Source organism: Apteryx mantelli, chromosome 1 (assembly GCF_036417845.1).
Source record: "Apteryx mantelli isolate bAptMan1 chromosome 1, bAptMan1.hap1, whole genome shotgun sequence".
Taxonomy (NCBI): Eukaryota; Metazoa; Chordata; class Aves; order Apterygiformes; family Apterygidae; genus Apteryx; species Apteryx mantelli.
Genome location: NC_089978.1, coordinates 52,826,237 through 52,898,325, shown reverse-complemented (window position 1 = coordinate 52,898,325; position 72,089 = coordinate 52,826,237). Strand labels below are relative to the sequence as shown.

The 72,089-nt window shown below is 35.9% G+C and overlaps 1 long non-coding RNA gene across 2 annotated transcripts; it reads left to right on the top strand.

Moving 5' to 3' along the window:
* The first annotated feature begins 40,365 nt into the window (after positions 1 to 40,365).
* LOC106491659 (uncharacterized) lies at positions 40,366 to 57,223 on the top strand. 2 transcript variants are annotated; one of them, XR_010883151.1, is made up of 4 exons: positions 40,366 to 40,507; positions 44,668 to 44,794; positions 52,989 to 53,024; positions 56,595 to 57,223. It is a non-coding gene; the product is annotated as an uncharacterized lncRNA (long non-coding RNA). The 2 variants fall into 2 exon arrangements; XR_010883152.1 differs by lacking the exon at positions 52,989 to 53,024.
* The last annotated feature ends 14,866 nt before the right edge of the window (positions 57,224 to 72,089 follow it).

Genomic DNA, 72,089 nt, shown 5'->3' with positions numbered 1-72,089 from the left:
TTATTAGCTTGCCCTCCCATGAGCCAAGACCCACAACCTTCTTAGGCTTTGAAGGCTGCAGATACTTTTTTTAAAAGGGCGGGGTATTAACAGTAGAAGTTGCCTTATTTAATAAAATGGGGAAGAGAAACAACCAAAGTGTTCAGTTACAGTCTGAATTATAATGAAAAGGGAAACAAAGGAGCTCACGTAGAATTTCAAAAGCTGAAACTGTATGGAACTTTTTTGTTGATCAAACAAAACAAAAATAAATGACTTGGAAAAAAAGGCTTTGGTAATGTTCCAGACTTTTTTTTTTTTTCATCTTATAGTATTAACATGGAAATATAGATGCTCTGTGCAAAAGTCTATTTCCCCTGCTTATCTTTGCCATGTAGTGCGCTTGCATTAAGGCCACAAAGTGAAGCACAGAGAAGCCTTGGAAGTTTGGATGTAACGATTTCAACCACAAAAAATGCAAACATTTGCCACTTGAGCCCTCAGGAGTAGTTACATCATTCCTTCAAATCTTGTTATGAACGTAAGAAAAGAACAAAACAGATTTACACATTTTAATCTGTTTAGCACCAGCTCCTTAATTCGGAAATATATTGATATCGTTTAGATGCATTACTCTCTGAATAGCTTTGCAGCATCAATTGTTTGAACGAGTTGAGCATGAATAATAGAGTTAGAAATGAAGTTGGTTGCATTAAGACACAAATTGATTTTGTGAGGCCTAATGCTGTTTTTAGAATTAGTCATGATTACAATGCTGCCTAGTGTGTATCATAAAGTTACTTTTTTTCTACCACAATCTCCAACACTAGGAATCTTTCTCTTCTTCCTCTGTGAAAAACAAAAACAAAACCAAATGCTATGCTAGACTTCTACTTTCTCCAAGCTTTAAATGTCTGGGTTTTTTTGTTTTAAGTAGAAGTCTAGCATAGAATTTGTTTTCATACTCTCTGAAAAGTCAGAAAAGCCATAAGGGAGGCATTTCTCACCCAAAAGTGTCCTGATAATTGCATTTTTCTTCTTCTTCTTCTTCTAAAAAAAAAGAATATTCCAGGACAGAGTAGCATTAAAAATGCAGTACAATCATTTAATGATAACATATCCCTTCTTGGGTAGAAAAATATGTATTCTTGATGTTCCTTCCTAGACTGTTGCTGATATCCATAAACAAAATCCAAGAGAAATAATAAGTTCTAGACACCAGACTACTTCATAGATACAAAATGTAATACATGAAACTGTATTTAATATATAACAATATTGAAAATATCTTTAAGAGCAACGCTCTCGTCAGCTGTATGTTATCTGAGACCATATACTGGAAACACTGCTCATTCCTACCAGTAAATATAATATTTATATTTTTAAATTATCCCATAGTACTTATTACTTTTGTATATCAGAATATGCCCTTCAATAGAAAGAGTGGTATAATGAATCTGTATAGAGCATTTAGAGCTTTATTCAATTAGAAGCACTTTCAAAGCTTCTGAAATCATCCATCTTAATAACTTTACTATTGGCAAATCTTTTAACATCTTAAACTGTGCTGCTGAAAGGAAAGATTTCTGCATGAAAATAGAAGTATCAAAAGTAACACGAATCAATTTATTTTATTTCATGGAGTGTAGTCTATGATGAAAATGAAAAGAAATGTATTTGATTACCATTTCAAAAATGACAACCTGGCCATTTTAAAATTAGAAGTTTGAATGAAAGATATTACTTGAATAGAGAGGCTAATTGTCGTTACAGTTTCTTATAAATTTTTACAGAACTGTGTTCTTTAACTGTCACCCAGCAGGGGTCCCAGCTCTGCTCTTCAAGGAAGGATATTAAAGTTCTGATTAGCAGAATATTTATGACTTGAAGATACTCACTTTAAAAGCATAGTAATGCATTAATAACTTCACATGATTTAACAATAATTTAAGACATGATTTACAAAATGTGAAGTAATCAGGCAGATTTCTCCCTTATGGGTTCTGTTTTCTGTATTTCTAGAATGTAAATTGCTTCAATTCAGCTTTTGAAAGAAAATCGCCAGCATCAACCATTATGGTGTTTCAGCCAGTGTACAATTTTAAATTGGTTACGTTGAGAATGGAGTATAACAAGACAATAATATATATATAATATGAAAGTGAAAAGAAGGAGTAATTTTCCATACAATTTTTTGGATTAAACATCTAGACCCACAGATTCAAGAGGAGTAAGCTGAGAGAAAGCTCTTTCAGAAGTTTTACTAATCATGTGCTTCATTTTCAACAGTTTGTCAACCTCTTGAGCACTGGAAAGAAAACTGAGAAGACTCAGAGGGCCATAGTAAGGAATATCCCACTCCAGAAATCTCTGGCTAGATCTGTGCTAATAAATGAAATATAACATTCACAAGCACTGAACCTCAATTGTCTCTACTCTTACACTGTCCTAAATGTCCCTGCCACTCTCTTGGTCCAGCCCAGTTAGCACTTTCAAGCAATTCTCAGTCAGCAGTTCAAAGTTAGCAACACATAAGGACCTATCCCAATAAAAAAAATTGGTTGTGATTACCCTTAGCTGGAAGCTAAGAGAGTTTAATTATACAGTTGTGGACCGTTCCAAGACAGATGGTTGTAAGGGCAGAAAACATGCAGCTTCGTACGGATTTAGCCTCTGTGTCTTCATTTAATATGGAGCCCTATGCTTTTCTTTGTCAATGAACCTTAAAGAGACCTGTTTGTTAAAACAGAGAACTGAAGCAACAAATAAGTCATACTGAGTTCAAGATGCCCATGAACCCTTGTGGAAGGTTGTGTCGAAGGCCTTCTGTAGAGGACCCCTGACCACGCTGTCTTAATAATATATCTTCATTCAGTCTTCAAAACACTTTTTTTTTTTTTTTTTTAATTCTCATTTCCACATCTAAAAATAGTGCAAGTCTCCTGGGGAAAACCAGAATAGAGAGAATGAAACAAAAATGCTTTGAACATGTTTTTCAAAATACTGTGACATATGGATAATTAGCTAACAAATGAGTAATAGGAATGCTAGAAAGATGACATCAGCTAGCTTCATTCATACAAAATGTACTTTTAAATCATTGTTCTACTTTATAATTGCTTCCCTGTGCCATCTAAGCACCTTAAAACAAATTAATCAGGCTGGACATCCAATTAAAATGACAACAAAAACCACAAGAGCAAAATCAGAACAAATCATCATGAATCAAAAGCAAACCTTTTTAAACAAAAAAACCCCAACAATAATAAAGCACATTACATACTGGCATTTTTCATCCAGCATGCAGTTCAACTGAACTATGCTGACATGTCTGAATATTTGAAAACTGAGGACCTGTATTTCAGTATTTTATGCTGCCATGTTTATATTTGATGTTATAAAAAAGACTACTTGTAGGAAGAAATGATAAACCTGCTCAAACTAAGTACTTTTAATACCACACTTTGATATCACATAATGAAAGATGAAAATGCAAGAAAATATTTAACTCATCTTCCCCAATTTTCTTTTTTAATTCTAATTCTCCCCCTGACTACACATCCATAAAATTTCAAACTAACAAAAACAAGAAACTAGAAAGAAAAAGTTTTTCAGGTCCATGTTCAATAAAACCCTTAAATTCATGCTTAACTTTTTGCCTTTCTATTTGGCAATGAAATTAAGGTAATGGGATTCAAGCAAATGTTTGATTTCTTGGGTGAGTCAAAGCTTTTAACCAGTATTTAGATTTCACTCTGAAAGGCCCTAACTCTGAAGAAAATCCAAGGTCATCTGTATATAATTAACATACTTTTGTGGATTTTCAGCTCAATGTTACAATTGAATGGAAAGACTTGGCAACCTCCTGGGATCTTAGAAGAGGATTGTGTAGAGTCCTAGGAGAGAATCATTTAATTCTGTCAAACAGGAAATACAAGGAAATAGCTCTGTCTTCTATGATTGAAACCATGAAAAATGATTCTTATAAAGAAACCTTGAATGCATTTGATCAGCTGCATCGGAAGACACATTTGCCACAAAGAGCTGCTTCTTCCAGTGGTTTCTAGTGACTTCAAAAACCTAATTATTTTCAACATTTGCTTTTTGTTGAGTAAATTAACCTTTAAAAGTGCTCGTTATCTTTAAGTCACAGATTCAACAGAGTAAAGGACTCTCATGCTCAGAGGTGCTCAGCTGAGAGAAACCATGCTCATTTTCAAGGTTCCTCAGCAGGGAACTTTACTGCCCTGTGTGGGAGGGGTGAGCACTGGGTAACGGTGGCCACCACTGCAAGCGTGGTAGTGGGAAGCGCCACCCTTACTGGGGTAATGGGAACCCCCCGAGCAGAACTCATGAGATCCTTGCTCTCCTCCAGCTCCACCAGAGGAGGCAGATGCCTTCTGGAAAGGGTCCCATCGGCCCACAGCCACCATCCCGCATATACGCCACCCTTGTCTAGGCAACGGCAGCCACCAAAGCCTGTTTTTCCAAGACTCCAAAGCTGACAGAATGGGACCATCATGTTGCCGTGGCAACTGGCAGAATCAGGCACCAATCTGTTTTGTTTTGCATGGGACCCTGGGCTGGGGTTCCCCTCCAGAGGTTGGCCCTTGGCATTCCAGATCTTTCCACATCTGTATACTATCTCATCCAGATCCTGACTCACTCAGGATCTTAAAGTGGATTTACCAGTAACTTTTTGTTAAAGTGAGCACTTCTAAAAAAAATCCAAACAACTTTGAACTTTGAAAGGTAGGTTTTAATAAAAAATAAACAAGAATTAGAGAATTTCATAATAGCTGGCTTACAATAAAGTATTAATATAAAATTATTTAAAGAGTATTCTTCCTTGTTTATTGCCATCTCATAGGGTAGATGATTTCCTCCTGTTCTCTACCCAGCAGTTCACAGCAATCTTCTGTTTGTCAGTGAAGTCTAAACAGTCTCTGGTTGATTGGAAGATTTCCTCTTTTGCACTACATCTGAGGCGCAGTTGTGCTTCTTCCTTCATGTACTTGTATTGCTGTATGTGTGTAATCCCACGGGTTGTGTCTCTCAGCACCAGCCTCACCTTTGCTTCAGAAGTTTCTTCCCCTTCAAGGCCTGAGTGCTGCTCTCAGAAAAAGCTCGGTCTCATTCCTGCTCCAGAGAGGTACAATTAGGGCACAGAAGCCAGGGTAGGGCAGCCTTCTCCTTACTGCTTTACTGTGCCCCTTACGCTAAGTTGTCGGAGTCCAATACTTTCTGACAGGGTTCTTTTGGATGTGCCATACATGGATGGTTTAATGTTTAATACCAAATTTACTTATTTGAAGATATTTTATGTTACACAGGATTTTGATTTAGCAGAGTGATACAGAAATGTACTTAAGCCACAAGTACAAATTACTCTGCAAAGTAAGGCAACTGCAAATATACATTTGAATCACAATACGAATGTGGTTCCCATTACCCATCTCTATAATATGCTCCCTGTCACGACAGCTGTGGTCAGTCACCCCCTCCACTTTTCCCTGAGCTTGATGGGCACAGTCCTCTTGCCCTCTGAGCCTTCTTCCACTGTTGGGGTTTATTGGTCAGTCACAAAAGTGTCATGTAAAATTGCAGGCGAACAAATAAATTAGTTATAGCCATCACTTGCTTTATTCAGCCCAATTTTTAATGACTCCATTTAGAAAATTCCAGTACAATATTAATCTTTTAAATTTGATCATTAAGATTTCATTTCCTAATAGAAAATAAAAAAATTCATTTTCACAACTTCAGTCCTATTCTTCTCATAGTGCTTTGGACAAATGTAAACAATTCCTCTTTCTTTGTTTATTTAAGATCTGATATTTGTAAAAAAAATTATGCTATCCACTCCCACCACCATGTTAGAAACTACTCTTTTCCCAAGTAAACAGTCACTTTTCAATGTTAAATAACCTATTTTACTTCTTTTCCTCTCCTTTGGTTTCTTTCAGCTGCACAGCATTTTTTGCACTGACATTCTTATCACTGTATTAATCAATCAATTAATTGAACTAATTATTTGATTTACTTCATTTAGCTAAAATTAAATAAAAAAGATTAGAACAGAGATTGTCATTCAGGTGACCTTTTTCACACCTCTCCAAAAGAGGCCCAAAAGTCTAAGGCTTATAAATCTAAGGACAAAGATTCATTATGCTATGCAGGAAGTAAAATATGTTTAAGAAATCCAAACAGTTAATTTTGTTTTGATTAAAAACAATCATTTTGTTATCCTTTGTCTCATGTAAAAACATTCATGTAATAGTTAAAGTGACAGAAACTCTCATATTATGCTGACTTCAGTGAAGTCCCAGCTCAAGATGGATCTTTGAGGGTAGAACTGTCTTACCTTCAGGAGCCCATCAAAAGATATTAAACACTTCCAGGGTTTAAATTTTGGAGAACTGCAGTAAAAGACAAAACAATAAAAGGTAGCTCTTTAAGCAAAGATAACTTAGATCTACTGGTGTGAGATGTATTGAATAAAAAGCATTGACAGCAAATATCCTCTGATCCACAATGTTCTTGCAAGGTAGGTCTTTCCACACATCCTTCTTTCCAGTCTAGCATTTTAGTAGCTTCTTAGATGGAACAGACTTCAGTCTGTTGAGTTCCTTTTGCCAACTCAGTGGTTTGGCTTTGGGTCTGATTTCTGCTGTAAGTAAGTTTCTGTACTTCTGCCTACCTCTGCTCTGTTGCAAACATCTCACTTTCTCTGTCCTTGACTCACTAAGGATGCCTCTCCTAGCTGAATATGGTCAGCACAGGTATGCTTCCCTGTAATGTGAATACAGAAGCTGTACAAGCAACCTATTTCATAGCTCTCTTCATTTAAGCAAGCATGATATAAGCTCCATATGCAGTGAATTGAAAACAAACAATTTTATTTACATCAATATGAGAGGTAGCTTTAGGAGAAAATGAATGTATATGAAAAAATTAGAGAAGTGACTTTCAGCTGCTAAGCTGTTCATAATTATTCTAAGAGGATAAGGCATAGACAATTGTATCTTGTCCAAACTTAGTTCTTTATATATTTCTGCAAAGAAGACTACTTGGAAGAGTAAGACACTGAAAAGTAATAGGGGTGATTGAATTCTTCTTTAAAATATTTCTGTAATAATAGCAAAAAGACAAATATTGGGAAAAGGCTTGAATTTAAAAAAGGATTTTCCTTTGAAGTGTGAACTGTATCATCCACTAATACAAACAGGATTAGAAAGGGTGACATACATGAGGAAATTGAAAGGCACTAAGTGAAAAAGGATTTGAATTATATCCACTCAATTGTTACGGGATGTTCCAACTCATTTGGAAAGAAAAGGCTTTCTAAAATAAAGATGTGGTCATAACGGGTACTTGAGAAAAACTTAGAAGAGACAAAATTTCAATAGAAAATTAATAGTCAGTACCAGAAACAATAACAAAGTGAAGTAGAATTTTAGCAATTCAACACTGGAGAAATGTACATTTAACCATGGCTATGAGTGTGTGACTGAGCTCTGTGTCTTGAGATATATAAAAATATCTTTTTTTCAGAAATGATTTTTACTATTTGTCTTTGAATGGGGTGTGCAAATAAGATGAGAAAGGTTAAAAAAAAAACAAAACACAAATATTTCAATATTCTTTGCTTCTCCATTAAGGAAACTTAAATAGTTATTTATATGCTAGTGATTTTATATATATATATATAAAATCACTAGCATATAATAATATATGTATGTATGTATGTATGTATATGTATGTGTGTATATATAATTTTTATTTTTATATTTTTATTTATATTTATTTATTTATTCATTCATTTATTTAACATGCAATAATATATACATTGAAAGCACTTTTCAAAGCAATTTCTCAGAACACATAAATTCAGTCATCAAATGGAACATTTTGGAGCAGGCATGTCACACAAAGTTTCCAGGAAGGGCCTTCTGTGACACTGTGAAGTATAATTATACTGACATGATTGCATTTCCAAATCGAAAGCATTAGAAAGTGGGCAGTTTCAAAGCTGTGCTGGAAGTAACAGTAGCAAAAGTGTACAGAAGTTAAGTAACGTAACAGCTGATTTGACCTCTACTGAAGCTAACTATGTAGAAAAAGTGACTACATAAAGCCCACATTTCCAGTGCCTCCATGATCAAAATCTCTTTTACATCAATAGCTCAGCCCAGGTTTCCCTCCAAAGAAAACCTGAGGCATTTATTCCTAAGGTACAATTCTGTTTTAACTGTCATTATAGGCAAGACTTTCATTGCTTTAATGAGACCAAGATCAGGTTTCTACTTTCTATTATGCAATTCTTCACATGGATTTTTTTTTCTTTAATAAATATTATAGTAGCTAGTATTACGATATGTGTATTGCTGCAATCCACTGTCCTATAACATGAGTTTTGGCAATTAGAGCATTTTTACCAGAGTGGTGTTTTTTTCTGAAAAAAATTGTACCTTAGCATATAAAGGTCCAAAGAAGAATGCATGCTTTTGAAATAGGTACTGTAAAAAATGTCAACATTTTGTTAGTTTTCCATAGCTTAAAATTATTTGCTGTGTGAGATAATCTTTTCAAAACTCTTCATGGGAATGTTTTCCCGAAATACTCCAGAAGAGTTGTTTTTTAGACCTATTCGTTTGGAAAACAAGTCTTCTATAGTTATACGCATTTAAAATTGGACATCCAGTCTGAATCAGTTGTTCGGGCTCCCTGCTGAGGCTGTCTTCCTCAACGGAAGATTTACTCACAGAAATAATTCAGACCACATATTTAGACATACATATGACGATAGCAAGAGTCTTCCTTTGGGGAGGTGCCAGTCCTCTTTCAACTAACTAAGAATAGGCTTAAATGACAACTTCTGAATAACAACTACTTAATGCCTTAAATTAGGTGAGCTGAATCTCACTCTTTATAGCATGTGGAAAACTCTAATTGTTTTACCGGTCACTTCAATAAGTTCAAAGTTTTATCTTAAAGTTCTTTTTCCAATCAAACATTAACAAGTATGTTCAGTATATTTAATGAAAACTTTAAAATAAAATAAAATAATAATAATAATAATTAAAAAATCTACAAGGGCTATAAATTGGCTAATGGTAAAGGATCAGATCTTCAGCCAGCATGAGTAAACCTTATTTCCTACTTAGTGCTGTAACACCACTGTATATTATTTGAGGATAGAGTTCCAGGAATACATCCAGTTTTCTTTGTAACACCAAGCTTTAGAGAGAGCTCATAATGTTAACTGTGACAGAAACTAAGTATGCATCTCTGTTGCTGCATCATCGCCTATGAGGTGCTCACTGAAACTCACCTGCATGTGATTTCAGTACTTTTGCAGTCTACATGTGTACAGAACTACTGGTTATTTATTTCATAAAGAAGAGCTTTTTTTTTTTTTTTTTTCTGTACAAAAGTTACCAGAACCAATTCTTTGGCATTAACACATCAGAACAGAAGATAATATTGACTATTTCCTTCCAGAAAAGAAACCAAACCAAATAAGACCACCTAATCAGATTAACATTTGTTTTCCATTTGTAGATACTTGGTCTGTGCCAAGTAGAAACCCAACTGGAAGGCTTTAATTGCACATAAAGCAGGTAGGACAGGAACCACTGCGGCAGCAAAGATGCTTTGGCAGAGGCTAGGTACGTCCTGGAAGCATCCTGCATCCTGTTTCTGTGCCCAAAGGAAGGAGGCAGCGGCAGCGAAGAGGCCAGGAGCAAGACAGCCTGAGAGGAAGGTGCAGACCTGTCCCTCCTCAGCAACCACATAACCTTTAATCCAGCTAATCGGAGCTAAAGAAAATGATTCTGTTGCAACTCCTGCATCATGGCCCCAGTCTGAGATGGACAGTTAAGTCCTTCACTGCCAAAAGGCAAAACTGCAAGAAAGGTCACAGACTTGGGGACAGTAAAGAGCAGAGATACAGCAAACAGCAGAAAGGTTCGTTAGAGTAGCTCTTAGACCAAAAAGGCATGAAAGCCCACCCCACCCTTCCTAAAAAAAAAAATAAAAAATCATAATTATTTATGACAAAGCTATTGAGTATTCAGAACATAAAAAATTGTTGAATGAGCCCTTTCTTTTGTCAGTTCATTGTGCAGTCAGGATTAGAAAGTGGCAGGGATATTATTTATACTGCAGTGGCTAGCTTTCATTCGTGTAGAATGCAAGAATAAATTCACTGGCACCAATGCAAAGATCCATAGCTGTTTATGAGATGCTATTGCTTGTATAGACTACTTTAGCATGCTATTCACCATCTGCTTGGAGATGTAATATGCAAAAATAACTATAAAGAATATTGTTATAGTTTTATTATTTCCACAGGGTAAGTTTTCTTCTTCCACTTAAATTTGGCTAATTTCCTTTCAGGTTCTTCCTAGAGAAGAACAGTGTGCAGTCCAAACATTGTAAAATTGAGTAACATAGCCAGTGAGGAATTTCAGTACTCTGCAAGATCACTACATGTTTTTCAGTCCCAAGGCAAGTTATTTGAAATGGTTGCAGTGAAAATATGTTTACAGTTCTAGGTTTAATCAGTAGCTGCAATTTCATTTATTTATTTCTGCTTATTTATTTTTCTATCATATAACATATAATATGTAAATACATTTATACATTTATAAATAACTTCAAAATTCTGGTCTATTATACACATACTTTTGAAAACGGTTTACATTAAAGTTGCAAATTCACACACATTATTTCATGTGAAACTAAACATTTGAAAACTTGAATCTGCAAGCACAAGAAAAAATAAGAATTCACCAAAAATGATACACAGCCCCAGTACATTTAAAAACAAATACATACAGAAGAAAGTTAGTGTCCTGAAATGAGAAATTAAAAGATAATTTTCATCTAAATTCTTCTTTCTGTGTATTAACACTGTGCTAGCAGATGTTAAAACTAGCAACTCTGTTCAGTTTTGGGAATTTTAGAAAATTAACTGAGAAGTAGCACCATTATATGTTATTGATGCTTTGCTTAAAATTAAACTGGAGTCTAATAATTATGAAGGGAATAGATTTTTAGCATCATCTTCCTTTTGTGATCTTGTGAGCTTTCCAGGCTCATAATTGTATAAGAACCTAGTATTATAATATTCTGTAATATTTGATAATGTACACTATTGTGACACATAATATGTAATATATAATGTTATGAAAAGGAAAACTGAGGCTCACTGTGGATATTTCTGAAGTCATACTTGGATGCACTGTGTAACAGTAATGGACAAACCTGAAGAGGTGGGTTCTTACAAACCCTTGGTCTGTGAACTAGTTTTGAAACAGAATAATGACAATACTAGTGGGATTTTATATTTTGGGGGCCAGAAATTCTGTCAAACGGATTTTCTTCTGATATATCTGTTTTCTGTTGGTCATTTGATTCCCGTGTTTAGTTAATTTCAAAGGCATTTGGAGTTTATGTCCATTTTTGTCAAAATTTCAGGTTGATTCATTTTTTGTAAATCCAAACCACTTTGTTCATCCTTAATTATTAAGTAATGAGATGAATAATCAGCTAGTCATCTTCAGAAAGGAAGAACAGATTGCCCACTGTTCTTTGGCATTAGGAATGTTGCATGTCGTGCAAAGTCTTGCTAGCATCTGCTTAAAAATAAGAGCATGGGTGTACAATGAATTGTACAACGTTTGAATCAGCCCCTTTCAGCAATTAAAGGGAAGACTTGGGAGACTGTCTGGAGAGAGACGCAGTTTTAATTCTGACCTATACTTTGTCACATCATTGCTAGTTCCAGTTTAGAAAGGAATTATTAAAATAGGAAAATAAATGTATCCTTAAAACTTTGTCTTTCTAACTATGAAATTTCCAATGTTTTATATACATAAAAATACACATATTGAAATATTATATTTTCTATATATAATGAAATAAGAAATATCTTTTTTTCATTTTGAAGCAACTTACATTTTTCTAATAATAATAGAGGATAATTTAATAATATAATAGAGGGTAGATGGAAGATTTGGGGGGGGGGTTGTTCACCAATTTGTCTATTTTTTCACAAAAATTCTTCTTGCCTTTCAATTGTGTCCCTTTTCAATAGTGAATTACTGATGCTGGTTCTATGAAGTGGATTAATACATTCTACTTTAGAACCAGGTTCTGCAAGCATATCCTCACGGATAAACTCCTCACCCCACAAGGAGCCTTCAGAAGAACTGGGGACTTAGTATATTCACGAGTGCAAAGAAAGATTTTTTTTTAATTAAGATCCATTTATTCTAAATAATACACGCATTTCTGTTTTAATATTATATATACACATACATATACATACATACACATACACACACGTGTGTGTGTGTGTGTGCATAAAAATACATGTGTGTGTGCGTGTACCAAAGACAGGGACACAAAACCAATTCTATTTTCATTTCATGTTGACTATTTTTGGTCACTCATTTCACATATAAAATTACGGGGACAAAATTCCTATAGAAGAAATATGTACAGATAAGATACGAGTTATATATTTCACAATATTTGATTTTCATCTTTCAAAATACACAGCACTGAAAAACATACATACATACATACATGCATATATATACATATACATACATACATACATACACACATACTTTTTTTTAGTAGTTCTCCATATAGCGGGAACTTAGACGCCCAACTTACATGGCTACACTTGTATTGTAGACAACTTAATTTATGTGATTTAATTACAAACCATATTTTGTTAATTTGTATAGCATGGATTCCATTTTGGTTTTCATAGAATGCTTCAAGAATGTCTCTAGCACTGTCATCTGGCCTTTATTATACAGTTATTCTTTATTACTTATTTCAGAAATAGTACATCTAACTTCTTCCTTGACAACAAAATGAATGAACTATATAATAAAATATAGTTATATATAATGGATATGTTAGCTGTGTGTACATCTAGTGATGTATATTATTGCTATATTTTGAAGTGGAATTAATAGACAGCCTTATTAGTTGTTCAACTGACTGTTGTTATGCATGATTTTCTCTTTCCTTGCACTGCTTTTCTGTGGTCATGTTTGTTTCTATGTCTTACAAATGCTGTAGCAGATTAAATGAAAATAAGTTCTAAACCCAAACAAATGGTCCATGTAAATCATTGTCAGTATGACTGTTTATTGATACCCTGTTTTTTTTTAATATTTTTAGCAATTATTTTAATTAAAGTTAGAGACCTACATTCTGTTTATTTTTCATGTCAAATTCACCTGAATTACTTCACCAAAATACAGAAGAGCACATTATGAGCCCTAAGGATAAAGATAAAGTCTTTCTTGAAATACTTGCTTTCAGCACACTTCAGGAGAAAATTTAGGCTGATTTTTCTAAAGCATGAGGATTTGGCTTTGTTAGAGGTTTTTGAGACCTTATTGAAAGAGCACATAAGAAGAGGATATATATTTTTTCAATGTTAGTACTTTTGCTACTCTATTTTATCATTTCTACCTCTAAAAATAGGACTTAAAAGCTCAAAATTAATCTTGCAGACCACCTCTACACACTAAGGTTTAGGGATAAGAGGGAGGAGCTGAACCTAAAATAGTAAATAAAGCACATGCCATTATTTTCTGTCTTTGCTCTCTGCATTTTGGAAAAGTGAGTTTCTCTTGACGTTCTAGGATTTTTCGTCTTATTTTTTATTGGTTTGGTAGCTTCATTAAGCCCTTGTTTCTGCATGTTCTTGTACAGGACTCTTGAAGGTAATAATCTATTACATGATTGAAATTATACTGGGAGGGCACCAAGATCCTCAAGAAATACCGCAGGAGAAGAACTACTGCCACAGGAATAGCAGAGATGGACAAAGTAGAGGGCATAAAATTCAGAGATTGTACATAAGTGGCAGGTGTTTCAAATAGGCTACAGTTTTGTTTTCTTTTGTTTTGTTTTCAGAAATTTTATACAAATTCAGGTTACTTATGTAAATTTTGCAGTGATTATAATTTTTTAACACTTTTAGGAGTGGATTTCAAATTTCCTTACAATTCAGTTGATCATGAATGTTTCCATCCCATTTTAAGTTTAATTCTAAACCCAGTTCAGGTCAACATTATTCACCTTATACTGATGACTATGCAAACACAATGACAAAACCATTTGCTAAAAAAATGATTAAAGTTATTTTGTGGCTATAAAGCAGAAGAGCAGATATTAGCATTTTCCATTAAAAAAAAAGACAAAATGTTCAGTGGAAAAATATAAAACTAATTTGAATCAAATAGTTTTACTTTATTTCCACTTTCTTCTTTCTACCTGATACAGTTGCATAAAGAAGCCCTAAAATCTTGTATAATAAAAACAAGGTTATAAAATTTGCTTGTGTGCTTGAACTAATGGTTCACATAGGGATCAACTTCCCTCACTGTCTAAATAAGATTTTAAATCAGAAACATACTGCTGCAAAAGGTTCCACAGATCTTCCGAAGAAAGATATTCTGTTTTGAAACTGAAATTGAAAAGATGTTCTCTCTTGAAATTGCTGTTCCACCCAATTTTGTATAAATTCCAGCTACTTTTTTGATTGATGAAGAAAGGATTTGTACTGTTCCTGAGAGATGATGGGCTGCCAATGTTCAAGCTATTCTATTTTGACAAAGATACTGCTAGTTTAGCTAATGTTAGCAGTCATCACAATATATTCCGGTCCTCTGATGTGGCTTTTCAGGCTGGGGTTTTAACAGCATTTTGGCTGAGAATTTGCTTACGTAAAATGCTTTTATTCCTAGTTACATTACATAATTCAACCCTACAAATGAATATGAATAGATTATTTATTGGCATTAATCACTTTTGGTCTGAACCCTAATTCGAAAGGTCCCCTCTCTCACCAGCCCCACAAAGTGATTTGTTCTGGAAATGATGTTAGAACTTATTCACACACATTCTAAATGGAATTATATTTATTGACATGAATTCTGCACATTTAAGTGTTGTTTAAATATTAAAGCTTCAGGCAGATGGAGTCATGTAATCTGAAATTCTTTTGGAGACTAGCAAGCCCTCAGGCCTAGTCCTCTTCATCTTCAAAAAGGAACAAAACTTTGAATAATGTCTGAGAAAGGATGTGAAAAACAGTCTACAGTATTGCAGCACAAATAAATTACAAGCTTAATTGAAAAGTGACTTTTTTTTTTCAGTTTGCTCCAAACTCAGCTGTACTGCTTTCAGAAGGAAGCTGTCACACAGCAATGAAGCTGTTGTCCATGCAGATGGCTGTGTCTCCTTGTAGGCACAGACAGCTGCACCCATCCTTGGCAATCATATCAGCACTTTCTTCTAATTATCTTTTCAATGCACTCTGATTATCCTCAGTTGTTCCCACTAGAAAGCCACGGAGGTTTATTTTGCCTTTACTCTGTAGAATTCATGTTATTTTCAGAGTTTGATTGTATATGCATGTCACACATAAACATACAGAAATTCGGAATGTGCACAGTCACAGCACAAAGCTACTATTGAACACTGGAAATTTATAAAACCCACATAGCTGAGAAATTGTACCTAGAAATACTGGCATTCTGGAAATTATAAAATAATAAGTTTTCTTTTGTTTTGTTTTGTTCGACCTAATCATGAAAGTCCAAGTCTTTGCATATATCTATATATAAAAAAAAAAAGACAATAATAGAAAATGTGCTGACAAGCCTATGGATGTTTCAAAGTACAATGACTATCCACAGAAAATATAGTACAGTCAAAGGATTCATCAGGATCAAAAAAATCCCTTATTTTCAGCTTTGTATGTATGGAACAGGTGTTAGATTTCTTTATGGTTTTTGGAAATTGGGTACATCAATGTCTTTCCTTATTTACAGCACCTTGGATAAAAGCTATATGGAGATATCTGACTGTTCCAGTGGAGGATCATGTACGCATGCTATTCTGCAGTCCTGGTCCACACAGAAACTGAACCCTCCCTTCCCATCATCCAAGGATCTCAAGAAATTCAGACTCTTGGATCAAGTGTGTTAGTCTGAGATACCTCCTTGTTCCACTTTCAGTGGATTGCCAGCTGCTGTAGCTCTAAAACAGCTGTGACTTTCATATGAGTAGCTGTAGAATAAGAAGAAATTTGAACAAATTACACAGAATCACAGAATGGTTGAGGTTGGAAGGGACCTCTGAAGCTCTTCTAGTCCAACCTCACTGCTCAAGCAGGGTCACCTAGAGCACGTTGCATAGGATCGTGTCCAAGAGGGTTTTGAATATCTCCAGAGAAGGAGACTCCACCACCTCTCTGGGCAACCTGGTCCAGTGCTCTGTCACCCTCACAGTGAAAAAGTTTTTCCTCATGTTCAGATGGAACTGCCTGTGTTTCAGTTTGTGCCCGTTGCCTCGCGTCCTGTCGCTGGGCACCACTGAAAAGAGTCTGGCTCTATCCTCTTGACACCTTCCCTTCAGATACTTATACAGACTAATAAGATCTCCTCTCAGTCTTTCCTCATAAGAGAGATGCTCCAGTCCCCTAATCATCTTTGTAGCCCTTCGCCGGACTTGCTCCAGTAGTGACACATCCCTTTTGTACTGGGGAGCCCAGAACTGGATGCAGTACTCCAGATGTGGCCTCACCAGGGCTGAGGAGAGGGGGAGGATCACCTCCCTCCACCTGCTGGCAACACTCTTCCTGATGCACCCCAGGATACCATTGGCCTTCTTGGCCACAAGGGCACATTGCTGCCTCATGCTTAACTTGGTGTCCACCAGCACTCCCAGGTCCTTCTCGGCAGAGCTGCTTTCCAGCAGCTCAACCCCCAACCTGTCCTGGTGCCGGGGGTTATTCCTCCCCAGGTGCAGGACCCTGCACTTGCCTTTGTTGAACTTCATGAGATTCCCCTCTGCCCATATCTCCAGCCTGTCCAGGTGTCTCTGAATGGAAGCACAACCCTTTAGTGCATCAAAAAATAAATTTTTGCTGGGGAAATGAACCCCGGTCTCCTGCATGACAGGCAGGGAAACTCACCACTATATATAATTCCGTAATTCCTCTTACAGAAGGCTTCTTACTGTTAGGGAAAGAGGAACTCATCTGCTCTTTCTGCTTCTAGCAATTTCTACAATCTTATTTTCTAGCATAAAGGAGCTACAATGTTGATTGCAGCCTACCTAGAAATTTGAACAACTTGTTGACTAACAGGTCCATAGGAACCTTAGTGAAAGGTTTTTCCTCATTTCTTTCTGCACATGAAGAAGGAACCTGTCCCATTAGTGCAGTACCAGTAGGATTCAATTCTTCTTTCCTTGGCTGCCTACTAAATTAAAGGATATTTTTAACCTCATGGAAGATGGGGAATTGATAGGGCCCCTCAAAATTCTGATATCGAGGTTAACTGACCTGGAGGAATTGCAAATGCCAATCCATTTCCTTTTGGACAAGCAGCTCCAAGGAGCTGGTTTGTTGAAGCAAAATAGTTGTAATTTCTGGAGTCACAGACAGAATCTATCCACAGCCAGCTTCCTATAAAGCTTGAGGTAAGCAATTAGTTCAAAAGGAAAAGCAACAGAGTTTTACACACTTTCTATTAGTCTTCACAGACACCTCACTTAAAAAAAGCATTCTAGGAAAAGGTTGAATTCCCAGAAAAAGGCCATGCATCCTACATTTAAATGTAGTTCTAAAGTTCACTGTGTTTTTTTGTAACAATGACTTCCTAAAATCAGTGAATAGGTAAGGATAAATACTGTATGCAGTGAAGCAATATATTTTTTTCAGCCTTTCACTCTTCCCTTTATAGACATGCTTCACTGAATTCTTAGAGGTTGTGGTGAAGTACTGTTTATGTCTTTATTGTTGTTTTAGTTCCTGGCAAATATAAAAAATATATTTTTTTAAATTACAGCCAAACCTACTATATAAATTGCATCTGCATATTTGTGCCTATACCTAAATATGTATCAGATAAAGATATATTTTTCCAGAAAAAAAAATGTCACACTTCCCTCTTCAAACGCCCATATCTTCATTGACTTTAACATATGAATACTCAAAAACTATCTGTGCGGGCTGAAGACATGATTCAAATACAAAAGTTATGTTGATCTTATTCTAATTTCAAGTGGAAATAGATATATGCAAATATTGTAAACATATACAAGTTCCATATGAACATGTACTTACTTATATTATGTTTTATTAACTTTATATTGTGTTTTCACCCAGTGTATCAATTTAGCCCTATGGAAATTGTATAGCTATTCTGAAGATGTCGTCCAAGGCCCCTTTGAAATATGCAGAGAATGTGAATGCAGAAAGTGCTATGCTTCCAGCTCTTCATCTGAAGAATTTCTTTTGGGGTGAAAGGAATCACCCTTAGGAATGCCTTTCTTCACTCACTAAAGAGAGTGACAGAACATAAGCTTCCTGTTCCTATGATCTAATAGTAGTAATAAAGACTTAGATTTTATACAAGAGGGTTACAGGAATTAGCCCCTTGCAGGGGCCCTTATACCATGGACATATATTCAGCAAGTACAGTTCAGTTCCATGTTGAGTGCTTACACCAAATCCACCAACTGGCTTTTGAAAATGAACTACATAGACATCTATTAACACAACACTCTATCAACATTAATTTAGATGAGTAGTACTAATGATATTTAAACTAGCATGAATATCTACAAAGTATTGCACTAGACTTTCCAGACAGCATAGAATTAGAGGTGTGACAGTGGAGCGTATTTAGAGGGAATACCGCTTCATACAAACTCAGAGGAGTAACACAGTATAAAAAATTTATTTTATTACTAGGAACGCATTTAGGATTATTCCCTTCTACACCGTGATGTTTAATTTAAATTGGCTAGCTGTTTTGTTTGAGAAAAAATATATCAAGAAGACAAAAGATGGGCTTTAAAAAAAATCTGTTCTGGCTGGATTTTCTGAAAATGCATGCAAGATTTCACTCCATTAATGCTTTGATCACACTAGTACAGGGTAGAAAAGAACAAATTACAGTATAAATTCAAATATCGTGTGATGAAGACTTATGACAGTCTTTTCTGATCCAGAGTCTAAAATAAAGCCTACTGCAGAAGTTTTTACACTTCTGATTAAAGATGAGGGAATAACTTACTGAACTGACACAGAAAGAACTAGAGAAAGAACAGCTTTTCAGTAAAAGAAAAAAGAGAAGAGAAGAGAAGAGAAGAGAAGAGAAGAGAAGAGAAGAGAAGAGAAGAGAAGAGAAGAGAAGAGAAGAAAAAATGGAAATCAAAGTTCAGCTTGATTTACATTAAAAGAAGGCTAAGGTCAAACCAGCAAAGATTTGATATCTAAATTAATTGAAAACTAAGTAGTCTCTCTTTAAAAAATTGAAAAACAAATGTTTAGACAAATATATATACACCAAGCATTATTTCTACTATTTATAATATCTAATTTAATGATATTTATTGATAGTTTAAATATATTATCTCAACCAATTACCATGCACTTGACAGTTGGGGTGTATTAGCTACAAGGGAGTCAACATTTTTATCTAGCCAATGCTCATTTGATATTCCTTCCTTTTAAAAGCTGGTGTGTTCAAACTATGAGAAGGGGTTAACGTTAGATGTAAAGCTTCATGCTATTTTGATAAGTGGTGACAGGAATATTATATATATGAAGAATGAATATTATCTCTCATACAGCTGTGGGAAAACAATTTGTGTTACAAAGTTTATCTCCCCCTTATGCTTTAATTAATTCCTTTCTTCTTTACATCTGGGTTGATAAGTCATAATCATCTCACTAATGAAGCAATCTGTGCTCATACTATACCATATAATATCCAGAGAATGTGGTTACCAAAAACCACTATGGCGATTTCAGGATTTGGCAAGAAGACAGCTAACATTTCAACAAGTCTATCATGTATGCTACAAGTGATGTAGTAAATTAGTCATACAGTTCTGTTGAGTACAATGATAAAGTAAGGCTGTTCTCTGAAAAAATGTAGCCATGGAGTTCAAATTTTATTGTCTCCTGATGGTGCAATAACTAAAACAATTATCTCTTTCTTTCTTTCTTTATTTATTTATTTATTTTTATTTTTTAGTTGCTTGATCAGCTAGGAAATTTTTGATGACTGAAATCTTCAAGTGAAAGGTGTATACTCTCATTTAATGCATCCATCACCATTGAGAACTCCAATAGCCTTATTAACACTTCTGTTAATGATGTCTGAGCAAGACAATATTTCTCCATCTGCAATGGTTTTATTGCTTGTAATGGAAGCACTAATGGAAGCACTTATGTTTAAATATAACTGATTACCTTACTGCTGAAGAATTTTTAATATAATAGTCTTAAAAAGCGAACCATCCAGAAAGTTTTCCTGTGATAGTATGTAGCAACATTTTCATTGCTTGAAAAGCAAATATTTTAAGTATTGGAATTGTTTCAGAAAAAAGATTTCTAATTTTTCTGCAGTATTTTCTGAAAATTAGAATAACAAGAACTCCTTCAAATCACTTTCCCTCTCTCTCCAAAAATAGTCTCATCCTACTTCCTTAAATTTCTTCCTCCAAAAGAGAGAGGTATAATAAATGTCAAAAAGTACATTCTTCAAGACATTCTTTTCTCCTGATTTTCATAGGTTGCACCTGCTTTCTTTTCCCCCTTGTTTCCACTGCTCAAAACTGTTACCAGCCCCACTGTAATAAGAACAGGAAACAGAAAGGCAGAACCAGACCCTTGAATTTCTTCTCATACCTCTCTCCAGGGCACATCTCTCTGGGCCCATTTCTTGTATCACATCATGGAACAGGACTCAGGCAGCATATCCCTTGCCTCATGTTTAAACAAATCATGGCAACACCTGCCTCCACTCAAACACTCAAATATAGATAATATGTCCCGTGGCCCTCATGATAATATATGGTTACAATACTAAGCATTTGGATATCTCAATTTTATATACATTACCATCTGGACAACTCGCAAACTTATGCTAGGCATACTCTGACGGGGGATAGTAAAGAGGGGGATACTCACGTGCTGGCCCAAGTCTGCCAAATGTTGAGAAAGGAAAGCAGTATAAGCTTCACATCCTACTTGAAAAGCGGATTAAGTGCTTAGGCCTGCTTTGAAAGTGACTCTCTCCCGTGCAGTCTGGGAGTTAGTGCTGGTTAAACATGCCATTCAAGTTAAGTGAAAGCCAGCCTTCCTCTATAAACTTCCATCTGCAGCTATTTGTGGGAGTTGAGGCCTTTCAAGTAAACAGGAAAACAGAAAAGACTGAAAACTGGGAAGGTGTGCCCTAACAGCTAGAGGACTCCCAGGATTTGGAACAGACAGCTTGAATTTTTCCTTTTCTTGATCTGAACGGGAAAATGGGGCATTGCCACCTAGGGCTGTGGCACCCCCATGGCATTGCTGGGCCAGGGCTGGGTGCCCAGGGCTGAGCCGAAATGGGGCTCCTGGTCCCCTGGAGAGGGCTGTCCAAGACAGCAAATCCCAGAGATGCCCTCAGGGTCCTGCCAGTCGCATCCTGGGTAAGGGCCCACTCACTGTCCAATTGGTCCCTACGGCTCTTCTCAGTATATCCCGTCCCTTATAAAACTCTTAAATATGCCCTGGATCAGAGAGATGGTGTTTATTTCCCTACGATTTGGTGTCATGGAGATTCAGATTCTAATCAGTCATCTAATTAATCAATATAGAAATAACACATATATGTATATAGGCATGTATGGATGGCCAGTTGACAGATAGATTTTGTCTCACTATGGGAAATACAAAGGGTTTTCTGTCCATCTATTTCTCAAAATAGCTAGATTCACAGAGGCACTTTTAATTAAAATACAGGTAAATTCTGTGAAATTTATGCCAGTAGTAATGCAGATGCTTGAATTCCAGTGTTTTTAATTTTGTATGTGTGTACCACTGAAATGATTCTTTAATACAAGATCAAAGTACTTCTGCATTACTTTTGTTTAAATTAAAATTAGGGAAGTTTTGATGAAACATTGACCCATTTAAGAAGCAAAGTCATTGAAAACATTAAACTAGCCTTTAATTTAGATTGTGTATGAAAATTCTGCCATTCCAATCACAAATATGTAACTGTTTTTTTTTCCCCTAAATTAAACAAACGTTTTAGTAGCAGCAGCTTCAGAAATTAAGTCCATCTCTTTCTTTTTGACCTTAATTGTTTGAAAAAAGCCTACAATCTAATTCCAGCTTGAAGCATCATATGTCAGGGGATTTCAGTTTTTGAATATATGATAAAAAATGAGTTATCTACAAGACGAAGTCAGAAGGAGGGGAAATAAATGCAAGTCACAACAAGGAAATGAATCTATTAGTACTGAGAATGTTTTATGTTTTCTTCAGATAGTCAGATGTTATTTAATTTTTCCTCTTCCCAGGGGCAATGACAGCAAGACTGGGGTTTGACTATGATCACAGAGGGGAGCAATTAATAGGCCTCACTCAGGCAAGTATCTCACTGATATAAATGAGCACTTGTCCCAAGGCTGATCCTGCAGCATGAAACCCAGAGTCTTCTGTGATTAATTCAAAAAGTGGGAAGGAAACGTAATTGTAAAAGTCTAAAAGATTTTTTAACTTCTGGACATCATTTTTTAAAAGTTGGCATATACACCTTAGCAAGCAATTCGGAGGGGTCACTTTATTTAAACACAAACAACAACAGCTTTGCATATGGACACTCCTATCTGCCTGTTTTGTGTCTAACCAGGTGTATTATAAAAACTTTTCCTCTCAGCGGGCGCAGCTGGGCAAGGACACAAACATGTTCCAGAAGTGACGTTCCAAGAAGCAGCATTCGCAGGTACCTTGAAACCCTGGAAGCAGGGCTAGGATCCTTTTGATTGCCTGCTAGAAGTGACGACTCCAAAGAACTACGCTGCACCCTAAGACTGTTTGTCAAACATTTTCTGGCATATTTTAGATACAAATTCTATATTAGTAGTTACAAATGGTCAGCCCTCTCGCAACTCACTGTTTGCTACCCTCACACAATTCATTATTTATAGTTAAACTGTACACATTTCCCCAAAACTAGCTATTAACCATGTTCCTTAATAACAATCACATAAATTTAGCTCAAAAAATTAAGTAGAAAGTGAAGAAAAAAAAAAAAGAAAACAAAATGCAGTGAGGAAATGAGAGAAAGTGGCTATTTGGTTTATATACACAACTGAATTAGTAAGACAGATGGAGACACTTAAGATACCCAGAAATGAAACACACATTTTTAAAGATTATGTATATCACAGATCAAATCAAGAGCAGAAAGGTTAAAAGTTGAAATATAAATTATATTCCAAATTAATGTTTATGACTCAACTGATACAATTCACAGTGCACAACAAATTTCCCAGGACCTATTGAAAAGCTTTTCAGAACTGTATTATCAGATAGGGCATGGCATTAAATATTTTTCAAAGTCGGGTTATTACTTGATTTGTAGAAGCTGGCTTTGAAATATATTTAGATTCTGTAGACAAAATATGGTGGTACTGATGATAAGGTACATTTATGGTCTTCTGGCTTGGATCACTTGGCCAGACTTAGCTGCTAATGTACTTAGGGCTTATTTTACCATAACCTCATTTATTAACATAGCTGCTGATAACTTGTGCTCAAGCAAGCATGACGGTTTTCCATTTTTTCACTAACTGGTGGGATTCAAGTACTACAGATATGGAGGAGAAATGCACACAGTAGCTTATTCCTACCTTAATGACCTTTTACTTCCTCTCTTATAAAAGGACTTCTGTGTTGCATTTTAAATGTTATTTTTTGGATTCTGGAATAGCTAGGGAATTTTTTTGCTTAGAAGCAAAGGCAGTCTATTATGGACAGTGTCGGAAAATGTGTCCCAGGTAGGCCTAAAGAGATTCAACAGGTCATAGTAATGAGGACATTCCCCAGGACACTCCTCCAATTCAAATATTAGAAAATATGGTTCCTTCCAGAAATTTTTCTGGAATATCAGAAGTAAAGCTTTAAGAATTGGAAAAATATTAATCTATGGTAATTAAAAAAGTAGACTTTTTCAGATTAAGTTTAAATTATTTTCTCTTCCGATGAGGCTTCTGAAATGTAGCTGGTTCTCCATTTCATAAAACCATTTGTTGCTTTTAAACTGTAAAGTAATGAAGGGGCGGGGGGGGGGGGGAGAGAAAGAGAGAAAAAACAAAAAAGGATCAGAAACAAAAATAAGGAGAGAAAAATCAATAAGACCAAGACAGTATGACAAGTAAAAGTGAAAGTGTCTGTGAAGAAAAAAACAACCCCCCTCCCCCCCCCGAAAAAACACAGTTGTCTAAATGAGTCAGGAGAAATGTATTAATTTTACATAATTTTTAGACAAAAAGAAAATGGTAAAAGTAGCAATGGCAAAAACAACATTGGATAACACAAAAAAACAAATTCACTTAAAGAAGTGTATTTTTCCCCCCATATTTATTATGTGTTCCCAGGGAAGAACAAAAGGGATAAAAGTTTAAATGTTACTGAGTTTGATGAATCAACCACAACAAAAGTTTTTTGTTGTTTTTTTCTTTTTTTTGTTCTGAGATGTGAAAAGGACAGAAAGGATAGGAAAAGAAGGAGAAAAATGAAGAAATATAAAAGATTTTGAAGGGCATAGATTTGTCTTAAATCCCTTGCTTAGATTTCTTTTTCCTCCCAATGAAAAGCAAGAAGTGAAAAAGATGGGAAAATATCCATGTGCTTTTGCTGTGCTGTGGCTTTTAGAGACTATAAATAAACACTAAACACTAAACACTAGCAAATCAAGGACATCTCCAGGAAGAAGGTGGATACAAGAGCGTAAATGATTTTAACTTATTTTTAGCAATGCTGAAACAACACTTTAAACATAATCATGTCCTTAAACTTTGTACTGCACAATTTCATGCCCCAGAAAGTCTTTATTTCCTTGAAATTTCATAGTAATTGTTCTTTTTATTATGGCAATATGGTATTTTTTTTATTGCCTATACTATACTAGTAGCATCCAGAAGCTCAAAGTACAGAAATTTGTTCTAAGTTTAACAACAAAAGGCAATTTTTTTTTTAAGAAGAGCTTCTGTTTTAAGGTCATGATCTTTCATCTGGATGCAGAGAAGCAGGACTTTCAATAATTTCTTTATGCAGTTACACATATTTCCATCAATGAACATCAGATTACAGCATTAGGATCTAAAGAGGGATCAAGTTAAAAATTTGGCCTACCAAGACAAAGGGGGGGGGGAGGAGGAAGGGTGGGGATTAATCAGAACGGTAGGAACATGGATGTAGATTTTCCATATAATTTTTTAGCCTTCGTCTTCTAAAATAAAGTCTTACTGGCTGTATACACCATTTACTTAAAATGGTGCCCATTTCCCAACTTAATGTGCACTGAATTTGAATATTTACTATATTAAATACAATATTTTATTTATTCTGACTTTGTATTTCTACATATTAATATGACCAAAAATGAACAAAAACAGTTACAGAGAGTACGGAAGGCCATTTCATCAGTTTCTGCAAAGGGCATGTCAAAACATTGGCAAAGTGTTTTCATCTGCAAAAAGATGCTAACATGTTCTGTCATACTCTTTTGTGGAAACACTGGAGCATCAGTGAGATGGCAATAAGAGGCACAGAGAAAGCATATGTTGGATTTTTCCAATTCAGGAGTGGTCAAGGGGGCAAATCTTCAAATTTTTTCCTTTTTCTTCTATAGAAGGGCCCTATAAAGATGAAAATCTATACTCAAAATATATCTTTGCAGAGTTAAAGCTAATTATTTTTCAATTTTAAATATATTGAAATACTGTGATCTGCAAAATCTAGAAGACTTCAATGGCAACAACTGTGGCTGCCATCTGCCTTTCGTCTTCTCTCTCCCTCCTTCCCCAACAGTTAGGGGGACACTGGTGGACATCTGGGCCCCACCCAGATGTGGAGTCAGGACGCATCTGAGTTGCTCCCAGGGTCCCCAGTCTAGACATAACCATAAGCAACGTAACTTAAATTTCAGTGTAGAGCATAAACTAAAATAATAATAATAATAATAATAATAATAATAAATAACAACGGAAACAACCCATAAGTTCACAAATCAAAGCATGTTCTTTTGCTCTCCAAAACTACACAGAATTTCACACCTGAAATACAAAACACTCTTCCAGCTTCATGTTTGAATTTTTCCCTGTTAAAACATATTGCTTGGGTCTGTTTTCTCAGTTGTGTTTTGGATGAAGGAATGACATAAAGGAAGAACTTCTGGAAAGGTTCACTATTGATTGCATCAAGAGCAAATGTCTACCAAATCCAGTAATTAACATGCTTTCTTGCAAAGGCTCCGCGAGCACAGTTTGCAAGTGAGGCTAAAGCAGCACAGGAGCAAGTCAGAGCCTTGCAAAAGGATCTAGATATTTCTAGGTAGAGGCTACTCAAAGACTAGGCATTTATGAGAAATAAATGCTGAAGCATCAGGGAGGATTTTCCATCCTGTGAGAAGTTTGCAGAAGCAGGATTTCAGAAACATACAACAGAAATGGAAAGAGAAAAGACTTTTTTGGTCTTGTCTCCCTGACCTGTCAGGCCTAGACCAAGGCCAACGTGAGAGTTTTAAAAGAAAAAAATGTTCTCCATTAAATATATGTCAAAAATGTTGCTTAAAGTTAAGGCCTTTTAACAGAGTGCAAAGTAACGGCTGAATTTGGCCCATTAGCACAAAGAGAAAATCAGAAATGAAGTTTAATAGGAATCTTTTTTATAAGAATGCTCCTTACCCCAAAACAAATTCTGTCTGAGGTCAAGACCTGTGTATTTGACATTCAACTACCATTCATTACCTTTAGATATCATTTGCAGAATCAAACTATTTTAATTTTCTTTATGAACTTTGCACAAATTATTTCAACCATCACAAACATGAGGAATGGTATATTTTAAATTTATTTGTAGAAAAGTGCTAGTCCCCCACAAAAGAACCTCAATTATGACTACTTTTTATACTCAGAAGTCTTAGTGTTAAAGGATAGTTTGATCACATATATTTATCACAGACTAGCAAATGGTTAAATAGGACACAATATTTTGTTCTTATTGGTCTAGTATAGAGACAAAGCAGATGAAGTTATCACGATCCAAGGTCAAGCCTACATTATTTATATAATTATAATTGATTTAATCAAAATGACAGAGACTGCATTATAGCATTCTTTCAAAAAGCAAAGATATAGTGCCTACAAGGAAGAGACTTTGCTTTTAGGGCAAAGTAGAGATATGACTTTGAATGATTCAGTAAATAGAGCAATAATTTCCATAAGACTAACTGTAGTTTGGAAAGAAAGAAGAGAAGGAAGGAAGGAAGGAAGGAAAGAAGGAAGGGAAAGAGGGAGGGAGGGAGAAAAAAGCAAAAAAAACCAAAAACAAACTTGTTTACTGCTGATGGGATGTGAAATATACAATGACATGAAAATAGAGCTGAGCATAAAAAGAAATCCAAATATTGCTTCTAAGAACAAAAAAAATGCAAAATAATTTTGTTTCTAAAAAAATCAAGATTGCTGCTGAAGAATTCAAAAAGCACAGTGTTTCCAATAAATCATTTGTTTGTGATGGCAAGTCAAATAACATTTCTTTCAATATTCATTCATAAAAAACAATAAAATGGTACACACTGGTGGTATAAATGCTATCTTTTTTTTCCTTTCCTTTCCTTTTCTTTTCTTTTCTTTTTTTTTTTTTACATGGTCAATAATCATGAGCTCATAATTGAAGTCTTGGCCTTACATCATGCAAATATCAAAATGTTGTCAAGGGTTTCTTTTCATTACTAAAAAGAAAGTAGCATGAGTTACTGGATTATTTGCAAAACACGAGCAAAAATGTAATTGGAATGTTTAAAAATTAAGAGTCTCAATCGAATGATTTGATCATTGTTAATTTAACCTCCCTTACTACTAATAACACTAATTAATAATACTAATGTTCATTTTGATAGAACTCATATTTTTCAACCCATGATGATACTATAAATAAGTTATGATTTACTTTTGAAAACTTTTCAACAAAAGTTTTGGAAGGAAAAACTTTTCAAAAACTTTTCAACAAAAGTTTTCAATCACTTTTTCTTCATCTGGCAAAAGATGTTTCAGAAATATATATGTAGATCTGAAATACAGTGATATAGAAGATCATTTTGAATCTGTGGTAATGTAGAAGCTTTCCTCTGCAAGATGATCATATTTATAATCTTCAGTTTAAGGGATTTTAACATATTCTTTCAGATATTAAAATTAATTTTGTACACTAAACAGTAGCTATTAAATTTTAAGTTAAAAACACCAAAAATGGGAGGGCCAGAGAAAAATTTCAAGATATTTAATACTTCTATTTCTATATCAGTGCTTACACATATGATGCATTGTTCACATTAGAAAATATGATCTTTTATGTTGAAACTTGTTACTTAACATTCTTTAGAAATTCAGTTGAAACAAAGAGGGTGAGAAACTATGTAAAAACAAAACAAAACAAAAAAAGAAAGGATTCCAGTAGAATATGCATACTCTTTCAAATCTTTATATTTTGATTTTACTTAAAATTGCCATCATTCAGTCGCAGCTCAGAAAAAAAAAGCTGTCTTTTTAAGTAAATCATAAATGCAATCATAAATGAAAACATAACCTTGAAAGAAGGCTAGATATGATTTGTTTCCATGCAATATATAGCACTGTAGGTGATTCACTGGAGTAATCTTGTACTTGCTGCAGGAGTTTTTAGATAGGAAATGGCTGAATATTTCTTTTCAGAACCTTGTTGTATTAGTATTTTAAATCCTGTTGGATTTACTACAGTCATTCTTAACTCAAAGATAGCAGAGGAAGGGAATGTTTTCCTCTGATAAGCAGATCTGGATAGGTTGCAAAAAGGTGCTCATTTGTCAGTAGGTGGCCACTGTAATTCAGTAGCGGATTAAGTGCCTAAGAACAAGATCCACAAATAGCAATATATTGAGGGAGCTGTCTGGTTTAGTTTAAGAATGCATTTATTGGGAAGACACAGAGTTCAAAGATTTTATGTGTATACTGGTAGATGAGGCATGTGCTCCAAGGCATGTGCAGGGGAGGCTACTACACTCCTTCCTGTAGTCAGCTGGAAATGGCAAGACTAAGGATGTTGTAAGCAGACCTTCACTCAGAGGAAGAGACAGAAACACTCGTCAGCAGGGAGATATCTCCATCTGTATGCATATCTATAAACACTTGCATGTAGTGTGATATATAACATGGACAGTCATTATAACTAAAGGGATACATTGACTCAATTGCTCATACAATGTTCTAAAATACCAAATCTACTGTAACAAATGGATGGACCTTGAAGGATATGACAGAACTGTTAAAATTGAAATACATCCATATTGAAAATATCCATGATACAAAAGCCCCATATTTTCTATTGTGATATGTATATGATCTGAAGAGATGTTCTTCTTAACAGAAAACTACATTTTAAAATATTTGCAAAGGTTTTCTACGATTGTCCCTTCAATTCATTTAATCTATAATGCAGCTCATAAGGGGTTGTTTTGTTTTGGCTATTATGACCACAAATTTGGAGATAAAGTATTTAGTTTTAGCCTATTGACATCTTGTTTTAGACAGTTTTGGTCAAGTCTTTGACTATTTTATAATAAACTGATGATGTGTGCTTTAATACAATTCAGTACTGAACACTGTTCCCAGTTGCAGTATATGACACAGAGACAAACCACATGAGAAAAGTTAAAGAAATATAATCTAGATTAGCCACACATGTGCTAATTATGTGATGGCCATATTTTAGAGGGAAGAAGTGGGTACACTGCAGCAGGGAATCTTTTATATAGTAAATACTGGTACTTATTAGCAACCTGTTTTCAAAGCAATGGATATTTTCTTCTACTTTTACAGGAAATTCATGATATAATACTATAGACATTTCTATATATTGTGGGAATTTATATAAATTAGAAATTCCTAGATCTGACTTACCGAAAGTAATCCAAATTATATAACCTTCTAAAGGAACTGGTATTTCTAGGAATTTTATTGGTTTCCTGATTGGAACTCTCATACTGATTTCCAAATTGCATCTAAATATTTCCAACTGATGTCAATTTTCTCTCTTTCCTTATTCTTTTTTCAAGCTATTATTCTTTCTTTTATCCTGTCAACTCATATCTGTTCTACTTTAGAGTTTTGTATTCTTATATATATATCACAGTTTCATCCATAGATTGCTGTGCTTATATCACAGTAGCATCCTATAGCTTATTGTGTTTTCTTTCTTTTTACTCATCCTTTTCCAATAATACATGAATTATTAAATTATTTTCCAATAATACATGAATTATTAAATGAACTTTTACAAAACATTCTTCAGAATTCTACTCTGTAAAAATAAAATGAGTACTCAGCATCTCAGAACTTGTTAGTAATTGTGCTCTGGACCCACAAAGATATCTGCTCAAGAAAATAATTCCAGAGATATTTACATATGCATGCTTAGTTCAAGTTCTTCTAATTGGGCAATGATAATAAGGCTGTTGAGAGACATAAAATATAATGCTATTTTGTACTTTCTTTCTAAAATTAACTTTTCAGGATAAATAAATTGACATACCATGAAAAGCATCACATAAACTGACATAGCACATTCTGCCTTTGACTTTTTATGCTTGTCTTTTAAAAGTATGTGCATGTTTAGAGCTAATCGGTAGTTTTACTTAAAACAGGTATACACCTTATTAATGATTGCTTGTGTAATATGAGAAGATGAGCTATTGTTTTAATTAGTGTTATCATAAATATCAGAATAAACTCAGGGATATAACTATTTTACTGGAAGGCTTGAAAGGTTCATATCAATTGGCCCAAACAGTCTGCCTTTTGTTAACAAACGTGTATTCTCTTTTTAGCAAAAAAGTATGATTAATGCTTGGCATACTTAAATACAGGGAAGGGAGTGCTATAATTTTTTAAAATGCTTTTACTGTTTTACCTAGAATACCTGGCTTTACAGAAAATCAGATAAGTTATTAACCACAAATACAAGTATTTGTTGTCATGGAAACATTTGTCCCTCTCAAGTGAAATCTTTGCATCCTCCCTTAATGATGTATAGGTAGCTGAAATTATAATTTGCTTCTTATTTGATTTCTATAAAAAAATGCAGCTCTATATTAAAAAAAATCATTACCATATATGCCATAATGATGTATGGATCATAAATCTATTGGTTCACAATTAGTTGACACTATTATTTATAGCACTTTTAATTATCAGAGACAAACAAAAAACTCTTACCAACAGAATAAAACACATTTTTTTAGCTTTTTTTTTCTTTCTTTTTTTCCAGAGAGCAGAAGAAGCAGGTACAAGCAGTAGGCTTTGTAAAGATTCTGATATGCAAGCACTAGTTTCCTTCTCTGCTCTTGAAGAAACATGGAAATTCTTGTGTGGGATTCAGCTTCATACAAATACACCTAAAATTAGCAGTCCACATGTAACGGTTTCTACAAGCTATCTCTCTGACTTCCTACTATTGTCAGTATTCAGAGCTCAATTCAGTTGTGCATATGGGTGTCTAGTGTCAAAAAAAATGAGTTTGAGACCAAAAAATGACTTTTGTCTGCCCAACCATTTTAGGTGGGGTGAGGTATCATATCTAATCTATAGCTGCTGCTCCAGAAGAATGCAAGATTCCTGCAAATCCCATTCCTAAACAGCAATGCAGTGTGGTCTTGAACATCCAACAAACCTTAAATGGCACTGATGCTTTAATCTATCATTATCATCTGCCAAGAAAATTTAGAAAGTTGTTCAAATAACATTTAAGTAGTATCTGCCATGGAATAGTTTAAGAAATCCTTTAACTTTACTGCTTGCATTGACTACGTACTTGATTAATTTTCCCACACATTTAAGATGCTTTTGGGCATTCTGCCTGGAAGCCAGTTGTCAGTAAAAATCCTTCCATAGGTATACTCACAGGAACGATCTGCTTGTCCTGTATAGATGTCTCAAATACCCTAGAGCAACTCAAATGGCAAAAGTCGATTATATATAGGCATTTGAATCAAACCACTAGCGCTACTTAAGATGTCCAGGATATCCAAGGTAAACTGGGCATAGGACTTATGACAGACCTGTGTCCTTCTGCAACAGCTGTTGGAGGCCAGCCACATTTATGCAACTGACCCTGAGCTCAAATATAAACACCTAGGGCTTGCCTGAGCTACCTACACAAATAGTTTTTAGTGCCATTTCATATGACCTGCAGTATCATGCCAGGCCTCCTTGTCTTGAGGCAAGTGTTTTGCACAGATCCTCTATCATATCTGCCAGTCCATATGGATGTCTTAGATATAACACGGCTTTTCCAATACCTATATACATGCAGCTGAATGTGGCCTTAAATTTTGATATTTGTCGGCAATATTTATCGTAACCTGCTGGATTTGCATCCCCCCTACGATAACCTAGTTGCTTAAATATAGGCATCTAGTGCCATTTAAGATATCTAGGATATCTTATCTGACAGCCCCACTCCTGTCCAAAGGGCACGCATCTCCACACATGCATGCTGGCCCTCCTTATAGGTGTCTCAGTTGCCTATAGTGTCTCAGGTGGGACAAGATTTTTAGGTATAGTCAACTACCTATATTCAGTTGCCTAAACACAGATGTCTAATCCCACCTAAGATACCCAAGGGCATTCAGACTGACTTCCAGCTGACATCAGAGAAATACATTTGTCTTCTGTAAGTCCTCTGTCATATCTGCTAATTTACTTATACTTTATTCTCTCATTGACAATGGAGAGAAACAAGGAGTTCTAGGGCACAGTTCATCACACTTAATTCAGATGAGACCCAGCATGAGATGAATCATGCCCTTGAAGTGCTTATTTGTTTCCAGTGGAATTTAAAGGGACCTTAAGGTAATTAGCTCAGTTGTAAACATTACAATATAGTTATAATAAATCAGATGAATCCCATCTCTGCTTGAATTTAGATATGAGATGAGTCTGAATCTGCAAAGATTAGGGCAGTCTGAAAATCACAGAAGCAGGATGTTAGATGGTGGTTGTTGAAACAAGCCTCTAACTATTTCAAAGGCTTCCAATATTAATCAGAAGCTTCCACAGATTTTGTCTCAGTCCTGTTTCAGTGTTATTGCATAGTCATTTTTTCTCTATTCTTCCTTCCTCCTCACTACAACAAATTCAGAAAGCTAGTCTTTATCCACTGCTCTTAGGTTGCTTTTTTTTTTTTCCAGGTAGTAATTAAGGTTGCAGTAAAGGACCACCTGCTTCTTAGACATACCAAAGCACACAAGATTCTTAAATAACATATCATAACAGTTTGAGAGATTTTAGGAAGCCTATAGCTGCAGCTTTGAAGTGATGCTGATGCAGCTCTACCAAAATGAAATTCAGCTATCTGAGATTCAAAAAGTCTGTTTGTTGTATAAGATATAACATAATTCTTCACTTTGGTGATAAAAGAGTTTCTCTACATGCAAATGTTAGTATGAATTATCCTTGTCAACAGAAAAAAAAAAAATAAAGAGAGAGACAGACAAAAGGAAAAAGGGGAGAAAAAAGAGGAGAGGAGAGGAGAGGAGAGGGGAGGGGAGGGGAGGGGAGGGGAAGGGAGGAGAATCATTCAGTTGAAGTCAGCAGAGAAAATACTAGTAAAACAAAGTAAAGTACAATGAATAAAGACTATAATTTAAACCTTAACCAAGATATCTAAGACAGATTATACAACTCATATTTCAAGTAGGTAAATTGATAAAAACTTGGGCCATTTTTTATTCTCTGATATATTGTTAAAGCCAGCATACCTGGCATATTTTGTCTGAGTCAGCACAGTTATCTGCACAATGTATTATTATTTACCATGGCGAAGATTTTGACAATGTTATTCAAGAAGGCTTTGTCTGTAAACATCAGTGTAAATAAAGTGAATACAAGCAAACAAACAGAAAAGCCCAAATAAGAAAAAAAAAACCCTTCATAGTACTGCAATGTTAAAATTGTCTTGGAGATGAAAATGAAACAGTCTTTGAAGTCAGGTGCTATAATTTTATTTTCAGAACTCCTATGTATTATTTATGATCTGCTATCAGCAAGATAGATCAGTATATAAGGTGATCTATGTATCGATCACTAACCTACACACTGAACTATTCTACCATAAAAAAAAAAAAAGGCAGTTTAGAAAACATTGCAATTTCCATGAAGATACATAATGGAAGTTATATATTTTGATGCTGAGATTCTCCTGTAGAAGAAATCTATTCAAAACATTTTTCTTCAAAACAATGGCATTTTAAAAGTTCATATTTTGTGGGATTAAATCAGAAGTCTAATGATATGCTTAATGTAATTAAATCTTTGGGGGGGGGGTTGATTGTTTGTTTTTTAGAAAGACTCTTATGCTGCTGCTTCTCTGCTCCTTAGTCCATGGTTTACTACATGGAGACTTGTATTACATTGAACTAAAAATTCTATGTCACTATCAAAATAATAGAAGCATAATGCAAACTGCTGCAGGGGGTAATTATATCTATTTATATACTGGAAAAGAAAACAAATACTTCACTTGAAGACATTTTATATGCTTCGTAAAGCTTTGACTAAACATAGCTTAGTACCTTAATTTTATTGTGTTTGAGAGTTCTGTAAGGCAGTCACACTCCTGAAAAACATACTGTGTTTAAATTAAACTTAAATTACTGGTTTCAGGGAAAATAGTAGATTAAACAAGTTCAAGTTTTGAGAAAATTCAAAACAATTTATTTTGCTACTCACATTTTTTACCTTGAGGTTGTTTTGGAGGCTGTATGTCCCTTTAAAACATTGCATTTTGTTTCCCCTATGGAGATTATACCTTTGCATGGAAACACTTTTAGTGAATCTTATGCAGGAATTATGATTTAAGTAATTTAAATATCCAGCTTATATGCATTTCTTTAACAAAAACGTTGTATGTATCTTAACATCAATCATCTGTTTTCAGTAAGGCTGTAAGAAAATAAAATAGATTTTTGTTGATCTCTATGGTCATTTTGTTTTTCTTTAATTAAATGTGTTTCTGTAGATACACCATGTTTTTTTGTAGAGTGAATAACCCTTTCACAATCATCTCATTCTGAGCTGAAGGAATTCAAGCAAACCGAAAACCTCCACTTTGATACTGCTTCCAGAAACATGACCTACAAAACCATAGCCTTTTCTACAACAGCAACCTGGCGCCAATCTCACAGCTTTTTTCTTTCCTTGGGCTTTGATATCTCCTGAGAAAGTACACATACTTCCTTGTGTCGTATCTAAGAAGGATAAAAATCAAGGAACTATCATTTCTGTATTTAACAGTTTTGTATTTGAACATGTGCTTTCTCTTCTAGAGACAGATTCACCTCACTGAAAAGATGATATTCTAATTTTAGACAACAAATTGGGACAATCAGAAGAACAGCTGAAATAGAAAAGACTTATGTAGAGATATGGGCATGCAATTATGTTTGAAGAACATGATTTTATGGATCTGGGAACTGTATATATATACGTAAAATACAATGGTTAGTTGGCAGAAGTTCTTATGTGGGTTTTTGGAAGGGGAGAGGGGGCATTTTTTCTGTGGTATTTTATCTTTTTTTTTTCCCTCTCTTGACTTATCTTAAATATACCAATAGCCCAGGTAACAGGATGTCAGTATAAAAAGTCTGCATCTTGCCAACATAATAGCTACTATGCTGAAGACAAACTAGTTGGCTTGCTCTCCTTTTGACTTGCATTCCCAGCTGCAAAATATCCCAGTTCCAACACAAATGGTGGAGTCACTGTTTCCTTCGCACTAGCTTCCCAGTCTTCCTTCCTTTCTGCTGTCAAATATGCTATAAACTGGCAGGTAGGTAAACCTTGTTCTTAGGACAGTCACCTCTTTTTAGGCAATGCTGAAGCTGAAGATCTAATTTTAGCGTAGAGGATCTTGCTTAGAGATTTCCAGCTCACGCATTCTGAGAGACACAGTGTTGGCTACCAGTCCCAAAATATATAATATCAGTTAAATGTCTGGCACCTAGTTATGCAAATTATTTTCATTTCAGGCCAATATGTGCAAAGAAGTCATTCACAATGATTCATGTCAGTAGAAGTTCTACCTCACAGCTAGACCCTGGCCTACCAGGTCTGGGTTCTTATATGAGTTCTTATAACATTAATAGCTCATGCCCTCTGTTACAATACAGGAATTCAGAATGGGAATTGTACGTCTGTGTTGTTGAATCCAGTTACAATCAGCTGGTGGTAGATATAAAACAGGCATCCAGTTTTCAACTTGAGAAGCATTTCTCTACCATAAATGAGTGCTGCAAAAATGCATGCATAAATATGTGTGAGATATTACATTGAATGTAAGCAATGGATAAGTTTTAAAAGTGTACAAATACTCTGCTTACTGAAGAAATGGATCATGTCAATGATTATAGTGTGGCTATATACAGCTAATGTATGGAAATGATTCTCTTAAGAATAACATGTAAATGTATTTGGTTTGAATGTATTCTCCCTACTCTTCACAGAAAAAAAGTTCTTAAATATTAAAGTCAGTCTTCAGGAATGCAACTTTTTTTTTCTCTTTTTTTTCCTTTTAATTTTTGTTCTGTATTTTTTGTGTGCATTTTCTTTATCCCAGATAAGAATTGCTACTATTAAAATGAAAGTGCTACAGTCCATTTTCAGCTTTAATGATTTTTATTTTCTTTCATTCATTGTGTATCTTAAAAGAGAGAGAAAATTATTGATATCTATCATATAAATATGCATTAATCAAAGAAGACAGTCAGTCTTTAAGTCCAATTCTATTGTTAACTGATCCAGAATACATCATGTCACAAGACAGCCTCAATACCTGGCTTTGAAAAAGACAGTTACTATGACAGTCTTCTAAGCATAGTTTTTCCACTGTTAATTGTATAGTCAAAACTCCTTGTTTCATTCTCCCTATTTTCTTTCTACCTGGCTACACAGAAACATAGCTACACAGAACATGGCTACATGGAAAGAGTTTATCCTAGCAGGTTGCTTAAGACTGCAAAAGCCTGGGGCAAGGATACCTTGGACATTTGCAATTGATCCCTCAGGCATCTTTGTTCAAACTCATTCTATTTTTCTCTTCACTTGGCATTGAAAATAAATGAACTGGATATTAGTCTAAAGTCTTCAGGGTAGTAAGTTGAAGCTAAAATTCTACATTTTGGGCTTCCTCGTGGCTCTCCTGTGAATGTTCATTTTTTAAAGTATTATACATCAAGACATTCCCATACAATAGAAGAAAAACAGAGAAATGATTGGTTAAGATAGTAAATCCCCTCAGGATCTCTGTCAGACCTGGAGGTGTTGACCTGAATTTCTGTCCTAGAATTTTAATCTCACATCAGAAGAAAAATTTAATTTTTATATGTTTTGGATTGTCTTAATCTCTGTAAACTTTCTCTCTTAGTGTTGGCCATCATGAAGCTTTTTCTAGGGACTAAACTTTTCATTGACTGCTTCTTAATGTCAAAAACTTCTTTTTTTGTTTACTATTGCATGTTAATAAAACCATGTAATAAATAAGATTTATTAAACTGAACAGAATAAGTTTAACCAAGCTATTTGGCATATATGCCCAAACGTTGTTAGAAGAATGAGCCTCCAAACTTTTTCTGTTATTGTTTTTAATCTTTTTTTCTTTAAAATAATGAATTTAAGATATATGTAGCTATAATAGAACAATACTTCAAAATATAACTACACATTATACAATTATAATTCAATACTTCTTGGTTTTACTATTATTAATCCAAAAATAGCAATATGGTAGATCATGCATCACAGCTGGAAAAAGGAGAATAACAAAAATCTGATTCTACCTTATCTATTGCCACTTGATAGCTAACTATTAATGTTTACTTCCAGATATGAAATCACAGACATCAAAGCTATATTATGCCATTCATTTTGTTGGAATTCCCCTTCATATGCACTCATGAAAATGAGTTCAGTAGCAGGACCAAGACTTTTAAACTTTTCTCTTTTTTTTTTCCTTTTGTGATATTCAGTCTACTAAGAATCAGTTATAATGAGTAAAAATCAAGCACTTTGATGGCTCTAGGCAGGCAATTAACAAGGGAGAAACTGGTAAACAAGGAAAATCGAAAGGCGGGGTGAATTGCTTATAGAAAGGTCTGTCTCATCATGCCAGCAGAACTGTATGCACGGTGGTGGTTTTCTAGTCTTATTTACTGTTTTATTCATTGTGCACAGTGATCACAACCATCAACAACAACGAGACAGAATAGAATTTTTAAAGTAAATCTTAGACATATGAGACCACTATAAAATATTATGGAGATGGCTGTAGAGAACTTTTATCTTCTTTCTTAAGGCATTTTAAGGTACTAATGGGACTCTGCTTAATAAAGAAAGAAAGAAAAGGGAAAGAGATTCTTTTTCGATGAAAAAACATTAATTTGTTGCTAATATTGGACATTACACCCCCTCCCCCCAAAAAAATAAAAATAAAATAAAATAACTGGTTGAGGATGTGAAAACCTAAAGCAATCTTAGCTGCAATGGCTACAAGCGAGGACTGATCTTCTAAGACAGTCTCCTCAAAATACAAGATGGTCCATTCCAATGTGCCAGGAGTTGAACAAGCGTGGCAGGAGGACAGCACAGATGGACATGGAACTCCAGAAGGGTGGAGCTTGAATGTAAAACTGAAGTGCACAGAAGGTGCACAGCAGGAATGAATTATCTGGGAGGAATATAGAGACATTGCCCAAGAGTGTAGGGGTGGAGCTAAGGAAGCAAAAGCTCAGCTGGAGTTGAAACTAGAAAAAGATGTGAAAGGCAACAAGAAGGGTTTCTCCAAGTACATTGATGACAAAATATTTTTATGGGTAAGGTCTGCTCTCTGGCCTCCCAGGGCTCTGAATCTAATAACAGGCTCTGTGGAAATGTAGCACTGCCCACTGTGGAGGAAGCACAGTTAGAGAGTCCTTAAGCAAGCTAGACCTACACAAGTCCAATGGAACTGGACAGGATGCAGCCAACAGTGATGAGGGAGCCTCTTGTCATTATTGTGAGGCCACTCTCTACCACCTTTGAAGGGTCTTGGCAATCAGAGGAAGTTCTTGATGACTGGGAAAAGCCAAATGTCACACCAATCTTCAAGAAGGAGGATCCAGGAAAGTACAGGCCGGTCAGCCTCACCTCAGTGCTGGCTATGGAGTCAATTCCCCTGGAAGCTATGTCCAGGCATATAAAGGACAAGAAGATGACTGGGAACTGGCAGAAACAATTTACCATGGGCATGTCATGCCCTTGACAGGATGGAGAGAGGCCGACAGGAACCTCAAGAAGTTTCACAATGGCAACTGCAAAATCCTGCACCCAAGCTGCATTAAACCCATGCCCTGTACAGCCTGAGGGCTGGCTGCTTGGAGAGCAGCTTTGCAGAAAAGCACCTAAGCAAGGGAAAACAACAAGAAATGTAGGTACAAATTAAAGCAAGCTTTTCCTGGAATTATATTTACCATTTTGTCAGAAGAAACTTTGCAATTCCGTGTATAAAAAAAATTTAGCCCTTTTTCCAGACTGACGATCTAGACATTCTGTCACTATACTACACTGAGAGAAGTCTCCACTGGATTTATGAGTAACATCACAAAAAAGTAGGTAGCAGACCCTGCGCTAGCTGACACAAGAAATGGGAACTTCAACATTTGGGATTCATCCTGACAATTGTGTGATGCAAACTAATTGCATAGGCATTTTAACACAGAGGGAGTCATTTGTTCTTATGCTTGGTTTTAATGAGAGTTACCTTCAGGCAGTAGTATTTCATTGTTGGTCTTAACAATAATGTAGAATTAAATAGCCTCTGTCAAAAGTCAGAAGGAAATCCAGAAGACCACATACTAATCTGGTCAATGTCTTCTTCTTACGTGTGAGTCCTGCCTTCACTATGAGATTATGGATTTATACAGAAGTTAATTTGCTTTTTGATTTTCTGATTGAAAACAGAAACCTTGACCTTCTTCCTTTAGTCAGCCTGTGAAGCTGAAGAACGACAGACATGCTGATATATATACTTTTCTTCCCTTCAGTATGCAAGAAGAGGAGAAATGTGCCATGCGATGGATGCTTATGTGCCCCCCCCCCCAAGACCCGCCCCGCGGCGGGGGGCCCCCGGCGGGACGCAGCGCCCCGGCGGCGCCCCCGCAGCCCGTGCGCGTCGCCGCGCCGCCCCGCGCTGCCGCCCGCTGCTCGCGGCGGCTCCCGGCGGCGGCGGCGGCTCCCGGCGCCCCCGCGCAGCTCTGCCCCGCCGCGGCGCACGGGCGGGGTGGGGGCACCCATTCCCACACGCTGCTTACACACCCGCGCGATCTGACCAGCTGCTGTTATCCAGGTAATTTGACCTACGGGGGAGGGTGAGGTCACCCAAACAAATATATTTAGCCCTGAGAAAGAGAGAAAAGGAGAGAGACAAAATGTAATGATAAAATAAATGAAATATAGAGGGAAAAAAACAGTACCAAAACAACAAAGAAACATTTGGAAAAATAGTATCTTGGGGGGGGCGGGGGGAGAGATATCTTGGGAGACATATCCTGATTAGAAAGCAGTAGATATTCTATATTTAGTTGTTTAAAAAAGAAGCTAAAAGAAGCGTTACATTCTTAATGCAGCTCTTCATTTTGGCTTTAAGCTTAACTGAAAGCATGTCCAATATTTGCAAAGGAGACAGGATATTGTGAAAGAACACAGTGGTAGTACGACTAAGTGCTGAATGGCAGTTTCTTGACTATTGTTTGGACTACTTCATGCTCTGAAGATGACAGAGGAGTTCCCCCTTTCAAACAGTTGAAAGTATCAAGAGTTCCCCAGTGAGTCAGCTTTCTTTCGTTAGACAAGGACTGTATAGATCTGAGGACAGAGCAGTAGTTTGGATGTTCCTTAGAGGGTTCTTTTGCATAAACAGAACGGGCAGATTCTCAAATGACATGTGCTGCATTTTCAGTTCTCTAAACAATCCATTCCAGGTGAAGGAACGCTCAGCTACATTGTGTGCATACAGTATTCATTGAGGTCCAAAGAAGCAGTCTGTGTAGATAAACAGATTTACTGACCAGAATAATTATGTAATTTTACTTCAGGAGTGGCCACGTATATCTTAAAATACTCATAGTGTATCTGTAATCTTATATATCTTTTTTATGTTATGCAACTTGATAGAAAATAATATTACAGTATTTTATAGATGGTATGAATAAATTGATCGAATGTCATAAGGGTAGTCTTCCTCTGAAATTCTGCTGCGTGTCTTCAGCACCACACCTGACAATAGTTACACTGTAGGTGTATGGTGTTGGTGTAGGTGATGGTAGGTTATGAGTTGTATGTTCTAGCAAAATAGTAAATACGGTTCCAAGGAGAACCTGCTTTAATTTGTTCTTCTTCTAGGCATATATTCTGTTTGTACAGCAAACACTCTTTGAAAGGAAACTTTTTTTGCATTCAAACCTACATGCAACTAGTAGCAAATATTCTTGAATGTCAGCAAAATTGTCTAATTTTTTTCAACTTGCCGAGTTTCAAATACACCAAATAGTCTTGACTGAACAAGTAATCTAATCTGCCAACAGAATAGAAATCAGAGGTTTTCTGAAATCTGACTGGGTACTACTTGCAGCTGTTAGACAAAAAAGTTGCATGTTTGTCTATAGATATCATGTTAATGGAAGAATAGTAGCTGTGGCCAGGTTTCTGTGAAATCGTACCCTTCTGATTTTTCATCAGTTTCCTCCACTCCCATATCTCTTCTCTAGCAGAATGTATTACAGCGTGTTTACCACCCTGTATATATTGTTATATGTAAATTGTATTCAAACATGATTAGAAAAAAGGGGAGGCAAAAAAAAAGCATAAACAAGAATACATCACCGTGTACCTGTACAATGGGGAACATCTCTTGAGAAAACAATAATATAGGCAGTTTCAAAAACACTTGCCGTCACCATATTTCAACAACATTTTAATATGTGTCTCTGTTCATAACAGTGATTCTGTAAAAACGGCAGCGGGGAAGTTGAATGGTTATCGCTTCACTGCCTTTGAATCAAGTTTGCTCTTGTACCTTTTCTAACTGCCAGCTCTGAGCTTTGAGATTCAGGCTGGTTCCTTTCCACCTCATGAATCATCACCAGTAAATCGGATCTTGTCAGCCAAATTATGCTCTGAATTACACATTTTTTCCAACTTCTCTTTTCAATGACATTCCACAAAGACCTGTCAGGCAAAGCATCAAGGGTGTAATTTGGGTTCCAAGATCTTGACAATTTATGAAATCAAGCTAAGTGGAAAGAAACTAACAAGGTGGTTGAATTCATCAGTTATGGCTAATATGACTTTGCAAAATTATAGATTAAGTACAAAGAGGAAGATCTGGTGCTGGTGAAGCCATAAATGAAAAGAGAGACTCTATTTCCCCCAGATTTACACTGTCAGCAAATGAAAGCATGGGGCTCAGAAAGCTATGCATTTACTAACACAGCAGAAATAGTAGTCAGTCATTTATTATATATACTGCTTCACAGTGTAATCGCTTACTGTTTAGCAGTTGTAGAACTGTCAGATTAAAAATAAATATTTCATGAGTTGTAACAGTAATGAGTTCTTGCTTTGATGTATAATCCATTATTAAACTCTCCAAATGTTTTTTAGACTAACTTATATGGGTCAGCGTTAGGGCTTTGTAAAGTACAGCTTTCTAGCCAGATGGTTAGAGGCTGTCATTAAATTATCCTGAATCAGTCGGTATCCCGTCAGTTAATCTCATGTACTATAAATGGCAGATGAGTTTTCTTTGTACTGATTATGCAACTTACAGCATCTGCCCATTTTCTGCTTGACTGTGTCCTGTCTGAAATGGTGATTTCCCCAGACCTGCTAGAGCCAATCAAAAACCTGCTAGGTTTGCAAGAAGACTGCAGGCACATGGCTATTCAGCTTATATTTTCACCATAGGGTACTTAGCTTTTATGTATGAGTATGGGAGAATATGTAGGATAAAGCCATTAAAGTGCTGAACAGTGAAGAATCATGGTCATTTTACACATTACAGCAGTACTGCAGAAAATGGTCATCTGTGTATATTTTCCAGTTGAATAGTTATTTTATGAATGACATTTAGTTTCATATGAAATGGGATAAAGCTGTCATTACTGAATTACTTGATTCATATAAATATTCTCATAATTACAACTTTCTGATTATATCCATGCCTTTTGGGGCAATGCTCACAGATTCCTAAAAGAAATTTTCAGATCTCAATAAAAGAATTAGCTGGAAAATGGGTAAAAGCTGAATGCAACCATCCTTTGATACTGTTTGAGCCATGGTCAGAGTAAGATGCTAGCAATGATTTTCCCATTTACCTCCTTCAGAACTATTGTATGGATAGTAAGGATATAATCTTAACATAAGAAGTTTCTATTTTATTCAACAGAGGTGACAATCACAAGTATTCTCCATAATATTTTTGCTTAATAATAACTCTTAAGTAGACCTTCACTACAAAAAGGAAATTTCTGAAGTACCCTTTCCAAATATAACATGGCACAGTACAGCTGCTGCAATAATTGAACTGTAGAGACAATCAACAGCAGTAGTATAGTGAGCATGCATTTATAAGAAGAAACTACAGCACTCAGAGTAAAACAAAAATAGCGACTCCTACTTTGCATCTAAGAAATTAAAGAGAAAACAATGACTGCTGAGTAGGACATTATTGGATAATTACAGAAAAGAGAGTGGTTCAAAATTCTTGGTGCTCCGCGGCACTTTTTCTACAGCTACATGTTATAATAATATCTTACCTGCTCTTTGTTAGAGTGGCCATTTTAAGCCTGTAGAGTCATCATCAGGTGGCTGGAAAGATAATATGTGGCCAAATTTGTGTCATTGCACTTCAGCTTCAGAGCAGAGAAATGCTCATGAGTAAGACTTTGCGTATGCACATTTTTGACCCAATATCAGTCTGTTTCTTTAACAACAGAAACACTCAAGTCCTTCAGAAGTACTCCCTTAAGTTTCTATTGCCAGAAGTAATTCTCTGGGCTGTGTGGAAAATTCTTAGCGCTAGACCATATGCATATTGCAATTGCAACTTTCTTTATGCCACTGCTTGCTCCTCCTTTACAGACCAATTGCCTGTACAAGAAGTTTCACAGGGAAATGCAGTTATCCAAAGCAAAGATTTAGAGAATAATCTGTCTACAGAAGAAATTCCTGAATCCCAAGCTGTTCCCTTGAACTAGGAGGGTTAATATAACCTCTAGCTTCTTCTGTATATGTATTTAAATGCAAACTAAATTTCATTTCATATCAGTTTGCAGCAACACAAACATCTGAAAATAGCTAAGAAGTTAAAGGAAAAGTATTCCTGAGTTCTTTTCCATGTACTTTTTGACAGCACTGTAGGCTGAAGTACTCTATACCGCCTTTACTTACGGCTCAGAGATATCATGGAGTAAGTGGTATTTCAACTTCTAATTCATACTTTCACAGAAAATTCAATACTAACCTGATCTGCTGATACCGTAATGGACTTCCCTGTGTATTCTGGGCTGGGCTGAAGGTGGATGTAGTCTGAGGAAACATCAGATGAACTGGAGAGGAAACAGAGTGATTTTTGGTGAGCTCTGCTGCCTGTTGCGCCAATACGGGAAGTGTTAAGGGAAATACCCACTAATCTCTGGCATCGATGTTCAGATCAGATTCACCTCATTCCCTCTATGATTCTGTATAATACATTTCCATCAAAATTATGAGTTGGTTTTCAGAGGTACTCATCCAATACATAGGAGTGAGACATGCTGGACAGCTTTGCCAAGGAAGAAGTGGATCATGGATAGAGCTGCTTTGAGATTTTCCATTAACATGATTTTTATACAGAAAATGTGTTTTTTCTAATAGGGAGTATGCAGGTATGTGTACGTAAATGTGATTTCCCTGATTAAAAAAATATTATTTTCCTTTTGTTTCAAAAAAAAAAATTTAGGAAGCGTTTAGATTTGTTGCACTGAAACAAAGTACAAAAATTTTTATTTCTCCATTTTCCGAATTCAGCCTTGAATTGTAGCTACCTGAAGTGCTGTATGGTCTCAAAGGAGTTTTTGTGTGCCCTTTCCCACCGCCAAAACTCCCTTAGGTTTTGTTCATTCATGAAAATAGACCCTCTGGCTGGCATAACAGTCTTGTCTGAGCGATGTCTATATCATGGAAATGCTGTAGCATACTTCTGATTTATTGGGGTTGTAATCCAGCCACCAAGACAGCCAACGCAGCCATTGCATGGGGCACTGCAATGGTCAGTCCTCTCAGGCACCATGATGGGGCACAGGCTGGGGCTCCCCGACCCCTCACATGGCCCACACACTAGGGAAGAACTGCATTTATATCATTTTCTTAATCAGTCATTTCTTAGGCACTGAGTGATACAGTTTTAACTAATTTTATCTATCCAGAGAAAATCTTTTCCCATTTGTTAGCTAAAATATAACCAAAAGTTACTTCAAAACCAGAAATGGTGCAAAGTACAGCAAGAAAAAATTTTCAACGTGTTGTCGACAGCATATGAAAAAGGATCTGAAAAGTAATGCAACCTTAATAGCATAACGGCATGCAAAATTCACCTCTGCTTCACCTTGCAGTATAACAGTTATTCCTGAAACTTGATACCTAAAGACAGAAAATAGGGGCTATTCACTAGAATTAAGTAATCCCCTCTTTGTACCTCCCCCAACTCACTGATATCAGCAGTACACTTACCCAGGATATTTCTTGAATAATTCTGCTTTCAATACTGATATGTCTGATTCTCAATTTCAGCTAGGTTTTACACTGAGTTTCTCTGCATAATATCATACACCTTCTATTATGATAAAAATATAAATGGTCTATCAAGAGTCTCAATTTTAATGGTTTTAAAAATCTCAATTAATCTTTAATTCTCTATTTCATGAAAATTTCATCTTTAAAGTAAATTTCTACCTCCTACAAGTGTGAAGGACCTTAAAAATCTGAGGCAAGTTCCACTTTAACATCTAAATCACAAAGATCTGTTATTACTTTAAGGTTATTATATTGGGAAACAGACTCATTATTTTTGAATGCTAGGAGTATTAGAGCTAACAGCATTGATTTTAAAATATTTTAGTCACACAATGTGATCCCTTTGGCTAGACAGGAATCATTGTGCCTTGGGGTTTAAACTTCCGGAATGCTACACTTACTGAGGAATTAAAAATTAAAATAAATAAATAAATAAATAAATGTTAGAAGAAAAACAAAAAGAAATATTCAGTGTTCAAAGCAATCTTTCTTAGACAGTCATTAACCTTTGCATCTTCACCTATTCACATAAATAAACCTTAAATCTCCCTCCGTTCATACAGTAAATAAAATAATAACATGAACTTACACAAAGCTTGCTTGCCATTAAGCAGGTTTTAAAATTTATTAGTGCTTTGTTGTTTTTACAGTTAAATTCACGGAGACTGCAGGACTTGTACAAACTTCCATTAATAATAAATAACAACAAAAAACATAGTGTCAAGCTAATAGATTAAAGAATGCAAGAGAAAACAATTATCACTGCTTGCTTCTTTCCTTCTGAAATTATGAAAACAACCTAGATTAACCCTTTCATTAAATTTTATAGACTACTTGGTTTTGTTAACTGTCAGAGAGGTATATTTAAACTCTCTTCCCTCGCCAAGAACACACCTTTTTACAGGCCTCTTGGCTGACTGTTACTCAGTTCTATTTAAATTAAATTAAAATACCACACAAATAAATGACCTACAAGCATTAGTAGACAGCTTAATTAGATAAGACAAGTCCTAGTTTTCCTCCCACTCTCCCTTCCTTCCTCTCTTCCTTCTTTCTCACTCTGTATAGTTTTAATATTGATTAGGATGACTGAAAACTCTCCCATTAAATTCTATTTTATTTTAGTCTTTAATACTTGAATTCAGCCACTTAACTTTAAGCTATTAATAAGAGTACATAAATTTATTTATTTATTTATTTAGGCTCAAGAAAGAGACTCAGATGTCTAATAACCAGAAGCAGGCTGGTACTATCAAACAACAGTTCAGCCTATCGAAGGTCTCACTATCCCACTAGATGTGACTTATTTTCCTTCTTTAACAGGATGATCCAAGGACAACTCTGCTCTCTAAGTACCTCAGTCAAGCACTTAAGGTGGATGATGTACTGAAGTGTGCTTTCCGTTATGAAATGATTATATTACAGTGTGATTACATTAAGGATATCAATACCAATTAGAAAATGTTTTTCTTTTTTTTTCCCCAATGAAAATTCTCAAACTAAAAAAAAATGAAACAAAATATTTTTTCCTATTTCAAGACAAAACTAGGAAGAAGAAATCACTAGAAGTAATTTACAGGTTGCAGAAGTGCTCAGGCTGTGAAGGACACCAAGCTTAGGATCTGGACACACATTGAGATGGCTGAAGTTGGAAGAGAAGGACTCTGGGAGTGGGTTGGGCTGTTTATTCTCTTTGAACACATTTTCTTCCCCTGACATTTAATCTGCAAGAAGTCAGGGCAAAATAATAGTAATAATAATAATAATGATTATAATAATAATACCCTCATCAGTTAAGCTTTATGCCACAATCTGCTAGTATTATTTTAATAGCAGTCAATTTCTTTCATTTTATTTTATCTTGGAAAACTACATCTTTACTACTTGAAATTTTGAATATGCAAAGAAAATAGTTTCTACTGTAATGTCAGTGTACTAAAAAATCCTTGAATAGCTCTAACTCAACTGCTTAAAGGTGATAACATCCCTAAGTAATTTTTATATTCAGCTTTGTTGTTATCTCAGCCATAGTTCTTGTGAGTAGTTCCATTAAAACCAAAGGCCATTGGAGACTATAAATTCCCAGTGTCAGGGATGATATCTTGATTGTCTAAATATACAAAGTCAAACATATTACAGGATTGCATGAGATACTGACGATCTCTAAATTAACCATCTCTATAACTGCTAAAGAAAACATTGTATGGTAAATTTACTAAGTGTCCAGCATAGAGAATCTGAAATGGAATGCTTTCATTTAATGGTGGAGTTGCTCTTTATGTGAGAGAGCAACTGGAATGTATTGAGCTGTGCCTAGGGGTGGATGCAGAGCGAGTCGAGAGCTTATGGGTAAGGATTAAAGGGCAGGCTAGCATGGGTGACACTGTTGTGGGTGTTTACTACAGGCCACCTGATCAGGAAGAGGAAGTCAATGAGGCCTTCTACAGACAGCTGGAAGTAGCCTCACGATCCCAGGCCCTGGTTCTCATGGGGGACTTCAACCACCCCGATATCTGCTGGAAAGACAACACAGCTAGGCACAAACAGTCCTGGAGGTTCCTGCAGAGCATTGGTGACAACTTCTTGACACAGGTGGTGGAGGAGCCAACAAGGAGAGGTGTGCTGCTGGACCTCGTACTAACAAACAAAGAAGGACTGGTGGAAGATGTGAAGGTTGGGGGCAGCCTTGGCTGCAGTGACCATGAGATGGTGGAGTTCAGGATCCTGCGAGGAGGAGACAGGGCACTAAGTAGGATCGCAACAGTGGACTTCAGGAGAGCAAACTTTGGCCTCTTCAGGGACCTGCTTGGAGGAATCCCATGGGTTAGGGCCCTAGAAGGAAGGGGCGTTCAGGAGAGCTGGTTAATATTCAAACATTACCTCCTCCAGGCTCAAGAGCGGTGCATCCCTATGAGTAGGAAGTCAAGCAAAGGAGGCAGGAGACCTGTGTGGATGAGCAAGGAGCTCCTGGCAAAACTCAACCAGAAGAAGGAAGTATACAGAAAGTGGAAAGGGGGACAGGCCGCTTGGGAGGAATATAGGAACGTTGTCAGAGTATGCAGGGATGCGACGAGGAAGGCTAAGGCCTGTTTGGAATTAAATCTGGCGAGAGATGTCAAGGACAGCAAGAAGGGCTTCTTCAAATACATCAGTAGCAAGAGGAAGACTAAGGAAAATGTGGCCCTTTGCTGAATGGGGTGGGTGCCCTGGTGACGAAGGATGCAGAGAAGGCAGAGTTCCTGAATGCCTTCTTTGTTTCAGTCTTTCCTGCTCAGGCCAGCCCTCAGGAATGCCAGACCCTGGAGGCAAGAGAGAAAGTCTGGAGAAAGGAGGACTTTCCCTTGGTGGAGGAGGAGTGGGTTAGAGATCATTTAAGCAAACTTGACACCCACAAATCCATGGGCCCCGATGGGATGCACCCACGAGTGCTGAGGGAGCTGGTGGTTGTTATTGCTAGGCCAGTCTCCATCATCTTTGAAAGGTCATAGAGAACAGGAGAGGTGCCTGAGGACTGGAAGAAAGCCAATGTCACCCCAGCCTTCAAAAAGGGCAAGAAGGAGGACCCAGGGAACTACAGGCCAGTCAGCCTCACCTGCATCCCTGGAAAGGTGATGGAGCAGCTCATCCTGGAAGCCATCTCCAAGCATGTGGAGGAAAAGAAGGTGATCAGGAGTAGTCCGCATGGCTTCACCAAGGGGAAATCATGCTTAACAAATCTGATGGCTTTCTATGATGGAATGACTGGCTGGGTAGATGAGGGGAGAGCAGTGGATGTTGTCTCCCTTGACTTCAGCAAGGCTTTTGACACTGTCTCCCATAACATCCTCATAGACAAACAAGCTCAGGAGGTGTGGTTTAGATGAGTGGACAGTGAGGTGGATTGAGAACTGGCTGAATGGCAGAGCTCAGAGAGTTTTGATCAGTGGTGCAGAGTCTAGTTGGAGGCCTGTAGCTAGCGGTGTTCCCCAGGGGTCAGTACTGGGTGCAGTCTTGTTCAACTTCTTCATCAGTGACCTGGATGAAGACACAGAATGCACTCTCAGCAAGTTTGCTGAGGATCCAGACCTGGGAGGAGTGGCTGATACGCCAGAGGGCTGTGCTGCCATTCCGAGAGACCTGGACAGGCTGGAGAGTTGGGCAGAGAGGAACCTCATGAGGTTCAACAAAGGCAAGTGCAGGGTCCTGCACCTGGGGAGGAATAACCCCATGCAGCAGGACAGGTTGGGGGTTGAGCTGCTGGAAAGCAGCTCTGCGGAGAAGGACCTGGGAGTGCTGGTGGACACCAAGTTAAGCATGAGGCAGCAATGTGCCCTTGTGGCCAAGAAGGCCAATGGTATCCTGGGGTGCATGAGGAAGAGTGTTGCCAGCAGGTGGAGGGAGGTGATCCTCCCCCTCTCCTCAGCCCTGGTGAGGCCACATCTGGAGTACTGCGTCCACTTCTGGGCTCCCCAGTACAAGAGGGATGTGGCCCTACTGGAGCAAGTCCAGCGAAGGGCTACAAAGATGATTAGGGGACTGGAGCATCTCTCTTATGAGGAAAGGCTGAGAGAGCTGGGCCTGTTTAGCCTGGAGAAGAGAAGGCTGAGAGGAGATCTTATCAACGTGTACAAGTATCTGAAGGGAGGGTGTCGAGAGGATGGGACCAGACTCTTTTCAGTGGTGCCCAGCGACAGGACGTGAGGCAACGGGCACAAACTGAAACACAGACAGTTCCATCTGAACATGAGGAAAAAACTTCTTCGCTGTGAGGGTGACAGAGCACTGGAACAGGTTGCCCAGAGAGGTTGTGGAGTCTCCTTCTCTGGAGATATTCAAAACGCACCTGGATGCAATCCTGTGCAATGTGCTCTAGGTGACCCTGCTTGAGCAGGGGGGTTGGACTGGATGATCTCCAGAGGTCCCTTCCAACCTCAGCGATTCTGTGATTCTGTGACTCTGTCATTCTGTGAAACAAACATATCTGTATGAAAAGACTCAATATTTAGAACTCACTAATAAGGAATGAAAGCTAAGGACAAATATAATGGGAATTAAATATCCTTTCTACATATGTACAAAGAAACCTGATACTGTAGGAATGATAAACAATGCAATTTCATTATAGTGTTGATAAGTAGCAAGGCATTAACAGGAAAGATGATCGAAGAAATTGTCTTAGATCATGAGCAGGAATGGCAAAATCTAGTAAATGGCAGGATAGACATAGTAAGTCTCTGAAGCTTTGGATGTAAGGGAAGAACATCTTTGGCAAATTAAAGAAAATAATAAATGAGATTTCTTGCACAGAGAAACTCCAGGATCTGAATGTGGAAAAGAGATGGTATTATTTTTCCTCAAAAACACAAATAGTATTCAGCACCTGTATCCAGATTGCAAGGAAAAAACACCTAATAGGGCAGGACTGAAATAAACACCTTAGAGAGGCATAAAATGTATGTGAAGTAATAGAAAAGTAATGGACAAAATTTTAATTGTCAAATTTCTTGAAGCTGTGAGAGTACAAAATAATGTAAATTGGACAATTATTTTGAGTTGGATGCTGCAAGGAAGATAAGGAAAAACATACATAATTCTTCAGCCATATAAATGAGAAGAGGAGACTGATGAGACCAGTCATGCTACATGATATGGGATAAGGTTAAGCCAGATATACATAAGCTACTAAACTATTGTTTTAACTCATAGGTGCATGAAATAATTCATATCTGTATGTTAAATTACATGAGCATAATGAAAGGCTGTCTGCAGGGAACAGAATAATTGCAAGTACTAAAGTGAGGTGTAAATGACATTTATATTGCTTATTATCACAAAACTGAAAGCCATTAAACAACAGCTGAAAGTATGGTCCATGGAATTACAAAACAATAGTAAGGACTTTCCATGAACTTACCAATTTTTGTCTTTTTGCTGGAAAATGACAAATGTCAAGCCAGGGTCAGCTTATATCAGGATGCTCAGAGCCCTGTCCAGTCGAAGTTCTGAATATCTCCAAGAATGGAGATACCACAGTCTCCCTAGGCAACCTGTTATGGCATTTAACCACAACTATGGGTGGAAAAAAACTCATATTGACTGGAATTTTCCTTTTTAAGACTTGTGCCTGTTGCCTCTTGTCCTTTTGCTGTAAATCTCTGAGAAGGCACTAGCTCAGACTTCTCTGCACCCTCCCATTACGGAGCTGCAGACAGCAAAAAGATCTCCCCTGAGCTTTCTGTTCTCTATGCTGAACATACCAGCCCTCCCAGCCCCTCCTCATGTGACGTGTGCTCCAGAGCCCTAACCATCTTGGTGCCCTTCTGGTAGACTTACTCCACATTGTAAATGTGTTTTTTGTACTGGGCAGCTGAAGACTGGACACGGTGCTCCAGCTGCAATCTCACAGCTGCTGAGTGGAAGGAAATAATCACGCAGCTTGACCTGCTCACTGTGCTCTTGCAAATGCAGGCCAGGGTGTCGTTGGCCTTCTTAGCTGCAAGGGCGCACTGCTGGCTCGTGTTCAACTTGTTGACCAGGACCTCTCTAGATGCTTTTCTGTGAAGCTGATCTCCAGGCAAACAGCCACCAGCCTGTACTGGGGCATGGGATTAATGCAGTCCGGGTACAGGATTTTGTATGATAGTGACAGTATTGTAGAGAAGCATCCTGAAGACAACTTGTCTATCAGTATGTTATTATCATCTAGTTTTCTCAGAAGCTTGTTTTTATTTCTAGTCTATTATTTACAGATGATGAAAAGAGTGATCCAAACTAGTTAAGAATAAAAGGAAACTGAAATATCTGACTACAATATAAGCATAACACAAAAAATGTAGTTCACATAAATATGTTTGTATTTTTAAAATTGGTATGGGAAACTGTCTGAATTTAGTGTAGAGATTAAAAAAAGACATTAAGGGAGAATAGGACTGATCACACTGGTGTGCAGGTATCTTCTCAGGATCCGTGAAGTTCATGTGTAGAAGAAAAATAGCTCTCTGTGTTTTCTTTCACAGAAATCCTTTCACACAGACACACTGCCTGTCATATAGGTAGGTATAAATACTGTTGCAATGATCATTAAACTGATATTTATTGATATGAAGTTATTTCACCGATTTTAAAATTAAAATTGCTTTGGCTGATTTTGTAAGTCATGCAAGAAAAAGAGTTTGACTTTGATTGTGAAACTGGCAGAGGAAATATATGTAGACATACACATATTCACACGTACATGTACACAAAGTACGTAATGTTTGGTTCAGAGAGGAAGGGAGTGAGAGTACTGAATAAAACCAGGTAGGTATTAAAGTACCTCCAGATTAAGGACATACTTCTCTGGTGTTATGGGTTTATAAGCTGATTACCCTTTTGAAAGAAAAACATTTTTTATAATTAAAGGAATCAATGGCTTGACAACTCAGACTAGAACTGTAAGCATAATAAATGGCTAGAGAGTTTACCCATGAGCTTCATCCATGAGTTTCACTCAGACAATATTCTATATTTATTAACAAGTATCCAGTTATGTTTTTAAACTAATAGTTTTTTTTTTTCTTAATAACAGAATAATTTCCTCTTTATCCAGTAGTCTCAGAGCATTACCTGATAAACCGATCCAGGTGTGTGTAGCTATTGCTGCATAGTTCAGAGTGGTTCTTTTGGTTCTTTTTGGATCTATTGGATATCAGAAATACTCTGTAATCTGGACATTGATCATAAATTACAGCACATTCAAATGCACTTGTTATCTAAGTGCACCTCACCTGTTTTTTATTTCTGTACTGCTTAAGAAGTCTTTCTGTGATGACAGAAAAATGTTGTATCGCATTTAAAAATACAAAACCAATTAATTAACCAGTAAATTACTGAGTTTTTCTGCTAGAAAAACACAACATTTTCTGTTTTACCTTATGCCTTGCTCATTTGACTTACCTGACTGCAATTTGTTTCCCCTGTAAATGGGGTCTTGTCCTGGAAATGAAAGGAAAAGAGGCAGCAGTCACAAAATGATTTACTGGATGTGAGAAAGACATTTTAAAAACTCTTTAGAATCCTTATTAGTTTTGGCCTTCCATAACTCTGCTGGATATCACTCCTATACTCTTATTTCCATCTTCTCTATTTTCTCTTACTGATATATATGAAAATTTGCTTAAATTTCCCTGAACTTAATATTAAAGTATCAAACAATTGTAAATGCAAATACTTTGCTAGCAAAGTATTTTATCATGTATTCTTTTTAATTATGCATTTTGTTTTAGTATTTATGTAGTAGAGCATGTAGTCAATCACCTTCCTTAATTAACAAGAAAAATTGGATTCTTGAGTTTGTTTTAATCTTGCATGGAGAAGCTATGCCCCTTCATGTAAAAGTGCTCTTAGAAGAAAACACTGCATTCTAAAAGAGTTTTAGGCACTTTAAAACACAGCGATGATTTCCAATTAAATATTTCTATTCCCACTTTCCAGGTTATACAGTATTATTTTAATTTGTTTCTACTCAATGAAACATGAAAATCAATATCACCCCTCACTTTCTCTATTAAAGGGTCAAGAAACCAGTTAAACTTCATTGACTAATTACACAGAATAACAGCCAAGCATGAAGAGTTATTGCTGAGGAACATGTTATCTGAGAAAAGACTAAAAAAGTAACTTTACAGAATGCAATTAAAGAAAAAAAAAGTAGGTTTTAAACAGAGGAAGGGTGTAACACAAATACAAAATCCAGGAAATTAAAATTGCTAATTCAGAACTGTGAAATAAAAATAAGAGGCACAATAGTGTGATTCATGAATGCAATAAAAGGCTTAATATTAAGTATTCTCATCTGAAGCCAAAAGTTTGGCCCAAAAAGTAAATTGTATCTCAGACCTTAGTTATGCATAAAGTATAAAAACATACACATGCTAGGGAGAAGTGGCCCTGCATGCAGTTACTATATATCTTGTAGAAGTAGTTCTGAATAAAAATAAGGATGGTTAGCACCCTGGAGATTATATATGTACCAGTCTGAAGATTATGGCTACTTATATCTAATTCCTGCCCAACCATGCAGTTGGTTATTGCCATATACAGCTAGCAGAATTCCACATTTGTGATAAAATCAGGGTAAAAACAGCTTCTCTGGCAGCAATTTTAGAGATGTTTTTTAACAGTATTTTGCTAAAAGCAGACTGAGAAATAAGTTTATAGAACTGTCTATCTGGTGAATCAGCCTACTACCATAGTATGACAGAAAAGTCGGCTTGGCAATCTAGTCACCACCAAAGCAGTTATTACTAGTTATGACAACCTATGGCTTTTAGAAGTTTTGGGGGGAACTCAAATGAGGTGTAAATGAAGTGTAATGGAGTGTAACATACTTAAATGTGAATCATGCTAATGTGCTAGCTACAAGGAGAAACAGGATTTCTTTTTTATGTTTAAATATCTAAAGCTCCTAGAGAAATTTCATAGTAAATAGACAGGTTATTGGGAATTTGGACTACATACAGTTGGGCATTGCTAGAAAGAAAGTACCCTAGATGCCATCTGATGATTACATGCAGAAATATTGGAAGTATCATGGCATGGCTTAGCCTACAGTCTTTCAGTGATGACATTTTTCCCCATATAGTTTAGTATTATGTTGTTCTGTATTATGAAAAGAAAGAAGTTTCTCTTGAAAATCTTGTTCTTCCGTAACAAACTCAGGTTAACCATCTTAAATGATTGAGATCTGGTGACTTGAATTTAGTGGGAATTAGGTACATATAGAGTAGTTTTCATGTGCTAAAATAATTCTGAATGCTATTTCCTGCCATTCTTTTAAACATGCTGCTAGTATTTTCCATGAAGACTATATATATGAAGGAATATTACAGCAAATTCAGTGATTAAAATTTGAAATCTATACTAGATGGTCCAATTGGTCCACGTTGGTCCAACAACATGTCAATGACTTTTTTTTTTTTTAATCCAAACTTGGATCTCAAATCCTGTAACCTTTGTATGTATTTTAGTCAAATCAGTTTCTGTATTTTGCATTTCTAATGATTTAATCTGGCTTACTATACTTTGAAAGGATTTCACCCTGAGAGAAGATAAACTAGACAATCAGCAGTTTACTGTATTTTGAAACATATGGCAACAATTTCTAGATAGAGAAGAAAATATTCTTACAATCCTCTGAATTCTGTTTAGCATTTTCTATCTTTTATACCAGGCCTCATTTCATTTTGATTTTACAAAAAGGAATTCAAGTGCTAAAGAGTACTGTCAGCTCCTCTTGTTTTTAGAGTCATGTAAACATTTCCCAATATAAAACAACATGTTGTCTTGTTTACTTCTTAGCCATCAAGGAGTATATTTGCTTTACTTTAGTCTTTCATTGAATAAACAAATTAAAAAAAAATCCAAAAAAAATACACACATTTGACTGTAAGTTACATCTAAGAGCTAGCAGAGTACATAAGGGACACATTTTTCTTGTTGCCACTTCAGTTTTGCTTTGCTGCAGTAATGAAGCGACAGGTACTCTTATTTTTATGAGCAAGTAACCATGTAAATTCTAGCCCTTCATTTCATCTCAAAAGGGATCTGATATAAAATAATTGCTTTTGTTCTTTTTCTTTCAGGATATGTGCTGTTCCCTCTGCATTTTGAAGATCGGCTTTTTCTTTCTTTCTTTCTTTTTTTTTTTTAATATAATGGTCTGATGATCTTGTAGTGTTGACTAAGGAAAAAACTCAGAAAATTATCCCTCCTCTGTTATCTACTTCTTGAAAATACGAATAAGAAACTCTGAAATGGAAGGAACTTTAGAAGGCTAAATAATTGAAGGCTCAAGTTTTTCCTGCCTATGGATGTTGGGAAACAGGTGCTTAAATTAGTCTATAATAAAATCTTTAAATTGAGTCTAAGTAGGAAGTTGAAACTGGAAGGCAAAAAATTAATTATTTAGTAATTAAATTTGCTGTAGAATAACCCCCAATACAAGAACACTAGATTAAAATTGTCTGTTCTTTGTGTTCTATGTAATATTGAAAATTTTTGCAGTATTCATCTGTGCAATTAATTAAAGAAAAAGAAGAAAAAAATCTCCCAGCTTACTATGTTGATGTGGGACTAGACACAAGAATTACTTTCTTTGATAGTCATAAATGATAGATATATACTTTTCCTGTCTCTTTTTTTTTTTGTCTCTCCTTATTCTGTTTTTATTTTTCATACACATTTTTCCTTATTTACTATCCCTTAGAAAAACAGAGAGAGAGAGGAAAAAAAAAAGATTGAAATGAAAATAGTCTTTAATACACTGTTTTCACCAGGATTTCAATCTTGATACACATATAGCTAACATGAATTTAAGTCACTTCATTGCTGTGATGGCTTGGCTCAATGAAAAAAAAAATATATATTTGTTTGTTTTTGCTTTTTCCTCATACACATCAATTTACATTCAACTATATTGAATTTCAGCTACAATATTATTGCCCAGTCACTAGACCTTTATAAGATACTCTGCATTTCTTCACCTTTGGTTCTCATCTTTATTCTTTTCTTTAAGGGAGGGTGCAAAGAGGATGGAGCCAGACTCTTTTCAGTGGTGCCCAGCGACAGGACGTGAGGCAACAGGCACAAACTGAAACACAGACAGTTCCATCTGAACATGAGAAAAAAAATTCCTCACTGTGAGGGTGACAGAGCACTGGAACAGGTTGCCCAGAGAGGTGGTGGGTTCTCCTTCTCTGGAGATATTCAAAACTCTCCTGGACACGATCCTGTACAACGTGCTCTAGGTGACCCTGCTTGAGCAGGGGTGTTGGACTAGATGATCTCCAGAGGACCCTTCCAACCTCAACCATTCTGTGACTCCGTGATGTAATGTCATTAGAATCAAAGAATCACAGAACTGTTGAGATTGGAAGGGACCTCTGGAGACTGTCTAGTTTAATTCCCGTGCTCAAAACAGGGTCATCTACAGCAGGTTGCTGAGGGCCATGTGCAGTCAGATTTTGAAAGTCTCCAAGGATGGAAACTCCACAACCTGTTTGGGAAATCTGTTCCAGTACTTCACAGTGCTTGCAGTAAGAAAAACTATTCTCTTACGTTTGGGTGGAATTTCATATATTTCAATTTGTGTCCATTGCTTTTTGTCCCTTTGCTCACAACCAAAAAGAGTCTGGCACTGTCTTATTTACATGAGATAGCCCTTGCCCCTGAGTCTCCTCTAGATGTGTTGCCTACAATACATTTATGAAATCTCCACACACCAGGATATTTTTTCACACTAATTATGCTAAAAGGCCCCTAGTGTTACAAAAGAAAAGATGGATAATAACCTGGAAATGATGACAGATATGCTGTAGAGAAAAGAGGAATGGAGAAGGAGAGAGAGACACTTTTTCATATAGTCTTCCCATAGAAGTTAGTTACTACAGTCACCATGAAAGAAAACCCTGGAGATTAGGGGGAAGAAATCATGTATGTGATTTATTCATTTTGTTAAAGAGGGGAGAGGATAGGAGGAGAGTTGGAGAGAGGAAAAAGGCGAAGGAAGGGAGAGGATGGATAAAGGGGTGTTGACTATAAATACTGTAACTTTTAAAATAGTATGTCATAAAAGATTATGTACATGATTATATTGCATGCTCAAAATCTTCAATGAGTATCACCATTCTTATTTTTATTTTCTCTCTTATTTCTGAAGCATTCAGTTGCAATGTTAACTTCAGTGTTAATTTTGAGGTTATGGTTAAACTTTAAAACTGTTTTGTTTTCTAGAGCCCAGTATATTTTCTTCAAGAACTATGATCCTGCAAACAGCATTTTAAGTTTTTAAAAGCTGTATGCACTTTTCTGCTCTGTAAAAGAAAAATCACTTCTATGACTACACTTAGCAACAGACTCAGATATTCTGAGATACCATTTTTCTCAGATTAGTAAATCAAAAAGGCCAATTTACATTGGGCAGCAGGTGACTGCAGAATGTAATATGAATGTCCACTCGAAGGAGGAATTCACTGATTATTAAAAAAGAAAAAAAGTATTATCTTGAGAAAATAAATGTTAGTACCAAGTCATATACCTCTGAAGGAAGATTTTTTTTTGTTCTATTTGACTTGGTCAACAGAGGAATGAAGTCCAAAACCACAGCCATCTGCAGTTACATAGAATGCAACACAGCACCATGTCTACTACCAACACTTAACATCTATACAGAGGTGCTGTCAAGGCATTTAAAGCAGGTCAGAAAAATGTGTGGACCAGCTGTTGTACCAACAGATATATAGTGGTCTGCTTTAGAGAATTCACAATTCCAAAGACAGGATGATATAAGAAGATAAGCGTGTGGAAAGAAAAATATATATTATTCTTTATGCTGCCATAGCTGGGACACTGGTACTAAGTACCAGACTCATACCTATATATGTGTCTATATTTAACTTTAGAAAAAAGCCTTTGGGGACCAAGTTTGAAAAATATTTATTGTATTTTTACAAAGAAAAATACTTAATATTTTGGTCTCATGTGTTGTTATTATTAACTAAAACCAGGATAGAATGTTAAAAACATAACAGGTTTCTCATTAAACCAGAAGCAAATCAGCAAATTGTAAAAATTAACCATCAGTGTTGATTTAATTATTTATTAATTTGAGAAAATATTGAAATTGAATGAAACAAAGAATTCATTTACCTATTGTTACAATTTTGAGTGGTGCGTAATGAAAGAGTTTGTCTGTAAGATGGTGGACTGTTATTTTATGACATCTAGTCACATTTACCATGAAAAGTATTTCAACATCTGATAAATAAATCAAACTCAAATGATTATACCAGGACACTATGCACTGAATGGTTGCATATGCACTAGTAATATTTTGTCTTGGATTTTAAAAATCTTGTGAAACTGTTGTTGATACAAGCTGTCTCGAATATTTGTTAAAAAGTAAAATTAAAAAAAAAAAAAGAGAGAGAGAGAGAGAGATAAATGTGTCCTCTTCCAAGCAGAATGCTCTTCCCTTTATGGAAGGAATGAGCAAATTCACTCATAGGCAAATTCTCAGCAGGGGAAGATCAGGTGAAACTGTTCTTAACTCATTGCAGACTCTGAACACCCGCATTGCCCTTTATTACAGCTGCCTTTCTGTCCATCAGAGTGTTGTCCCTGATACTTAAAGAGAAAAGTGTTTACTGGATGTTTGCTACCTGGAAGAGGTGAGGGGAGACTTTCAGGTGTATTTTGCATTTTTAGTATGCATTTTGGAGCTGTGACCAACTTTTCAATGTCCATTCCAATGCAGCCATGGGCCACAAGTGTATCCTCAAGGATTTGTGACAAAAAAGTTATAACCATTTCTACTGGATGGGTCTTAAATGACTAACATAACGACTAGTGAATTACTCAATAATAATGATACGCATTATAGTCAGAATTCTACTCTTTAAAGAAGATCTTTTATTGAAAATATATAGTCCATCATGCTTCGTTTTACTTTAGTACTGCAGTACTCCAGTAGTTTTACTAGAGTAGTTTCACTTTTTTTGCTGGAGGAGTTTCATTTTTTCACCACTTATCTATACATCTGCAGCTATACAGATTGCATTAGCTTTTATGTATTAAGAGTATGCATGAGTATTGAGGCAGGACTTGTTAAGATAAGAAACAACAAAACCTTTATCTATCATCCTTCACTGCCAGAAAGCGGTGTGATTAGATAAGTATGATATTGAAAGCAAGACACATTATTTTGCATGCTAACATAGATTACTTGTATTATTTACAGACCAAGCAATGACGGTAAGTGAGAAAGAATGAGCGAGTCAGCCATAATCCTAACAAACTTTTACCTATAGAATTTGTGGAACATATCATTATTTGATTTACAGACAGAACAGAAACCTTTGAATACAAAGTGGAGACCCATATTTCCTTCCAGTTTGGTTTATGCAGCTGAATAATATAAACAATGCATGTGAGAATACAGCATACTAGATGTTCTTTCTGAACACTATACACCAAGAAATGTAAATGGTTACATAGATATTCAGAAGTACAGTTTTATACCTTGTAATAAAAGCAAAGTGAGGGGTAGTAGAGAGAGCAATTAAATTGCACTGTAGGCAGACACATACGCACATACACACCGACTTACATATATAGACCCCAAACTATTCTGAATGTTTTAAGTCCTGTATCAAATTGAAGCTTATTGTAAATGCAAATATTGGATGATAAGCATTAAAGTGGCATTATATCTTTATAGGTAAGTGAAAGCTATTATCATAGATGTAAAGCTTCAACTTTCAAATGTACATGAGCATACTCACTTAGAGGAAACTGTATTTGTTCTTTCTTTTTGTTTCATTTAAGAAAACATTTCCATCTAAAAATATGTTGGATGTAGAAAGCATAGAAAATATAAAACTTGGTATAACAAATAATTCAAACTGAGATGATTCTCATGAACAGCCTTCTCAAAACAAAAAGCATACCAAAGAGTCAGATAGAGAGTAAGATGAAGAGTAAGATATAGAATATTAATCCAAAATGTGATTCTGCTGCTCATATGTACCTGATTTATATTCCACCAAGAATTCATATGGCACTCATGTAAATTCATTCCCAGTGGTAAATCCTAGTTCATTCCTAGTGCTTCTGCAAACACTTTTTTTTTTTTTTTAATACAGAAACAAGGCCAAGAAGTGGATGATTTTAATGTAAATAGAAGTAAACTTCGTTCAGTTAATCATTGTGAGCTATTTATTTTTAGTATTTAACCCTGTTTTTCATTCACAGCTTATACATGAACAACTTAGATTTGCATATTGGAAATATTAATTATAGATGTATTAGAATTATTCTATGAATAGTTTGCTTCACCATGTATACTCAGTACTAGCAATTCACTACTTTTAACATGAAGAAGACATCCAAATTGTTATTTTAATGTTTGTATTCTCCTTTGGAACATCTATGCCAAACTCTATCTCTGTTAGAGATATTATCCAACAATATTGAAACTGTTGTCCAGATCACAAATGTTAAAATGATATTTTCAAAATGATCACAAGAACATTATGACAGAAAGTTAATTTATATATCTATATACTTTTCCTAAACCTGTGTGGGAATTAAATATGTGCTTCCAAATATTTCCAAGTCAGTAAGATGCATCAGAACTATGAAGAGAGTGAACTTTTTTTTTAACAAGACCAAGATGGCTGTGTTCACCTAGGTATCTTTATTTACAACATAGTTATCTCTTCTTATTGATATAACAGAATACCATATTAATTTTTCATATGCATCACTCTGAAACTCATTAGTTAAACTGATTTACAAATGCTGTTGGGAGATAAACTGTAAAAAATACAAGTTAGCAATATTTTACACAAAAAAACAAAAATATATATCTCATACTCCTCTAGACCACTTTCAGTTTGAAGGTTTTGTTTGTTATTTTGTTAGAAGCACCCCTTTTGTGCCTTATTCTTCATTAGGTCTCCTTAGCAAGCTCTATTCTATACATTTAATGGTGCAGCAATTTCAGCATACATTTAGTGAGTTAGTTATTAAGTTTTTTTCATCTTTTGATGAGCAAAATCTTGCTTATCTTTTGCATGACTGTTGTTTTAAGCAAAAGTGCCAGTTGTGATCAAAGTACTAAGTTGGTCAGTCCCTTATATCTGTGATGCTTGTGCATAGGGGAAGGAAGTGAAGGCTAGGAGTCCCCGAATAACTTAAATCACTTCACAGCAGCAAGCAAAATCTCCTCAAAAGTAGCTGTGTGTTATAAAAGAATATATATATTTCTGCTCAGAAGATCTCTCAGTATTTCTCTTTGGCAAAATGCCCAGCCTCCTCTGTGTAATTCACTGAGGAATACTTCACCCTCTCTGCAAATAAGCAGCTCATGTAAGATTAGATTTCACTACTCAAGAGAGACAAAGAAGGTGTCTTAATATAAACACATCTTTGTAACTGTCATTTGATAAGTATGCACCACACTGGATCAAGCAACAGCTACTTTTCATTCGCACTAACAATGAGATGTGAAATCCCACACAAATGGATATGACATGAAGCCTTTTACATTCTTATTAGTGCTATTGTCCTCCAACTTATCCTCAGAGCCAAAATTTTAAAGGATAGGATTTTCTCCCAAGACATTTTGAAATACATTAAGTGAAGCACTCAGCTCCTCACTGACTGTGTCTCTTTCGTCTGTGAAAATAAAAGAATTCCAGAATTCTTTTTGCTGCGCTCTGGACAAGTAATCAAACATGGTCTGCTGAGATATCAGCATATTGGATTTGCTGTTTTGGGAATGCGTCTCTGTTTCAAATAAGAAAATGATACCCTTCAGAAAGTCCTTTTACTTTGTCAGAGAATGTTTTCAAACCCGCCCAAACATTTCTATTTTACAAATGCTCAAGAACTGCTTTGATTTTCTTGCTAGTATTGTCTGTGATTTGCAAGTCAAAAGAAAAGATGTGAGGGATGTGGTTTCATTAAGCTGTGACCTTACCAACTAATCTCAGAACTGTTTGGTAATGCAGGCTGTCACTCTGTCTTTACTTATTTCATCCAATCTGAGAAAAGCTACCCTCATCTTATACTCAGGACTCGTATAGCTTCTCCTCATACAAGGAAGAGAATGTTGTGTGTATGAGTTGTGACACCACTCCCTGTTGTTTGTAAGGGATACTGTTTTCTCAACCCATTTTCTGATGGTTATTAGGGAATTATTTCATTTTGAAATTAGTACCTGCCACATGCTACATTCCAACAGGTTCAACCTGATGAAAATTTCAGGTTGGGTTTAGCGTAGACTAAATCCAGAATTTTCTGTGAGAAGGCAAAGAACCTGTTTATACTGCTCAAAGGCTGGTCTGAAAATCAGCAGAAAATTCCTCCCTAGTCTTGACAAAGATACTAAATCAATGCCATAGAATATCAAATAAGCAAGAAATGAGCAAAATAAAACCCTGCATTCTGATCTGAACCAGCAGATAGAATAGTAAGAGTTATCAGTTCAGGAGAGTGAAAAAGGCAAACCATCTAGAACCTCAGCCTGTGTGCAGAACGTCTACCTCAGTCCTTCAGCCATTTTCCATCTCTGGTGGTGATTTCCTCTCGCTCTCAAGGAAGAGCTCTTTTAGGAATTATGACCACTTCTTTGTGATAGGGCAATTTTGTCACAAGAAGCATATAGAAGATTTTACTGGATTCACAAATATATATATAAAATTTTTTTTTTAGGTGGTTGCAAATATAACAGACTCCACAGTCTGATTCACTTGATGCAAAGAGTAGATAATAGAAATACTTAATGTAGATTTTCAGGGACATCATCAGTCTTCTAGAAAAGTAGAAATAGCAAAGGCAATTGACAAATAAATGAAAGGTGTTGGACTATAATATACCTTGTGGGCATAATGAGTTTTGCAGCACTGTATCAATGCTGAAGTATTTCAGAAAGAATTCAACACCCCAGTCAGGTATAAAAGTATAACTAATCCTGTTTTACACAGAGAAAAACTAATTTTCAGAAGAGCTTTGATTTGAATAAAAACATATGGCAAGATCCCCTCAAATTCATGTTGCTTCGTGATGTGCTAATTTACTGTATCTGCATTTTTTAATAGATTTATGGCAAAGCTGGAGATTCCTAACTGTTAGTTTTACTCTTAGTATGTCATACTGCCATCAACTTACTGGCTGTTCAGGAACGAGTTTGTTTTTGTGCAGGCAGTTGGCATTTGAGCTGCCTCAGGAAGAAAGTTTCTCAGTCGTGAACGATAATGGGGAAAGCTTAGCCTCTCTCAGTCACAGACTGCTGAGGGCTTCTGGAAAGTGAAACACTTAGAGCAATGGCTGCCAGAACACCAGAAGTCAGCTCATGGATAAATAAATACTAACATTTTATAATCCCTATGACATAATTACTGTTTTGTACAATCTCCAGTAAGGGGGGAAAATGCCTAACAATATATCTTAAAAGAGTCTGAAATTAATCTTGATATTTCTTCTTCAATAGTCTTCAATGTCTTCATAGACAACCATTTAACAGTCAGAGAAAAAAGACGTTGTTACTGAGGCATCACACAAATGACGTGTTTTCTCACAGAGATTTCATTTTTATTCGCCCTGGTTTATCATCTTTATTCTAGAGTCAAGGCAGTTCCATCTGAACACACAATTTATTCTTTGTGCAAAATAATGTTTCACACTATTGAATTTCTGTATTTCAGAATAGTTTAGATTGGTTCAGAAATTCAGAATAAATTTTATCTTTTGTCAGAAAAGCAGAATTATTTTGCTTGGACAAATATTTAGTTGAATATTTAAAATACTTAAATATTTTTTGAACTTTACTCAAATTGTAAAAGTTTCTGAAATGACTTCCGGTGGAAGTGATGGTTTGTTCACTAGCAGTCTTGTTCTAGATAGTGTATCATTCCTAAAGCTTGTCAAAATGCATTAAAAGCAATAAAAATACTGGAAATTTCATTTCTAGATAATGACAGGTGAATGAAAAGCTTGATGAGTATGGATTTCATGAAGAAGATATATCAAAGAATGAGAATTCAGCATTCTGTTTTCCAGGATAACTTTGCAATGCACTTCTGATCATGCATAATTCATCTTCTTGCTCTGTGTCATTATTCCCATTAGTAAAATAGGGAACAGAATACTCTATCCAGCGTTGTACATATGGTTTATAGAGTCATGGAAAAAAAAAAAAAAAGAAGAAAAAAAAATTACCAGGACATAAAACTTCCTTTAGAAACTGAGTGGTCTCATGGTTAGCTTGCAGAGTCATCATTTTATTTTATTTTTTTCCAATTTGTTTCCTCTAGCTATAGGAAATTTACAGTCTGATCTTCAATAGCTCATCTTCAATAGAGAGCAAGGATGACTAAAAGGTATAAGCTAGACCTTTTAGAAAGTAGACTTGAATTTTCTCAGTAAGAGACGAAACTGAAAGGTTCTTTTGTTAAAGAAGGATGACTTCTTTGGCAGCAGCTTTTTAAAAAGAAAGGACTTATAGCTACTAGTTTTGAGGGCTTTAGTGTGAATGCATTAAAAACAGTCTACCACACTGTCCCTTTCCAATAACTTTCATATTTCAAGGTCCTAGCTGCAGGACCCCAGTGCTTGTATGTGAACTCTGATGAGAAGTGTAATCTTACGGTGGTCAGCATAGACCTAGCTCTCATGTTCCAGACATGTAGCAGTACAGTATAGCCACATTTCTGCCTGTGTGCCAAGATTTTCTTCCACTGGAAACCTGAAGTGAAGTGGGTGAGAGGTACAGTGAAGTGAGGAAAGAGTCTTAGGTCATGTCCTGCAGCAGGACACAGCCCAGCTATATGCCCGTGCTCCAGGGCGGGAAGTGCTTCCCTCCCCACAGCTGAGATGCAGCTGTTGCAATTTAAGGAATTTACTGCCTCAGTTTTTGAATTATGATGATTCTGGGCATATGAACAATGTTAAATTTTAATATCCTAAGATTTTTTTTCATCTAACAAGCTTAAGAATATCTAGGGTTAGGCAGTTTCACATCAAGATGCTCTGGACTATAGTTTAGGATTGAGGAATACAAAATCTTTTTCTGGATCTCACCCTTGCACAAAAACAGCAGTAACTCTGCCAGATCGCATTAAAATTTTCTCTTTTCTTCAATTATATATTTATATAAAATACATATATATTTAAAATAATCAAAAAGTTTTTAATTATTACCTTTATCTCCTTATAAGAAAAACAGCCAATCAAACAATCAACAGTCTCCCAATTTCTTCACATGTATGCACAAAAAGAAACCATGGCAAAAGGAAAATAAATGAAAAATAGTGTGAAAAATGCATCTTTGATTAATATTTTTATTACAATATTCTGATTGTCTTCCATTCTTCACTGCATCTTTCATACATGTTTAAAGAACTTGTAATAGTAATTTTAGTCCTAGCCTGAAGCCATTGTAGTCAAAACCCTGAACTTTAGCATATTATAGTTTTACAGTGAAGGATTCATATACTCACTTTTTGGTTTATGGTTTCATTAGTTTTCTTGAACACAACTGTGTGACCAGACTAAGTGGGACTCATGTTTGACTTCAAGTTCTATCTGTTTGGTATTAGTAACCTAAGTCTATCCTGAGCGACTGGTCTAAATACTGAGGTGTAGGATTGGTGTCTCTGGCTACATATAAGTAATGAGCTAGATGCACTTTTCTGGGTTCATCACAGACCTTAGCCACTATCATCTAAAAGCTGAACCAAGTAGAACATGATCCTCACTTCCAGATCATGCACTTGTTGGACAAAAAAACAGGCAGTTTTGGCTGAAGTAGACATGTGACTCCAAGTTGTATCTGGACCTCTGAAAAACTCCCAGACCACCTGCCTCCCATGGAAACCTGGTAGCAACTCTGTCCTGATGATGTATGCAACTACTAATTCTTACTTCTACAAGATACGGCAGCTTCAAAGCAGATGCTAACTGTATAATAGTAACTTAGTGACTTAAAATAGTCACTTAATGTATGGATGACTAAACTTTAACTCTCCAACCAAATCAGCTTGAACTGGAACCAGAGTACCTGTATTGTAAATTATTTTAGACTTAGTGCTCTTTCTTCCTTTCTCACATATTTTTCTCACTCTTCAGAAGTACCACATTTTGTTCTGAAGATGAGTGAAACAAGATTTCAAAAACTTGAAATTCTTGAAATACAACTCTAATTTTCTAGCCAGCCCTAATACTGGCATTGGTTAATGTAGATGAAAGCTACATTTTAAGCACTTTTTTGTTGAATGCTGTATTTTTACTTTTCAAAATAGAGCTTTATATCTTTGTTATTCAGTCAATTACTATGGTGAATACATTTTCCTTTATACATAATTCATCTGTTGTGTTTGAAGTAGTTTAACTTAATCTTGATAATAGATTTCTCGTCAGTTTTCAAAAGATAAAATCTACATTATTTAAAATAGTTGGCTTAGATTGCAGGCAGCTGCAGCATGGGAAACAGTAATGAGGGGGGTTTTCACTAGACACTTATGGAAATGTAACTTTAGACCTGTACTGATGACTGTGATTTCCCATGGGAAGTGTCACAGCAGCCACTGTGGTGTTACACTCCACAGGAAAATGAGCAGCAAGGGCAAGACAGAAGCACTGTGTCTCCTGTGTTGTCTTGTCTGCTTTACTTCTTCGGCCTTCCTAATGTCATAGTTTCTACCTCGCATTTTTTAAAGCATGTTGCTAAGACAACTGACTGGATAGTATTTCATTACAGAATATAATTTATATTAGCCACACTTTGTTGCCATAAGTGAGTCTGCCCATTTTTATTGTCTCACTTTAGATTATTGAGGATTTCATAAGGTTCATTTCATTTATTGGACAAACACTACTCCTACCACCCTGTGTTGAGTCATGTGCTCCTTTAAATAGTCTTCTATAATGCAATAAACAATCAAATAATGATATCAGTATCCTTGTGGAAAAATAGAATACTTCCTTGTAATTTGCCGGTTTATTTGTGGAAAGTAAGGAAAGAGTCTACAGAGTTTAAATAATAGCTATTGTCTTAAAAAGCACTGTTATAATTCTAAGTGCACAAAGTTTGTGCTCAAGCCAAGTACTGTTTTTTCTTTTTTTTTCTCCTATGTGTGCCAATAATATATTCCCCTTGTTTAGAACTTCCTATGAGAAAAGCTCACAACAAAGTCAGTAAGAAAGACACCCCAGAAGGGGGAATGAAAGAGGCCTATTAATTTATATAAAGAACACATCATGGGAGATATACTTGCCATTAATTAGCATAAATGTTTAGCTTGACTAAAATGAAAATGTCAGGGTCATTCATTAAACATACTGTTTGTAGCAGAAAGGGATATTCATGTGATTTGTGATATAGTTTGTCTTCAATATATCTAGGGAATGTCAGTTTCTTCCTTAGCTATCACCCATAAAATACTATTATTTTCAGTTTCTCTGGATATCCATTCAGTTAGACTTCAACATCTTAAATTAATCTGTCAAGTGATATTTGTTTAGCATTTTATTTTGCAAGAAATACTTTAAACAACAAATATATGCTAATTTTGTCTAGTACAGAACATGACTATAGAGATTTTTGAGGTTAAGAAATAAGACTTTAATATTTGCTTCTGCTCTTTACTTTAACAGTATAAAACTATGGTCTATAGATCAGTAATTTGTCCATTTTTGTAAATACAACTGAAATGTCGAATCTCATAATTTTTCATCATTCCTTTAGAAAATTCATTATAGTATAATACCATAGATTTCAAGTCTAAGTTTTCCTGGAAAAGTATCCTTAAAGTCAATATGAAGTTAAGTTGCAGACCAGGACTGCGGGATCCTGGATAGTCATTCTAATTCATTTGCCTGTACAAAACTGAGGCATTATACAATTAACCTGGCTTTAAGAAGAGAATGATTTATAGCGGAAGCTCCTCACTATAGTAAAAAGAAAGATAGGGATGTATCTAAAAGTGTGAACTAAACCACCAACAAGCAGCTCTGTATTACGCTTCAGGGGACAGTGTAGAAAACCTTGTTAGGAAGCAGAAAACATGAGACAGTGGTTTTCTGGCACTATGATAGGATCTTTGCCCCAGGATTTTTGCAAAAAGCTGTTCATTATGTGTTCATACCAATGAAGAAAGTAAAACAACTTGTGTGCATTTCTGTAAATGGATTGCAGCATGGATTAACCCGACTCTAATCACTGATTTTTTACTCAGAAGGTCACCCTCAAGGCTTTCAATTTCTGTTTTCTATTTGGTCAAAGAAACCGTTATATGAAACAGTCAGTGTACACTCTACAGAGTTTGGTTACAGTGTATATTGTTTTTTTATCAGTGCCAATATGTAAGAGAAGAGAAAAAAAATCCTGTTTCACACACATTAGACATTTATATTAAAGCACCTCTCCTTTAAAGATTTTTTTTTTTTTTAAGCAAGCTGACTGCAGAGGGAAATGTGCACTAAAATATACTTCCTTCTAACTGCTAAAATGATCTCAGTCAAGGAATCAAATTTGTCAACTCAAGAACCAACAGTAGTTAATTTTTGTGAATGTGTATCACTCTTGCTCATGTTCTTATTTGATAAGCAGGCTATACATTTAGAATTTTAAGTAAATGTTTTTTAATGGATGCTAGTGATTCTGTTGCAGTCCAAGGAAAATCTGAATGTCTAATTCTTTCTCCCTTTGTATCTGGCAGGCTGATAGGAGACTGGCCATTTTCTGCTGGCATTTGTTAACTGTTCTAATTTAAAATAACAAAGTGGCACTCTTACTAGTGATCATAATTAGCCAATAAAGGATTTAAAACAAAAAAATAAGAATGAAAGAGAACTACAAGGAGATCCTTTAAAGAGTTTCATGGCAATGCATTCATTTAAATTTGGGTTTGTCTTCTGTTGCATTGTTCTCCAGTTGCTGAAATGCTCATTGTAAAGGAGGTTTTAATCTGAGAATTTGGACAACTCCTTTCATTCAGAGAGTGATGGGCAAAAGCTAAGATATTTCAAAACAATGGAGGTCCCAAGATAGGATAAGAGGGTGAATGACTGAAAACTTGAGAAAAGTCAGGAGAGAGTTGAATTAAATTGTTCAGCTTTGAATGTGTTTGCTCTATCTCCATTTCTCTCTTACAAGTTTAATCTGTTAGCACAGACAAGTGCACATATTTAGCTCATATAAAAGTAAATTTGCCACTTTGAATGCACTGATAACTTAAAAACTATTATAAGAAGCAAGGTAGAGAATCAATTATCAAGTCACACAGCTAAATCTAACAATGTCTTAGGAAAAATCTAAATTCATGGAAGATTTGGTAGAGAGGAAATACAAGCAAACTAGTTGAGGTAGTGTATTCAGTTTGTTGGCTATAAAAGGACATACAGACTTAATGCAGGTGCTTGAAATGAAGTTCTCTGACCTTTCTCTGTTTTAGCTCAGGCCACGTAACAGTGTAGTGGTATTGTGGTACTCTTGTGGTAATGTTGTGAGTAGGTTTGTTAATTCTGTTTTTTGTTTGTTTGTTTGTTTTCCCTGATGATTTCCTGTACACAGGACAGATGTGGGCCATGAACGTCTTTTCACAAAAACTGAAAAGTCTAAATGAAATCAAAGATGAAAGACTTTCTGAATGACACCATTTGAATGATCTAGGAATCTAATGCAAAAAAGTCTAAAATGCTTTGCTCAGTTTTTTTCCTCATCTGCCTACAAAGTAGAAAACTAACAGTTTCCTCATTCTTCTTTATTATTACTAAGTAGATCTACAAAAAACTGCTGTTCTTGGTCCTTTGCTAATTGAATCTGTCTTGGACCCCAGCCTTTTTACTATGCCCATTCATGTTTTTAAGATGTGACTATTACAGCTTCCATATATTTTCTTTCTGAAATTGAGACTAAAAAAGCACTTACAATTCAGCCATGTTGGTCTCTTACTTACCAGAACTTGAGGTTTGTGTTCAATTTCAAATTTTCCTCCCTTTTCTTCTTCCTTTCCTAAGTAAGAAATACTATGATATAAAGCAGTGGAATGGCTCACCTCACACTGTTTTTTTTTTTTTTTTTTGATTGGTTGAAATTATTTGAGAAGAGTTTGCTTCTCTTTATTTCAGAGTGACTCAGATGGATGTCCTTTCCTCTGCAGAGCATTGCTAACTCCCCAGCAGGATCACCCCTGTAAGGGTAACTTTACTCAGCACCTAGGTCAGCTCCATGATCTGCCTCATACCAGCAGACACAAAAACTTTTCTCCACTTTTTTTTTTTTTTTTTAATTCGGACACCTAAGCCATACCTGTCTGTGTCTCTGATTTGGTGCATTTGTCTGCACCTCAGTCAAACAGCATAGGTGCCTATGTTTTCCTCTCAGGTGTTTTAAAGAGGGCTACGTCTTTCCAGCGTGGGCTATGTTATAGTATTCTCGATATTTCTAATTCAAATTTCCTGCAACTGCGCATTCTCATGCAGTTTCTCTCTATTGATTTGGAAAAAATATATATATATATATATATATATATATATATATAGAAAAGCCTTATCTCTAAGGCTTTATCTACTGA